The 71,493-nt window shown below is 45.7% G+C and overlaps 1 protein-coding gene across 2 annotated transcripts; it reads left to right on the forward strand.

Annotated features, from left to right (window-relative positions):
- The first annotated feature begins 1,714 nt into the window (after positions 1 to 1,714).
- Positions 1,715 to 30,612, forward strand: tigara (TP53 induced glycolysis regulatory phosphatase a). Of its 2 annotated transcripts, XM_068059091.1 has the most exons (6): positions 1,715 to 1,804; positions 5,666 to 5,703; positions 9,248 to 9,369; positions 17,663 to 17,740; positions 27,848 to 27,958; positions 29,476 to 30,612. In XM_068059091.1, the coding sequence occupies exons 1-6, from the start codon at positions 1,776 to 1,778 to the stop codon at positions 29,935 to 29,937; spliced, it is 840 nt and encodes a 279-aa protein (XP_067915192.1). In that variant the 5' UTR covers positions 1,715 to 1,775; the 3' UTR covers positions 29,938 to 30,612. The 2 variants fall into 2 exon arrangements, with proteins under 2 accessions (XP_067915192.1, XP_067915193.1); XM_068059092.1 differs by lacking the exon at positions 9,248 to 9,369 and having other exon boundaries at positions 1,716 to 1,804.
- Positions 30,613 to 71,493: the final 40,881 nt, after the last annotated feature.

Consider the following 71,493-nt stretch of genomic DNA (forward strand, 5'->3'; position numbering starts at 1 on the left):
TGAATGGAACTGTCAGTATGAATGGCCCATGGGGTGGGATTGGGGAAACAGGAGGCATTGATATGAAACAGTGTGAGTACGAATGGCCAATGGGGTGGGGAAACAGGGGGCATTGATATGGAACAGTGTGAGCACGATGGCCAATGGGGTGGGGGTAGGGAAACAGGGGGCATTGATATGGAACAGTGTGAGTACAAATGGCCAATGGGGTGGGGGTGGGGAAACGGGGCATTGATATGGAACAGTTTGAGTAAGAATGGCCAATGGGTGGGGGTGAGGAAACAGGGGGCATAGATATGGAACAGTGTGAGCACGAATGGGCAATAGGGTGGGGGTGGGGAAACAGGGGGCATTGATATGGAACAGTGTGAGTAAGAATGGCCAATGGGGTGGGGGTAGGGAAACAGGGGGCATTGATATGGAACAGTGTGAGTAAGAATGGCCAATGAGGTGGGGGTGGGGAAACAGGGGGCATTGATATGGAACAGTGTGAGCACGATGGGCAATGGGGTGGGGGTGGGGGTGGGGAAACGTGGCATTGATATGGAACAGTTTGAGTAAGAATGGCCAATGGGTGGGGGTGGGGAAACAGGGGGCATTGATATGGAACAGTTTGAGTAAGAATGGCCAATGGGGTGGGGAAACAGGGGGCATTGATATGGAACAGTGTGAGCACGATGGGCAATGGGGTGGGGGTGGGGGTGGGGAAACGTGGCATTGATATGGAACAGTTTGAGTAAGAATGGCCAATGGGTGGGGGTGGGGAAACAGGGGGCATTGATATGGAACAGTTTGGGTATGAATGGCCAATGGGGTGGGGCAACAGGGGGCATTGATATGGCACAGTGTGAGTACGAATGGCCAATGGGGTGGGGGTAGGGAAACAGGGGGCATTGATATGGAACAGTGTGAGCACGAATGGCCATTGGGGTGCGGGTGGAGAAACTGGGGGCATTGGTATGGAACAGTTTGAGTAAGAATGGCCAATGGGGTGGGGGTAGGGAAACAGGGGGCATTGATATGGAACAGTGTGAGCACGAATGGCCAATGAGGTGGGGGTGGGGAAACAGGGGGCATTGATATGGAACAGTGTGAGCACGAATGGCCAATGAGGTGGGGGTGGGGAAACAGGGGGCATTGATATGGAACAGTGTGAGCACGATGGGCAATGGGGTGGGGGTGGGGGTGGGGAAACGTGGCATTGATATGGAACAGTTTGAGTAAGAATGGCCAATGGGGTGGGGGTAGGGAAACAGGGGGCATTGATATGGAACAGTGTGAGCACGAATGGCCAATGAGGTGGGGGTGGGGAAACAGGGGGCATTGATATGGAACAGTGTGAGCACGAATGGCCAATGAGGTGGGGGTGGGGAAACAGGGGGCATTGATATGGAACAGTGTGAGCACGATGGGCAATGGGGTGGGGGTGGGGGTGGGGAAACGTGGCATTGATATGGAACAGTTTGAGTAAGAATGGCCAATGGGTGGGGGTGGGGAAACAGGGGGCATTGATATGGAACAGTTTGGGTACGAATGGCCAATGGGGTGGGGCAACAGGGGGCATTGATATGGAACAGTTTGAGTAAGAATGGCCAATGAGGTGGGGGTGGGGAAAATTGAATGGAGCGCTCAGCTGTTTGCATCACGCGTCACCGCGATAACTCCTGCTCTGATTGGTTACTATGTGGATGATGTCAGACAGCGTACCAGCCTATGGGAGGGCGGTTTATTGCGCTCTGGAAACTCTTGTTTGCGGGAGGTCGGCGTTTGGCAGAATGAAGTTCGGGATCACCTTGGTTCGGCAGTGAGTACTGGGTTAGGGAGTCGGGCGGGCCTCGGGAATATCAGGCCGGCTGCCGCTTGAATCACTGACCCCGTGCCCGGACTACTCTGCTGGGCCGGTCACTGATAGCATGAGCGGGGTTGTCATTTACTTGATCCGTGGCCCTGGAAGGCAGGGCAGCTGGAGTTGATATTGCTTGCTGGCTGGTCTCCTGTTGAATTTTGTGGGTCTTCGGAGGGACAATTCATAATCTTAACCTTATTGTCCCACTGGTGGGTTAATCTTAACTCGCAGCAGAAACTTGAGAGTGATGCAGAGTCACCGACGCACCAACTGTAATTTCATTCGTGGCCCTTGAAGCTCCAGAATGTACAACAGACTGGGAGTAAGATTGGCCATCGACCTGAAACTTTAACTCAGTTTCTCTCTCCATAGATGCTGACAGACCTTCTGAGTATTTCCAGGATTTTCTGTTTTCATTTCAGATCAGCAGTATTTTGCTTTTGTGGTGCTTATTGGGCACCCCGAATTTAACTGGTTAAATTACACCTTTCAGACTTTTCCTAAAGTTTTGGGGCATTAATTATTTAGCAGTTTTTTTTGTTGAACTTAGTGCAGCTCAGAGTGGAGGATGTCAATTGTAAGGACACAAAATCATATCTTGTAGCACTGGAGTCGCCATTGCTCTTTGAAAGCTATCCACTTAGTCTTACTGCCCTATCCCATGGCCCTGCAGCTTTTTCCTTTTTAGGTGTGTGCATGTATAGCCACCCAATTCTCTTTCGAATGTTCCTGTTGAATCAGCTTCCACCACCTTCAAGCAGTGGATTAGTGAAAGCCACTTGTGCATCAATATAACTGAAATTTGAAAGTATATTTTCTGAAAATCATATTGGGGTCTTTACTACTTTTAATGGAAAAGTGAATGTGAATAAGATTTTTCAGTCACCTGTTACACCTGCAAGGTTGATTATTGAAAGCTGGCATAAGGTGCATGTGGGAGTGCAATAAACAGATGTTGGCATGATGATGCATGGAGTTGTTTTTCATCAAAACCTCATTGTCCATTCATCCATTGCTAACGTTTGCAAAACCAGAATCAGTTTTTAAGTCTAATGTATTTCTATATATGGCATCTGGTCTGTTTTGTCCATCAGTGTATTCCATCTAGATGTTGCATTTCTCTCTATGCAAATTTTGTGAGGCACTTGAAACTGATGTCCAAATGTCATATTCCTGTTTGACAAGCCTGAAATGTGCACCCTACCATGTGCATTTTGGCACAGTGACAGTAACAGAGTTTCAGGTAGCAAGGTTTCTTTATTGACAGTTTCCCCAGGTGTTCAGGGCATTGCTGACAATGTACATGCACCTATTTGGGTTTCCATAGGCCAACCAAACAAAAATAGAAAAGAATATTGGTGTCAGTGTGAATACATGTGTAATGTCCACATAAATATCAGGTATACTGGGAGTTTCTATTCTTCTTGTGTACTGCGACAGGCCAACATTCAAGATCTGTTCCAGGGAGATAAGCTGGATGGATGGCTCCTTGGGTAATCTATCTATACTCTTCAACCTTGGCTGTTGAGATTTAATGCCATGGCAACCAACAAGGCTGAGTAACAAAACAGTGAGGTCTATGCCAAAACTTGGGTGCTCACTGAGCAGTGTTTTGAAGCAATGATTCTGTTGCCTGGGTGACTTAGAGGGCCTTACAGTACACACGAAAGGAATTGTCCAAGCTAGTGATGATGAGCTGTATGCCCCATAATAGTACAATCAATAGAGGCATCAGCATGCAGGAGACTGATGAACAGAACAAAAAGGGACTCAAGGATGTGGATGAGACATTCTTGTATGGCAGCCAGTAGTGTCAACAGGTCTTTCCAACATTCAACATTCTTCAGCTGAGTTGCAGCATTATCACTGTTGAAAAATGGTGGACCATCAGGACTGTTTCTGTTTGTCCTTGCAGTGCTGATGCTGCCCTACAGTTAATAAGAAAGGTACATTCACTTGCTGGAGTTGATGGCTGCCAGCTGTTTGCCAGCAATTGGGGTTAGTGACCAGGGGAGGCTGAGAGAAAGGAATCCAACTTTAAGGTACAGTGCATTTAATGTGAAGGGTGATTCTTCATTCACTTTCTGTGGTCTGTGCTGCTCCTGATGGGTGTTTCTTTCACTCTTGGTAAGCTGTAGGTACATGGGCATTGTACTTGTAATACACGTACCATTGATGTAGAAGAGGAGGCATTCTATTGAATTCCGAGCAAACCCTACCATCCTCTTGACACATTTCTGCAGCGACATATTACTTAGTGGTTGCAGACTGCCCGCCTCTTGAATCCCAGCTTCAGTGTATTGCAGGCCCAATAAAATCAACCATGCATTCTTTCCAGAAATTTCAGAGTCAAGCATAGCTATTTCCTGTCTTCACTCTTGTATTGAATGCACTTTTGGCCTGCAAGAATCAGGATGGTAGTGTATTATGACAGACTTTACATAGATTTAGTAACTTGAGAGCTGCTTGGCTTAATTATCCTACTATTGCTCACATGGCTCCTTTTTGTCTCTTACAATTGTGTACATGCCACATAGGAATAAAAAGATGAGCTCACCTTTGCCAATTTTATCTTTATGTTCCCTTGGATGGAGCAAGTGTTCAGTTATTCCAAGCAGTAATTTCAAAATTTTGGCTCATTCATTCACAAATGCTGAATCCATCTCTTCATGTGTTGTCTTTAGGGCGACAATTCACTCTTTCACCTTCAGGCATCCCATAATTGTCAATTATCAGTATAGCCACATAATTTTTCTAACCCTATTAGCTGATGAAAAGTCAGAGCTGTATGGTGCAGAGTAAAGTTTCCATTCCAGTCTGCTGTGACTCCTCGCTGCTTCTCCTGCTTTCTGACACAGTGCTGGTGCTGACCCCTTCTCCCACTTGGCACATACAAAAGCTTAGTATTTGCATAACCCACCCACCCAGATATTCGCTGCTGGTAAGTTAGCACTTCATCTACATGTGCAGGTACAGACAGGTCAGTAAAAGACACTTCTCTGGTATGGGTAACAGCCCTCTCACTTCTGTTCCTGCACTCTTCACAGACTATTTTGATAAGCTACTGCATAGGTACCTAACCGCCTCTGCACATTTTGGGCTACATTCCAGTTCCATTGATGACTGCTAATAATGTGCCTTAATTAGTGGTATTACTGTCAGCAACTCCATATGTGGAAAAATTGGGCCCCGAGCTTGCCTTTTGTTATATTTTCCTCAGTTTGCTGTTTTGGTCTTGTGATGTTAGGCTTTGAAACATTGTCATGCTGAGTGTTGTGACGGTGACTCTCTGGAGCATGGAGCACTGCTTTAGGGTCTCGGGTATTTTTCCTGTTGCTTATTTCCTAAGATATTTCACTTTTACTATTTGAATTTGTCCTTTACACTGAAATGTGTAAAACTAATTTGTTTCAGAGTGTTAATCCTTCAGTTCTTATGTGTTCTGATGGCACTGCTTTAATACAGTTGTGTTCATTTGTTTATAGAATCATAGTGATACAGCACTGAAACAGTCCCTTCGGCCCACCACGTCTGTGCCGACCAACAACCACCCATTTATACTAATCCTACATTAATCCCATATTCCCTACCATGTCCCCACCATTCTCCTACCACCTACCTACACTAGGGGCAATTTACAATGGCCAATTTACCTATCAACCTGCAAGTCTTTGGCTGTGGGAGGAAACCGGAGCACCCTTATAGAAATAATGTGTGATTGATCTGTAGATATTTGTGAATTTTGTATTGTGATGTATGAAACTGGTATTATCTTACTATTTATTGGTTTAACATAGTACTTCAAACATTATTTTTTAGTGGTGAAACAAGATACAACAAAGCAAAACTTCTTCAAGGTATGTAATATTCAAAAAAGTCATATTTTATCTCAAACCTAGATTTCTAATTATGATTAACTGAGCATACTACATTATTGTTTTTTGCTGTGGCAACTCTGCTTTTGAAATATTGTCTCCGACTTATTTATCTTTGGGTTCCCTGTGCTAAGCAACACCCTTAGAAGGATGACCTGCTTTCAGGACTCTGCCAACTGCCATTTTGTTTTAAAAAGAGGATGCTAAGATGTGTGCAAAGGTGTTGTAAAGTGACTAAACCTCTTAGTTTGAGCCTCATGATTTGTTTTTCTTTCTGGTTTTTCAGCTTAGTGTCATTGTGTGTTTAACCCATCACCAACCAATCTGTGCAACTTTGCCATCCTACTCTGCCCTGTCACTGTACCATTCTGTTTCCATTTAAAAAGTGTTAATGGAACCTTCAAAGAGGGCTTAATAGGTAAATGTACTTTGTGGCATGGCAGTAAGCCATACAGACCAGGAAAACTCTAGGGTTTATCTGTTGTCTACAGTTTACTCAGTTGTCAGTGTGGATGCTAGAACTTTCTTTGTCTCCAGTTGCAGGGGAAGGAAGTACTGGCTCAGATTCTTGACCACAAAGGAAGAACAAAAGTACATTTATATAGCATTGTTCACATCTTCAGGCCATCCAGAAGTGTAAAGACAAACTCAGCACCATTTTTGCACAGCATCACCCACAAACAGCAAATCATCGGTTAATCTGTTTTAATACCTCTGACGCCTCCTCAGCACTACACTGAAGTGTCAACCTAGATTATGTTTTAAATCTATAATAGAGTTTGACTCTGCAACCTTCTGATTTTGAAGCAAGAGTGAGCACAGTGACCACTGCAGAGGAACATAGATGTACAATCATACAAGACTTATGGAACACCTTTTTACATCAAACCATTTCCACAAACTTCACATAATGGATAACTTTTTAAAGTGCAGGAATTGTTACGTGGGTCTATCCAGCAGCCCATCTGCATCAGCATTATCTCTCACAGTAATGAACTGAATAAACAGTTAAAGTATTTTGACCATATTGTTTAAGGGAGGAATGCTGGCAAGGATAGTCGGAGAACTCTTTGGTCTTTGAATAGTGCCGAAGGATCTTTAATATCCAACTGAACCACTGTAGGAGGCAGACTAGGTCTTGGTTTAACATCTCATCTGAAGAATGACATTTTTGGCAGTGTAGCAAAGTCTCAATACATGAGTGAAATATCAGCCTACATTATGAGCTCAAACCCAAAATCTGAGCCAGAGGTAAAAGTGCTAAAAGCTGAACAAACTGACAGTCTGTGGACATGGAGTGAGGACAAGTTTAGGGTTTTGACTGTGATGGCCTCTACAATATGCATTCTGGATGAAGTACAAGAGGGCTCCCAGTACCATGTAGGCTGTATCCCAGAACTTTGAGGAAAGGAGAAAATTGGGGATTAGGATGAAAAGTTAATTTTATTAAGGAGCAGTGTTCTAAATAATCTGAATCATGTACTTCTGCACTGTGGAAAATCTAACTTGTAATATTGCAGTTTTTTTTCCTATTATAAGGCATACTGTTGCAGTTCCTTCAAGTTGTTCCTATGGAAAGAATGAGTTCCACATAGTCTACTTTTGATTTTTAGCTGCTCAAAATTACGCAGTTAGTTTGGGAACCAGTGACACTTTGTTTTTTACACTACCTGTGTTATTGTTCCCCATAATGAAATGAAAGCATTTCTTACTGCTCTTTTTGATATGCGCTCATTAGATGCTATCCATATGTCCTTCTGTTTTACCACTGCCACTTACTTCTGCAGGATCTGACATAGTATGATTCACTAGATGATAAATCCAATAAATTCTCATTGGTAAAGAGGAAATACATTTTGTGGTTAGAAGATATGGTTAATAGAATGTTTATTTTATACTTAAATGCGATGATAATAGTTCCAGATTTTAAGAAATAACTTTTATTGCACGGGGCACATTAGTGATTAGGTCAGTAAACGATAGAGCCTCATTAGAAATGCTCTTAATGAAAGTTACTTAAACAGCTCGAATCTGAAATTTCTGGGTCTGGGAGCACACCGACTCAGTGAATACCAGACGGGCTTGAATTTGATGTGGGTTATGGTTCTGTGATGTCTTTGCCCCTCTTTCTCCCCATACATCCCAAAATTTCATGAGACGGGCGGACAGATGCTTCTTGCACCTTCCTTTAGTGGGTAATATTCGAAGAGGTGAGTTTTTTTTTTTGTATTCATTGATGGGATGTAGGCATTGCTGGCAAGACCAGCATTTATTGTCCATTCCAATTTTCCTTTTGAGAAGGTGGTGGTAAGTTGTCTTTTTGAAAACAACTAAGTGACTTGTTAGGCCATTTCAGAGAGCCATTAAGAGTTAATCACATTGCTCAAGACATTATCCATCAGAAATCCTTTCAGTTCTGCCTTCAACACAAATTATGCTTGCATGATGCATACTCCTGCACTATGCCAATGGCGCCAACCTTGAGATTTGGGATGAGGTCAGGGCTGTGACAGACTACCCCAACTGCACTTCAAGCAGTACAGATGGGCATCAGGAATTTTGGGTCCATGATCTCTAATAGTTTGATCCATTTTTTTTATTGAAGTGCATTTACTATTATACCACTGCTTTTCTATAACAAGTAAGGAAAAAAAATTATTTAACTTTTTATTTGCTTTTAATTTAACTAAACAGTCTAAAAACTTTAATGTCCAAAGGGGACACTCGAGGCAGAATCTTCTGGACTTAGAAGATTCTCAGCAGTCAGGTCTATTTCTGGATCCTGACCCCGATGGTGTTGGAGTCCCGCTCACCTGCAGAATCTTCCCTGAGGTGGACACTTAACAAGCTACCTCTGCGTTTGTTGTCCAATTAGCAGTGAGCCGGCTGTGAAGGCGGGAGGGTCAACCGCAGCGCCTGAGACTGTGGACAACTGTCACTCCCCCCCCCCCCCCCCCCCCCCACTGGGAGAGGTGGACGCTGCCAATGCTGTTAGACTACGAAGGCGCCTCAAGATGGCAGCGCCTCCTGAATGCTTCTGCACTTTAAAAAAAAAATAAAAATAAAAATAAATTAATTTTGACCATAGCTGTGAGGCCATCATTGTGGAGGGGGAACCCTGCCACAGGATGTCCTGTGGCTGTGGCCCTCTGATCCCTGTGGCTCTTGAATGGGGCAATTTAAAGGAGGTGTCGATGTCTTCCTCCAGCCTGCTGCCAGGAGCCTGCCTTCTGGCACCTGCCGGGTTTCAGCCTCAGCTGGGGGAGGTCCATCCTCTGTCAAGAAGATCCTGGCAGCATCGGGGGTGGGGGGGATGTTAACCCATCTTGTCTCTCCAGAAAAATATTAATTGCAGCAAAATGGATACCAATCAGTTCATGCATAAAAGAAAGGCTATGCTGCAGACTGAGCCAGCCTCCTTTACTTTGTTCTTCGGTTTTAATTTATAACATTTTTATAGTTATGTATCTTAAAGAACACTAAACATTCAAAAAAGTTGTTCTAGTCTCTATCTATTCCTTATCAGGGCAGGGAGTGGATGAACCACTCTCCGAGTATGGCTTCAAGCAGGCTAAGGCTGCGGGCCAGTTTCTCAGCAAAGTCAAATACACTCACGTGTTCTCAAGTGATCTACAGCGTGCTAAACAGGTGCGTTTAATTTTCATTCTGCCTCAGTGATGATTCTGTTTCAAGAAGTTGTTTAGTTTTATAACCAGTACTGTGCATCTAAGTTGGACTAAAATGCAATATGCTAGGAAATTGGCTATTTTTATATGTATTAATTAACTGTTTCAGGAAAATAAAAATTATTTAATGTTGGAACAATAAAGATAAAACTGCTGTAAATGCACAGTAGGTCCATCAGCATCTGAAAAAAGATGTGGAATCTTTTCCAGAACTTGAGGATTATGAATCCGCCTTTACTTGTTTCAGATGCTGGTGAAAGTCTCCAGTTGCTGGTAGGACAAAGCAACTTTGTCCCACCCAGCAATCTTCTAATCCCTAATTTTTTTTAATGGTTGAAGGTTGCCTTTTATTTTTGTACAGAGTTTTTTTTTTGTTTAAAGGATGTAGTTAAAGTTTGGCTCAGTGAGCTTGAAGATGCTGTGGGCTTACACCCTATCCTTTCACATTTGGCACCTAATTTAAATTGAGACACAAATATGATGAAAGTCTGTTCTGTGTTAGCTGTAAGGGTGCTGTATGAAATGAGCTTGGCAGTCTTAACTTGTCCTCAAAAAGATATTGCCCCACACCCAGGTCATAAAACAGTTTTGTGAGCCTACAGCCTAAATATCAGGCATGCTGATCAGTATTTTTCACCGACTGCCAACAGTCTGAGGCCCAAAGGTTGACAATCATTGCAACTGGGATCCTTCTGCCCTGCCTCGCCTCTCTCCTCCCACTGGCTGTTCCTCCTCCATCCTGTGTTTTATGCATTGAGAAAGCCCTACTCCTCCTGTCAGTATGATTCTTGTACTAGTGTTCTGATTGCTGCCTGACTATAGGCGGGAACTCTCCCAAGAATGGGAGTTCCCATATACTGTATGCACAAATGGCAATTTGGCTATTAGCACTGAAAGGAGGAGCAGGACCTGTCTGATGCATAACCATCAGACTCCTTAGAAGCACACTGGGGAAATGAGGGTTAAGAAGGGAAGATGGAATGCACAGAGGTGAAAAATGAATTGTACAGGGAAAGGACAGAATGTATGCAAGGAAATAGTTGGTAAGGAGAATGTGGAATGTATGGCAAGGATAAAGGAAGGGGCAGAATGCGTGTCGTAGTAGTAGGGAATGGGAGTGGATGACAGTGGAAGAGGAGGGAGTGGTTGGCAGTGAAGGGAGTGGCAATCCTCAGGCCATGCCAAAGTTCTTTACAACCAATTAATTAATTTAATATGGTTCCAAGGGAAAAGGGGAAATTGATGACAATGAAGAAGGTAAATGGATGGCAGTAAAAAAAAAGTGGAAATGAATGGTTATGAAAGGGCAGAAGTTAAGAGCTTTGGGGGAGAAGGGAGAAACTGGGAGCAGCACTTTGGGGTGGGGGAAGGAAGGAGAGCACCAGCATGAACTAGGGGTAGGTGTCTATGTCTAGGCCTGACACCAGTAGGTTACAGTAATTGACCTTTTTATTTTGAACAAGCACATGGATTAATACATAAAAGTATATAACTGGTAATTAATGGAGAACAAAGAATTATATTACCCAGTTGTCCCCTGGGCAGGTTAGGGGCCATAACCTGGTGGCTGCCTGGATGCCTGACCTTGTTCCTTTACCATGATTGTCTGGCCTCGCTGTATGTCTATACACTAATAAGGTATGACATGGGACTGTGGCATATTTGTGCTCATGGTCCATATATTAACCTGATCACAACCTGGCCATGTGCCGGGATCTTACATCAGCCAATTTTTTGTAACCTGTGTCATTGTGCTCTTGGCTATCATTTTTGATAGTTGCCTACCTCCAAATCATCCTCTGGCAAGGATGTAGACAATACTTCCGAGCTGTGGTTGGTTTTGACACATTTTGCCTAACTCTCGGGGCCTGGAGTTTGTAACTTCTCAGTCTGCAGTCAAATGTAAGTTTCTCTCGTCCTCTTTGTCATCATCTAGTGCTCCAGCTAATTTAATTAATCACGTAGCTGCTATACAGAAATCATCAAGGTCAGTATTCCTTTACAAGGGGGTAACAAGGAAGAAGAGGACCAATTTGAATGAAGGAGAGTGGAAAAATACCAGCTTAACTAGTTGGAAAGGGAGAAAGGTGCTGGTATTGTTAGAAAAGAGATAACCTCTGTGAAAGGGTGGGGGTGTTGCTGGGATTTCAGATCTTTGTGGATTGGATGCTGATAAGTAGATTGACTTTGTGAACTGGGCATTTGCGGGGGCAGGGTGATGGAAGCTGGACATGGCAGGATGATTGTTAAGGTAACCTTTAAGTCATAGTTATACAGCACCGAAACAGGCCCTTCGGCTTATCGTATCCGTGCCGGACATCAAGCACCTATCTATTTTAATCCCATTTTCCAGCATTTGGCCCATAGCATTGTATGCTATGGCGTTTCAAGTGCTCGTCTAATGTTGTCAGGGTTCCTGCCTCTACCACCCTCTCAGGCAGTTTGTTCCAGATTCCAACCATCCTCTGGGTGAAAACATTTTTCCTCATCCCCTCTAAACCTCCTGTCCCTTACCTTAAATCTCTGGCCTCTGGTTTTTGATACCTCTGTTAAGGGAAAAAGTTTCTTCCCATCTACCCTATCTATTACCTTCCTAATTTTGTATACCTCAATCAGGTCCCCCTCAGCCTTCTCTGCTCTAAGGTAAACAACCCTAACCTATCCAGAGTTAACGTTTCGGGTCAGTGACCCTTCTTCGGAACTGAGTTCCGAAGAAGGGTCACTGACCCGAAACGTTAACTCTGCTTCTCTTTCCACAGATGCTGCCAGACCTGCTGAGTGAATCCAGCATTTCTTGTTTTTGTTTCAGATTTCCAGCATCCGCAGTATTTTGCTTTTACCTAACCTATCCAGTCTCTCTTCAAAGCTGAAATGCTCCAGCACAGGCAACATCCTGGTGAATCTGAGCACAGGCAACATCCTGGTGAATCTGCTCTGCACCCTCTCCAGTGCAATCACATCCTTCCTATAGTGTGGCGACCAGAACTGTACACAGTACTCCAGCTGTGGCCTAACTAGCGTTTTATACAGCTCCATCATAACCTCCCTGCTCTTATACTCCATGCCTTGGCTAATGAAGGCAAGCATCCCATATGCCTTCCTAACCGCCTTATCTGCCTGTGCTGCTAACTTCAGTGATCTATGGACAAGTACACCAAGGTCCCTCTGACCCTCTGTACTTCCTATGGGCCTACCATCCATTGTATATTCCCTTGCCTTGTTAGTCCTCCCAAAATTATCTCACACTTCTCAGGATTAAATTCCATTTGCCACTGCTTTGCCCATCTTACCAGCCCATCTATATCGTCCTGTAATCTAAGGCTTTCCTCCTCACTATTTACGACACCACCAATTTTTGTGTCATCTGCGAACTTACTGATCATACCTCCTATATTCACGTCTAAATCATTAATGTACACTGCAAACAGCAAGGATCCCAGCACCAATCCCTGCAGTACACCACTGGTCACAGGCTTCCAATCGCAAAAACAACCCTCGACCATCACCCTCTGCCTCCTGCCACGAAGCCAATGTTGGATCCAATTTGTCAAATTGCCCTGGATCCCATGGGCTCTTACCTTCTTGACCAATCTTGCATGCAGGACCTGATCAAAAGCCTTACTGAAATCTATGTAGACTACATCTGCTGCTTTACCCTCATCTACACACCTAGTCACGTCCTCGAAAAATTCAGTCAAGTTTGTTAGATGTGATCTTCCCCCTGACAAAGCCATTCTGACTATCCTTGATTAATCCCTGCCCCTCAAAGTGGAGATTCATCCTGTCCGTCAGAATTAGTAATTGATGATCTGTTGGTTTATTGAGACTCCAAGTCATCTTAGCACTTGGACACTGCTGCTGGAGTTCCTTAGGGTTGCGTCCTAGGCCCAATGACCTTCCCTCCATCAAAAAGTCAGAAATAGGGATGTTTGATGTTGATTGTACTATTTCAGTTCCATTCACAATTCTTCAGGTAACGAAGTGTCCATGTCCACCTGCAACCAGACCTGGGCAATGTCCAGGCTTGGGCTGATAAGTGGCAAGTAACATTTGTGCTACACAAGTGCCAGGCAATAACCATCTCCAACAAGAGAGAGTTTAACTACCTCCCCTTGACATTCAGTGACATTACCATTGCTGAATCTCCACTATCAACATCCTGGGGGTCACCATTGACCATAAATGCCATGGCTACTAGAACAGGCAAAAGGCTTGGTTTGCTGAGGTGAGTGTCTAACCCCTTGCCCCTCCAAAGTCTTTCCACTGCCTACAAGCCACAAGTCAGGTGTTTGATGAAATGCTGTCCACTTGCCTGGTTGGTGCAGGTGCAACAACTCTCAAGAAACTCAACACCATCCCTGTGCTTGTTCAGCATCCCATCAACTAGCTTGCACCATTGTAGAGCGTCTGGTGTTCTTCATGGCTGCAGTGTGTACTAAGGCTTCTTTGGCAGCACTTCGCAAATGCACGATCTCCATCTAGAGCAGCAGGTGCATGGGAATATCATCATCTCCAAGGTACACACCATCCCGACTTGGACACGTATCACCACTCCTTCATCAAATTCTTGAAACTCCCTAGCTAAGAGGAATGTAGGAGTACCTGCGCTACAGTGGAGTAGTGGTAATGTCACTGGAGTAGCAATCTAAAGGCCCAGGATAATGCTCTGGGGAGACTGGTTCAAATCCTGTCATGGCAGCTGGTGGAGTTTAAATTCAATTAATAAATCTGGAATTTTAAAAAAAGCTGGTCTCAGTAATGATCATGAAACCATTGTCGATTCTCATAAAAACCCATCTGATTCACTAATTTCCTTTAGCAAAGGAAATCTGCCATCCTTACCTGGTCTGGCTTACATGTGACTGCATGCCACAGACCCACAGCAATGTGGTTGACTGTTAATGCCCTCTGAAATAGCCTAGCAAGTCACTCAGTTGTACCAGACCACTAAAGAAAAGTCTAAAAGGAATAAAACTGGATGGGCCACCCAACATCGACCAAGGCACTGGATACGACAACAGCACACCCAGCCCGGTCGACCCTGCAAAGTCCTCCTTACTAACATCTGGGGGCTTGTGCCAAAATAGGGAGAGTTGTCTCTTAAACTAGTCAAGCAACAGCCTGACACTGTCTGTAAGGTATGATTCTGTGAGTGTGACTATGTCCCAGACATCGCCATCCCTGGGTCTGTCCGGTCAGTGGGAGATGGCAGCACAGTGATATACAGTCGGAAGGGAGTTGGCCTAGGAGTCCTCAACATTGATTCCAGATCCCATGAAGTCTCATGGCAGCAATTCAAACATGGGCACGGAAACCTCCTGCTGATTACCGCCCACTGCTCTCTCTCATCTGATGAATCAATGCTCCTCCATGTTGAACACTACTTAGAAGAAGTACTGAGGGTTGCAAGGGCACAGAGTGTACTCTGGATGGGGGACTTCATGAAGAGTGGCTTGGTCACACCACTACTGACTGAACTGGCCGAGTCCTAAAGGACATAGCTGCTAGACTGGGTCTGCAGAAGGTGGTGAGGGAACCAACAAGAGGGGAAAATCTATTTAACCTCGTCCTCGCCTATCTACCTGTCGCAGATGCATCTGTCCATGACAGTATTGATAGGAGTGACCACTGCACAGTCCTTGTGGACACAAAGTCCTGTCTTCACATTGAGGATACCCTCCATCGTGTTGTGTGGCCCTACCACCATGCTAAATGGGATGGATTTCAAACAGATCTAGCAACTCAAAACTGGGCAGCCATGAGGCACTGTGGGTCATCAGCAGCAGAAATGTATTCAACCACAATCTGTAATCTCATGGCCCCCACATATCCCCCCACTCTACCATTACCATCAAGCTGGGTATCAACCCTGTTTCAATGAAGAATGCAGGAGGGCATGCCAAGAGCAGCATCAGGCAGACCTAAAGATGAGGTGTCAGCCCGGTGAAGCTACAACATAGGACTAATTGCATGCCAAACAGTGAAAGTAGCATCTGATAGACAGAGCTGAGTGATCCCACAACCAATGGATCAGATCTAAGCTCTGCAGTCCTGCCACATCCAGTCCTAAATGGTGGTGGACAATTAAATAACGAACAGGAGGAGGCGACTCCACAAATATACCCATCCTCAATGATGGGTTGCCCAGCACATCAGTGCAAAATACAAGGCTTCAGCCTAGAAGTGCCGAGTGGATGATCTATCTAGGTCTCCTCCTGAGGTCCACAGCATCACAGGTGCCAGTCTTCAGCCAACTCGATTTACTCCATGTGATGGCAAGAAACGGCTGAAGGCACTGAATACTGCAAAGGCTATGGGTCCCGACAGCATTCCGGTTATAGTACTGAAGCCTTGAACTCCAGAATCAGCCGCACCCCTAGCCAAGCAATTCCAATACAGCTATAACACTGGCATCTACCCGATAATGTGGAAAATTGCCCAGGTATGTCCTGTCCACAAAAAACAGGACAAATCCAACCCGTCCAAGAGTCTACTCTTGATCATCAGAAAAGTGATGGAAGGTGTCGTCGACAGTGCTATCAAGCAGCATTTACTCAGCCATGACCAGACGCTCAGTTTGGGTTCTGCCAGGGCCACTCCGCTTCTGACCTGGTTACAGCCTTGGTCCAAAAATGAACAAAAGAGCTGAACTCGAGGTGAGGTGCGAGTGATTGCCATTGACATCAAGGCAGCATTTGACCGAGTGTGGCATCAAGGAGCTCTAGCAAAACTGGAGTCAATGGGAATCAGGAAAAATCTCAAATAAAAACAGTGCTGGAAATATTCAGGTCAGGCAGCATCTATAGAGAGAGAGAAGCAGAGATAACTGTTCAAGTCTGTGACCTTTCATCAGAACTGGCAAAGGTTAGAAAAGAATCTTCAGCTGCTTCATTAATGACCTTCCCTCCATCATAAAGTCAGAAGTGGGAATGCTCGCTGATGAGTACACAATGTTCAGCACCATTTGCGACTCATCAGATACTGAAGCAGTCAGTGTCCATGTGCAGCAAGACCTGGACAGCATTCAGGCTTGGGCTGATGAGTGGCAAGTTACATTCATGCCACACAAGTGCCAAGCACTAACTGTCTCCAACTGGAGAGAATCCAACTATCTCCCCTTGACATTCAATGACATTACCATCCCCCACTATCAACATCTGGGGTTTTACCACTGACCAGAAACTGAACTCGACCATCCACATAAATACTGTGGCTACAAGAGCAGGTCAGAGTCTGGGAATTCTGTGGTGAGCAGCCCACCTCCTGTCTGTCCACCGTGTACAAGACAAATCAGGAGTGTGATGGAATACTCTCCACTTGCCTGGATGAGTGTAGCTCCAACAACACTAAGCTTGACACAATCCAGGACAAACCAGCCCACTTGATTGGCACCCCATCCATCACCTTCAACATTCACTCCCTCCTCCACTGACACACAGTGGCAGCAGTGTGTATGTCTACAAGATTCACTGCAGCAACTCTCAATGTCTCCTTTTGACAGCACTTTCCTGACCCGTGACCTCTAGCACCTAGAAGGGCAAGGGCAGCAGATGCACGGGAACACCACTCTTCCACTCCAAGCCATACACCATCCTGACATGGAACTATATCCCCTTTCCTTCGCTGTTGCTAGGTCAAAATCCTGGAACTCCCTTCCTAACAGCACTGTGGGTGTACCTACTCCACATGGACTGTAGCAGTTCAAGAAGGCAGCTCACCACCACCTTTTCAAGGGCAGTTAGGGATGGGCAATAACCTTGCTAGCGACGCCCAGATCTTGTGAAAGAATTTTAAAAAAACAATGACTGTAGAGTTCAAGTAGGCAGGCCACCACCACCTTCTCATGGGCAGCTATATGCGGACAGTAAATACTGGCTTTGCCAGCAAGGCCCGCATCCTGAGAGTGCACTTTTTTTTTAAAAAGTGCTGGAAATGCTCATTTCTAAAAGTTTCTCCACTTTAAAGCTTGTGGTTCAGAAGCAATTTGTTCCCAGTTATAACAGAAAATGAATACTAAATAAGAGCTGCTCCTGATATTGATCAGTTTTTCTTGGAAAAACGGGAATTAACTGTATTTCTACTTTAATTTATCCTTTTCAAAGAATCTTTGCATTTCCAGCAAAACAATAATTGTGTTGGACAAACCAATGATTTTAGAGCTGTTTCATAAACTTTATAATTGTTCTACAAATTGGTTTTAGCTGCTATCAATTCACTGATTTTGATGTTTGTAAACTTGTTCCTGTATATTTCAGACTGCATCTGCTATTGTACTAGAAAACAGTTGTGGACATAAACTTGACATAATCTGTGATCCAAGGCTTCGAGAAAGAGTAAGTATCAAACATATCATAAATGCATATAAAATTAACATTAAGTTTGAATAGGTTGACGGGTAACAAAAAAAAAATTGGGACCATTTAGTTTTCACAGAAAAGTCTGCAATGTGTTGTAAAATATTATGCTTAAGCTGAAGTGGTTAATGTAGCTGGCAAACAACTCATCAAAAAGCTAAATAGCTTTGCGGCAGACAAAAAAAAACTACCCTGTAGCAGAACACATTGCAGCTACCCAAACTCACAGCTCATGATCTTGCTTTTTTTGTATGCTATTGCAATTCTCTTCCCTGTAACCTCTTGATAATTTTCCTTTGTATATATGTATACCAAAAAAGTGAAAAATTATTCAATTACTACAGTATTTCACTCAATAGTGAAAATTCCTGTAAGTATTATGCAAACCATGTATCAGTTTGAAATAAAAACAGTAACTGGAAATACCCAGCATTGTTGGTAGAGGATGAAACAGTTAAAGTTTCAGGTCGATGAAGTTTTGTCAAAACTGGAAGAAGTTGGAGATTTAACAGTTTTGAAGCAAAAGGTAAAGGGGGCGGTGGGGGGGGGGGGGGGTGGTGAAGAGGAAAGAACAAAAGGGAATGTCTTTGGGATGGATGGCAGGAGGATTAAAGGGCAGATGGTGCAAGGCAAAAGGGAATGATAGTGGGACAAGTAAAGAAACAAAAGATGGGTTAGAGGAGCTAAAAATAGCAACAGCAGAATTATTACTAGCATCTGCTGTCAAAAAATGGGAGCCATGGTTATAGTCTGAAGTTGTTGAAATCTGGTTGTAAAGTGCCCGACCAAAAGGCGAAGCGCTGCTACTCAAGCTTTTGATGAGTTTCTTTGGAATGGTGTACAAGGCCGAAGCCAGGGTGGGAGTGGGACTGAGAATTAAAATAGTAAGCAACCGGAAGCAATTGAAGTTATTTGTGGCTCACATGGCTGTACTTGACTAACGTCTGTATTTCGGAGAGATGACATCCCAAGTTATTGGAATCATGAGGAAAACTATATCATGTAAATATAGAATTTCAAAAGCCTTTGAGCAAATGCCTTAAGAGAATCTCCTTTACAAAGATCAGTATATATTGCAGGTAGACATGGGATTTGGATTCGTAGCTGGCTAAGAGGGAAGGAAGCAGAGGGTAATTCAAAGGAGATCTACATCTGATTAGAAGGAAGTATTTATTGAGTTGTTCCACCCTTTTGTTCCTGGTATCCCTAAAAGCAGTTTTAATAGACTCGCCTGAAGACACCTAGCTGGGTTGAGGGTAGAGACTATAGACTCTGAGAACATGGCCAAGACCTTACAAGGATTCGCCAACAGCGTTTAACTTGTGTTGATCAATGACAAATGAAGCTCATTATAGACAAATGCAAGATAGTATGTATCTGAAGTAAAAATGGAAGGCATGTAAATGCCATGGGTGGGATAGAACTTAAGGCAGGAAGTTGAAAAAGATGTGGATTTATACAGAAGAATAACAACAGGTAGTCAGCAGGGTGGTTTAAGCCAGGACACTAGATTTTTTAAAAAAAAAAGCTAAATGCTACAATGGGGAAAATAGTAAATTATGTAATTTTGAAGAATTAGTTCAAATGAGCTAAAAGGCCACCGTCGTTTGATCCTATCCTATGATCTTTAAATTATCAAATTATGAGGTAGCCATTTTGGAATTTGACAATTCATCAGAAGATGATAACTATGTTGATCTGGTGGCTTTGCTTTTTTTACTTCTTTATCCAGTTCCAATCCTTTTTCTGGCATTGAATCTCTGTAAACATTGAAGCATTGTTATATAATGTCCCTCTTTTAATTACTAGTATATTGGATCCTTAGTTTAACAGTTTGTGACTCCTAGGTGTGTTAATTTTAATTTGAACGAGATGAGCAAAAATAGCTTTGTTCTACATTTCCCATCACTTGGTGAAATATGACTAGGTGTATAATTACTGTATAGGCTTTCTTTTGAGCTGCAAGGTTATAACAATTCCTTGTTATGAACCAAGAATGCCTATTTCTGCTTCTGACATCGCATGTGTCTGTCCCTGTCACAGTCTATCTGCTGCTGAAACACTCTTCCATGCTTTGTTACCACTAGACTGGACTATTTCAATGCTTTCCTGGCTGTTACACTCATTCTCCACCCTCTGTAAACTTCAGCTCAACTAAAACTCTGCTGTTCGTTTCCTAATGCATACGATCCCATTCATCCATCATCCCTGTGCTCGCTAACCTACATAGGCTACATGAGCAATGCCTTGAATTTAAAATTCTCAGCCTTGTGTTCAAATCCCTCCATGGCCTTGCCCTTCCCTATCTCTAACTTCCTACAACCCTCAAAAACTCTGCATTCCACTAATTCTGACCTCTTGTACATTCCTGATTTCCTTTTACACCATTGTTCGTGGCCATGCCTTTAGCTATCTAAGCCCTAAGCTCTAGAATTCCCACCCTAAACCTTTCCACATCTGTACCTAGAGATGAGATCCTTCTTAAAGCCTACATTTTTGACCAAGCTTTTGATCACCTGGCCTCATCTTATGGTGGCTCAGTGTCAATTTCTGTCTGATAACTTTCCTGTGAAGTGCCTTGGGATATTTTTCTACATTAAAGGTGCCAAATAAATGCAATTTGTTTTTCTCAAGGTCCTGATATTTTACAGGATGTAATATAGGGCAGTCCAGATACAAGATCCTGAATGGTTCTTTCTCTTCAGATGATATTTTAATGGGACGACTTTCATTAGATAATTTTTAATTGTTAATATTGAGTAATTAAAACACTGGAACATTTCAAGTTTCCATATGTTGTTTTTCTAATATAGATTTATCTACAGCAATATTCCTGAGCTGTGAAATGCAGTTTTCGGTAAATATAATTTCTATGTTGTTTGATTTCTTCGATACTGAATTTATGCTTGCAGATATTTATTAATCACCCTGACAAGGGAGAGCTTTATGAATACTTTTGCTACAAATATGTACAGGCAAAGTCTAAAACCAGTTCACAATTGGAGGGAAGCCTTTTACTTGGCTCTAATGCACATTAAGGGATATTGTTTAGGTGGCGTTGAAGGGAGACAGTTTTCAGACGATATGTAATGATATGATACAATTTGCTACATTGTACTAAATTATACACAGAAAGCTTGAAAGCGGCTGAGAATCTTTTGACAACATATGATTTCCATGCTTATGAAGTAGGAGGACAACTGGTCGCTACATGTTTACAGTTACCGGATGAGAAACTGTACAAACTTTGTTTCTGACAGTACATTGTATATCATGCTTTGTAAATAAAGTTAATTTAAATAATGATGCAATTGGCATTCTTAACACTGCTTGGTGGGCGACTGGCTTTCCTAGAAACCCTGATGAGGTATCTGTTACATAAATTCAGTATTTGTTTCGTGAACATGAATTCATGAATATTTCTTGCTAGATCTGTTTGCTGTGCATATCAGTTTGTCATTGGCACAACTACATCTATCCCATAGACAATAGGCTGCAAGATAATTGATTTAAAACTTTATAATTTACAGAGGAAAAACTAAATTATTTAATGCCCCCCACAGTTCAACACATTGAATGCTGTATGGAATTGCAGAAGCATGCACAGATTTTTCTGTGGAAAGAATGGGCTTTTCTATGAAAGGACAAGAATTTGCAGGTCATGGTAGCATAGTCCTGTTAACTGCTAGCCAGTCTCCATAGTGTTGCACACAATGCATAAACACCGACCGTAATCTTCAGGTAAAGCGGTGGGGTGAGGGTGATGGGTGGTTAGAGATTGGGAGATAATTGAAACGGGGCATGTAGACATAATTCAGACCCTATTTTAAAGTCATACATTCTGTCCCTTTTTATGTGCTAAGCATATTACAATTTCGGAAGCAAAGTTGGTTATAGTATAGGAGTTTATCTTCAGTACAGCCTGTGGAACGGAGGTGCAAAGCTGAGGCGCTATAGTGCCACTTGAATTATAGAATGGTAACAGCACTGAAAGAGGCTATTTGGCCCATCGTGTCTGTGCTGGCTCTCTGCAAGAACAACTCAGCTAGTCCCATTCTGCTGCTTTTTCCCTGTAGGCCCGCCTGTTATTTTTCTTCAGGTAATTATCCAGTTCCCTTTTGAAAGCCATGATTGAATCTGCCTCCACCAGTCTCTGGCAGTGCATTCTGGATCCTAACCACAAATAGGTTTATATAAAAAAAAAGTTTTTCCTCTTGTCACCTCTGGTTGTTTTGCTATTTACCTTAAATCGGTGTTCTCTGTTTCTCAATCCTTCCACCAATGGGAACAGTTTCTCCCTATCTACGCTGTACAAACCCCTCATGATTTTAAATGCCTCTATCAAATCTTCTCTCAACCTCTCTTTTTTTTCCAAGGAAAACAGCCCGAGCTTCTCCAATCTGCCCACAAAACTGAAGTTCCTCATCCCTGGAGCCATTCTCATGAATCTTATCTGCACCCTCTCTAATGTCTTCACATCCTTCCTAAAGTGTGGTGCCCAGAATTGGATGTAATACTCCAGTTAAGGTTGAACCAGTGTTTTATAACCGTTCACCATTATTTCCTTGTTTTTGTACTCTATTCCCCTATTTATAAAGCCCAGGATCCCGTATGCTTTTTCATTTACTTTCTCAGCCTGCCACCTTCGATTTGTACACAAATACCCCCAGGTCCCTGCAACCCCCCCCCCCTTTTAGAATTGTACCTTTTTTTTTATATTGCCTTTCCTCGAACGACCAAAATGTATCACTTCACATTTCTCTGCATTAGATTTCATTTGCCACGTGTTTGCCCATTCCACCAGCCATTCTATGTTCTTTTGAAGTCTATCACTATCCTCTTCATAGTTCACAATACGTCCAAGTTTTATGACATCTGCAAATTTTGAAATTGTACCCTGGACACCCAAGCCAAGGTCATTAATATAGATCAAGAAAAGCAGCGGTCCTAATAACGACCCCTGGGGAACTCTACAAAATACCTTCCTCTAGCCCAAAAAACAACCAGTCACCACTATCTTTGTTTCCTGTCACTCAGCCAACTTCATATCCACGCTGTTGCTGTCCCTTTTATTCCATGGGCCTTAACTGAAGCCTGTTATGTGGCACTTTATCAAACGCCTTTTGGAAGTCCATATGCAGCATATCAACTGCATTGCCCCCATCAACCTTCTCTGTTACCTCATCAAAAAACTCAATCGCGTTAGTTAAACACAATTTTCCCTTAGCAAATCCATGCTGGCTATCCTTAATTAATCTGCATTTGTCCAAGTGACTAATTTTGACCCATATTATCGTTTTCAAAAGCTTTCCCACCAGCGAGGTTAAATTGACCTGTAGTTGTTGGGCTTATCCTTGCAGCCTTTCTTTGAACAAGGGTGTGTAACATTTGCAATTCTCCAATCCTCTGACACCAGCACTATATCAAGGAAGATTATGGCCAGTGCCTCCACAATTTGCACTCTTAACTTCCCTCAATGTCCTCAGATGCACATGATCTGGTCCTGGTGACTTATCAACTTTAAGTACAGCAAACTTTTCTCGTGTTTCTTCTTTAGCAATTGTTAGCCTATCAGCTACCACCTCTTTCACAAATAAAAACAAGTAATGCTGGAAATACTCAGCAGGTCAGGCAGCATTTGTAGAGAGAGAAGCGGAGTTAACGTTTCAGGTCAGTGACCCTTCTTCAGAACTGGTAATTATTAGAAATGTGAAAGGTTATAAACAAGTAAAGCGGAAATGGGGTAAGAGATAACAAAAGAGAAGGTGTAGATAGGACAAGGTCACAGAATAGCTGACCAGAAGGTCGTGGAGCAAAGGCAAACAATATGTTAATGGCGCGTTGAAAGACAAAGTATTAGTACAGATAGCGTGTTAATGGACTGAAAATTGAACAGCCGCAAGTGCAAACATGAAAAAAAACAGTGGGTAGCAAACAACAAACTAAGATGAAATAAAATAAAATAAACACAAAAAATACATAAAGGAAAAATAAAATTAAAATGGGGGGCCGTTCATGCTCTGAAACGACCTCTTTCACCATTACTTTGGCAGCATCATCTTCCTTGGTAAAGACAGATACAAGGTACTCATTTAGTACCTCAGCCATGCCTTCTGCCTCCATGTGTACATTTTTGGTCCCTAATTGGCCCCACTCCTCCTTTCACCACCCTTTTCCTATTTAAATGCCTATAGAAGATTTTTAGATGCCCTTTTATGTTAGCTGCTAGTCTCTTCTCGTATGCTGTCTTTGCTCTTGTTTCTTTTTTCACTGCCCCTCTGAACTTCCTATATTCAGTGTGGTTCTCATTTGTATTATCAATCTGATATCTGGCTTACACACCCTTTTTCTGCTTCTTACTGACTGTCTCCTTCATCATCCAGGGAGCTCTGGCTTTGTTTGTCCTACCTTTTCCCCTCGTGGGAATGTACCTTGACTGTACCCAAACTATCTCCTCTTTAAAGCAGTCCATTGTTCCACTTCAGTTTTGTCTGCCAGTCTTTGATTCCAATTTACTTCGGCCAGATCCATTCTCATCCTATTGAAATTGGCCCTCCCCTAATTCATTTATTTTTACTCTAGATTACTCATTATCCTGTTCCATAGCTAACCTGAACCTTATACTGTGATCACTGTCCCCTAAATGTTCCCCTACTGACACTTAATCCACTTGGCCCAACTCATTCCCTAGAACCAGATCCAGCAATGCTTCCTTCCTCATTAAGCTGGAAACATACTAGTCTGGAAAATTCTCCTGAACACCAGAAACTCTTCACCCTCTCTGCCCTTTACACTATTACTATCCCAGTCTGTTTTAGAATAATTAGAGTCTCCCATTACAACTACTCTAGCTTTTGCACCTTTCTGTAATTTCCTTGCAAATTTGTTCCTCTATCTCTTTCCCACAAGTTGGTGGCCAATAGAATACACCCTGTAGTGTAATGGTACCTCTAGAGTTTCTTAACTCTAACCAAATAAATTCAGTCGTTGACCCCTATAGGACATCCTCTCTCTCCAGCACTGTAGTATTCTCAATCAATACTGCCTTGCCTCCTCCTATCTTCCTGAACACTTTATATCCAGGAATATTTAACACTTAGACCTGACCTTTTTTGAGCCAGGTCTCTCTCATCTCTGTGACATCATATTCCCACGTGGCTATCTGTGCCTACAGCTCACCAGCCTTCTTTACCACGCCATGCATTCACACAAGTGCACTGTAGACCTAATTTAGACCTTAATTCATTCCCTCTTAGTCTGACCCCACCTAATATCTTAATGTTTCTTATTCCTAGTGCTTTCTGTCTCATTTTTTGTGCACCTAGTCTTTCCTCTCAAATGCTATCTCTTGCTTCCCATCTCCCTGCCAAATTAGTGTAAACCCTCCCCAAAATCACTATCAAACTGCTCCCAATGTCACAGGAATCTAAAGCCCTCCTTTCTATATCATCTCTCCAGCCATGCGTTCATTTGCTCTATCCTCCTGTTTGTATACTTACTAGCACGTGGCACTAGGAGTAATCAGGAAATTACTACCTTTTGAGGTCCTGCTGGCTAGTTTCTTTCCTAGTTCCCTAAAATCTGCCTGCAGGATCTCATCCCCCTTTCTACCTATGTCATTGGTACTGATATGGACCACGACTGTTGGATGTTCACCTACCCCCTTCAGAGTGCTCTGCAGCCCCTCAGTGACCAACTCAGTGACCAACTGACCCATACCATTCTGGATTCACATCTGCGGCCACAGAAACGCCTGTCTGTTCCCCTAACTGTAGAATACCCCATCAGTATTGTTTTCCCAATCATCTTCCTGCCTCCCCATGTAGCTGAACCAGCTGTGGTGCTGTGGACTAGGCTCGAGGAACCATAACTTTCACTAGTATTCAGAACTGAATGCTGGTTGGAGAGCGAGATGCACTCCGGGGACTCCTGCACTACCTGCCTGGTCTTCCTTGACTGCCTGGCGGTCACTCTTCCCTGTCTGCCCTCATATCCTTAAGCTGCGGGTGACCATATGCAGAAATGTGCTATCCACTAAACTCTTTAATGCCAACTGCTGTTCAAGCTCCGAAACCTGGAACTCAAGCTGCTCCAGCTGGCGACACTTCATGTACATGTGATTGTCCAGGATACAAGAAGTGTCCTGGTGCCCACATGGGACAAAATGTGCACTGCATGGAACTGAGATGTCCTGCCATGCCTCTATTTATTAGACTATTAAATTGACTTGACAGAAATAAATTTAAGACTTAAATAAGTAAAGACTGATCAGCTACTTGTTAATCAACTGCTTAATTTATAGGGAGTAACTTAAATGTTTTACTTAACTCTTATTACCTATATATCTCAGATTTTAATATACTGAAAAATTCAGAACCCTTTAGTGTTACTATCCCTTTCTATTTAATAGTAACTTTATTCCTAGATTTGATTAATTTATCATATATTTAGTGTTCAATATATCAAATTTGCTTTAGTTTTGTGCTAATTAATTACATATAGTTGAATGGTTTAATAAATTGAAACAAAAAAGACTTACCAGTGTACTCACCCCATGTGACTCCTCGTCCTGTGATGTAACTTTGCGATATATCCCCACCTCTCGCCGCTGCTCCTCTGTTCCATTGTATTTTGCTGCTCTGTTGCTGCCGATGTTTCCCGCGCTGTTTTTAAAGGCGCCACTCTCCTGCTGTGCTTTGCTGTTCTGGTGGAAGGATGCGATTACATGATATTATGTGAACTGTCTACGTAAACTTATTATTTGTGAACAAATGAATTAATAATGGGAAAAGCTTGACTAAGGAAGTGAAGAGGTTACATACTTACAAAAGGTGAGCCTGTAAAATGAAGCAATTAATTTTGTATATCCTATTTCTTTGAACACAGGAGTTCAATGCAATGTATAAAATCAATGTAATTATGTAAAAATCTGCAATTCATAGAATCATAGAATGATTACAGTATAGAAGGAGGCCATTTGGCTCATTGTGTCTGTGCTAGCTCTCTGCAAGAGCAACTCACTTAGTCCCACATCCCTGCATTGCCTTTTCCCTGTAGCCCTGCAAATCTTTTCTGTTCAGGCACTTATCCAATTCCCTTTTGAAAGCCATAATTGAATCTGCCTCCACCCACTCAGGCAGTACATTGCAGATGCGACAAAAGAAAATACTGTGGATGCTTAAAATCCGAAGTAAAAACAGAAAATGCTGGAAACACTCAGCAGGCCTGGCAGCATCTGTGAAGAGAGAAACAGTTGAGATTTCAGGTCTGTGACCTTTCATCAGGTTCTGATTAAAAATCACAGACCTGAAATGTTAATTCTGTTTTTCTCTCTCTTCAGATGCTGCTAGACATGCTGAATGTTTCCAGCATTTTCTGTTTTCATTCTAGATCTTGAACACTTGCTGTGTAAAGAAATTTATTCTTCATGTCTCCTCTGGTTCTTCTGCCAATCAGTTAATTTAAATCGATGACCTCTGGCTCTCGACCCTTCCATCAATGGGAACAGTTTCTCCTTATCTACTTTGCCCAGACTCCTTCATGATTTTGAACATCTCTATCAAATATCCTCTCAAACCTCTCTTCTCCAAGGAGAACTACCCCAGCTTCTCCAATCTATCCACAAAACTGAAGTCCCTCATTCCCAGAATTATTCTTGTAAATCCTTTCTGCACCCTCTCTAATGCCTTCACATCCTTCCTAAAGTATGGTGCCCAAAATTGGAAGCAATACTTGAGTTGAGGCCGAACCTGTGTTTTCTAAAGGTTTACCATAACTTCCTAGCTTTTGTACGCTGCCCCTATTTATTTAGGCCAGGATTCCATATGCATTGTTAACCACTTTCTCACCCTGCCCTGCCACCTTCAACAACTTGTGCATATGTACCCCAGATTCCTCTGCTCCTACACCCCCTTTAGAATTGTATCCTTTATTTTATATTGCCTCTCCTTGTTCTTCCTACCAAAATGCATCACTTCACACTTCTTTGCATTAAATTTCATCTGCTAAAAGAATAAGTGCATTATGATTTTCCATTTTTAAATTACAGCAACATATTTTCAACTTTAACCCTATTTTTGTTAATAGAAATATGGGATTGTTGAAGGAAAGCCGCTGAGCGAATTAAGAGGACTGGCAAAAGCTGCAGGGCAGAAGTGCCCTTGTTTTACTCCACCGGGAGCAGAGACTGTGGATGAAGTAAGTCATTTATTGATGGATGTATGTGGCAGATCTCAGGTTTAAAACATAGGAATAACTTCACCTAAACCACAGATTTAGATTAGGATTTGGATAGAGTTAATGTAGGCTATGCATCTAAAATTGATTCAAAATTAATTTGGGTTCATTATCCATTACCCATCAAATTAGTTGGGAAGTGATAATTAGAGGAATAGACCTGCAAAAGTCGTATGTATTAATGAGATTTCAAATTGCACTTTTGATCTCTTTATATCTATCTTCTATCTGTTAGTCAATGTCTTTGTCAGGCTTTCTGTCTCTGTCATATTATATTCAGCCATGGCACTGATCAAAGAAGAGCAGGGAGTTCTGTTTCCTGACCAATACTCATCCCTCAACTCATATCACAAAAACAGTTTATCTGGTCATTATCTCATTGCTGTTTGTGAGACTTTGCAGAATGCAAATTGGTTGCCTTGTTTCCCTACGTTGCAACAGCGACTACACTCCGAAAGCACTTCATTGGCTGCAAAGCACTTTAAGAAGTCTTGTGGTCATGAAAGTCCCTATATAAATGCAAGTTCTTTATATTTGTGTCTGTGTATATATTTTGTTTATATATGGCTGGATTTCAATTCCGTGAGAAATGTGTTCAACATGTTTTGGCTTTAAGTAAGATTGCAGATTATTGAAAGCTCTAGGGGGAACCCTACTAACATTGCTTTTGTTGGTTTTCATAAGACCTCAAACCAAGTGCCTCATGTTGTGCTCTTGAGGAAACTGAAAACTATTGGATTGCTTGGCCATTTTACGGTAGATAGGTTTTAAAAAGTCCTCTATCTCTCAAAAGAGGCTTATGGCAGATTATTGATATCAAAAATACTGCATGCCTGGTCAAAATGGGTTGTATGAATGAGCACTAAGTGACGACTAGGTAGACAAGTCTTTTGTTGTGGTTTTGTAGGTCGTGTTGAGAAGGAGCACGAAATGTAGGTTTTTCAAGTTTCATCAGCCACTCTTCAAAATTGCTGCCTTGAATCAGAAAGTTCCCAATTCCTACCGTAGCATTTATATGGCCAGCTCAGTTCAGATTTTTGCTCAATAACTGGAACCAATCTAACATTACATCAGATTTCCTGTCTTAAATGTACTAACAAGTTCCATTTACTCAAACTGATCTGAAATGTGAGAACATAATTCAACTAGCCACTAGTTCTTGCTACTGAATTGAGTACATATTCCCAGATAGCTTATGTGGTGTTCAAATTTAATTGAATAGCAGCTCTCTTAATACATTAGCCTAATATCCCTCTTAAACTAAATAACCAAAAAATTTTGAGATGTGACCTATTATATATGTTGGAAATCTATGCTCGACTGCTACAGTTACTATGATACATATTCTTAATATTGGGTTTAATGAAGCAATAATGGTGAAAAAGTTGCTTTGGAAATGAGGACCAGTAATAGAAAATGTTCCTATAATATATTGCGTCTGTGACAATTTGAGTAACAAGGTGCTGTTTGTTTTACAGGTTCAGGCTCGAGCAAAGGATTTTTTAAATTATTTATGTCAGCTTCTTATGAAATATGCAGAGGAAGGTAACCGTGTACCAGATCAGATCGACGCAGTTGCTGAACATTCAGGAGACTTGCACAGTTCACTGAAAGGTCTCAGCAGTGTGGACTCCAACAGCTGTGACATAACTGAAAGCAATTCAAATAATGCCAAAGATCTGATGGCTAATATACTTATAGTCAGTCATGGTGGATTTATACTACAATGGGTTAGGCATTTTGTGGAGGATCTGAAATGTCCTTTACCACTGTCCTTTGACCAGTCTAAGGCTTTTTCAGTCTGTCCAAATACAGCAATAAGCAGTTTTGTGGTTACTTTTGATCAGATAACTAGCTCTTCTCAGATAGTGTGTGATTATCTATATAAATGTAGCCACCTAGATGACATCAGTGCTCCACAGGATGTATTTTCAGTCTGAGCCCATAGTAATAAATTATTCTTTGTGAGGCATGTTAGTTGTATAAGTATTTGCCAGTACACAGATTAAATTGCTAAAATCAGTCTCTGATTAAATTCAGTGATTATGATAAATCCATAGTAATCTCATTAGAACAAGAGAAAAATACTACAGATGCTGGAAATCTGAAATAAAAACAGAAAATGCTGGAAATACGCAGCAGGTCAGGCAGCACTTGTGGGGGGAGAAACAATGGCTGGATCTTAGGAGCCCTCCGGCTTCGGGGGTCGTGGTGGGGGGTGGGGGCCCGGCAAATTCTTCCAGGAGAGGCTCTCCACGATCTCCGTGATGAGAAGGCCCCACCACATTTTATTGGTGGCAGTGAGGCCTCAGTGCAGCCCCGGTGGCAGAGCCTTCATCTGCATTGCCAAATGTATGAAAATAAATGTAAATAAACACACCTAGACTGGTCAGCTGTCCCACGCCGATATTCCGGCCAGTGGCTGGAAGTCCCGCCCCCTCTGATTCCCTGTTTGGGGATTCAAGGCGAGACACTGGTGGGGGGAGGAGTTTAATTTTCAGGTCAGGAGGCAGGGGAATGGAGGAAATGTACTCCATTGGCTGGATAGGTTGGTGGGAAGGGGATGAAGGGCAAAGAACATAAAGTTTTGGGGGTGAAGGGTCAGGCCCGGCAGAAATGGTTTCTCTTGGGGGGGGAGGGGGGGGGAGAAGGAAATAATTTATTGGTTTATGATTGGGGGGTGGTGGAAGAGGGGCTTTGATCTGTATGTAAATACTTTTATATAAATTAAAGGAATGGTCACTTTAAAAATTAAAATTGCCGGTAAAGACTTGAAGCCCTATAAAAATGGCACCTGCGCAGTGGCGTCGGACGCCGTTGCCGGGGACGGATAGGCTGCCCCCTCCATTTTCTGAGATGGCCGCTCCGTCCTCTCCATTTAAATGAGCACCCACAAAAATATTGCAGGAGCTCAGCGATGGCACATGTGCACTGGAAGTCCGCCGAGATCAACGTGCACCGCCGCGATTTGCAGCACGCTCTTAAAATTCAGCCCAATGTTTCAGGTCAATAACTTTTTGTCAGAACTGGAAAAATTTGGAGATGTAACAGGTTTTAAGCAAGTACAGAGGCCAAGAAAGGGGTTGGGGGAAAGAACAAAGGATGTTCTGTAAAGGGGTGGAAGGCAGGAAAAATTAAATGGCAAAGGGAATGATTGTGCAAGTCAAATGGAGATGGTATGGGATAAGTAAGGAAACAATAGATGTGTAGAGAGGTGACATAAATGGGAATAGGAGAATCATCAACAATGGTCATTCAAAAAAAAAACTTACATCTCTAACCTTTTCCAGTTCTGACAAAATATCATCGACCTAAAACATTAATTCTGTAACTCTGTCTCTCTATCTCCACAGATGCTGCCCGGCCGGCTGAGTATTTCCAGCATTTTCTGTTTTAATCTTAAACTTCACTCTGGTATATTAAAATAGTGTAGAGAAACTGTAACTTATTTTAGGAAACTATCTTTTAATATTTCCTTTCATACAGCATGGAGCAAATAATTCTCCATCTCCTTCATGGTTGTATTGTATCACCACATTGTCATTTAATTTCCTTACTGAGGGAATGAATTCTATAATTTATTGCTTGAAAACTATGGTTACTGATTGATCCTGTGATCAATTCCTCACGAGTCATTTGGTGCAAAGATATTGTAGCTATTGTGCAACATTAAAAACTAGTTGGGTATAATATGACTTGTATACCAGTGACATGACATAAAGCTTATTATTAATAGATTTCAAGCACCTTGAAAAGGGTTGTCTACTGATTCAAAACCTGAACGTGTAGCTGCACTGAGCTGTTTACCTTGTTGCATGTTAATGTAAAGCAAATGCATTTGTTATACATGAAAGTTTGATTAAACTTGGATTGATAAATAAAACTTCATCAGGCGAATTTAAAGCAATTTAAGTTTCCTTTCCATTGCTGCCTTTTTCAATGCATTACTCAGAGTGCATAGTGCTTGTTGGGAAATTCTTTGCTTTTTGACTTGTTGGCTGAGGTTTCTGACTGACCCACATCTGTCGTAAAGAAAATGAAATGTATGCATTGTTGAAGGTGAACATTGTTCAACGAAAGCATTGTTTTTTTTATCTACACACAGTCAGATTCCAGCTATCTGAATGAACGAGGTCATTGAGATTAGTAGTTCAGGTACATCTCTGCCACTATGCAGAAAGACTTTACAAATTAGAAGGCAAGTAAAGAGATGAAATCATAATCAAAAGGAGGAACACTATTACAAAGGGAAAACTATAGAGAGAACTATATAGAGCTTATAAAATGGGATTTGATGACTTACGGAAGAGAAAAATTTTGCAGGGCTATGGGGAAAAGGCGGGGGAGTGTGGCTAGGTGAGTTGCCCTTGCAGATAGCTGGCATGGACATGATGGGCCAAATCTCAATCATTACAGTGCAGAAGGAGGCCATTCTTCCCATCGTGTCTATACTGGCTCTCTGAAAGAACAATTCCCTCAGTTCCATTCCCCTGCCTTCTCCCCTTAATCCTGCACGTTCATCCTTTTCATCTTCTCTTCTTTGGCCTCCTTATCTCGAGAGACAATGAGTAAGCGCCTGGAGGTGATCAGTGGTGTGTGGAGCAGCGCCTGGAGTGGCTATAAAAGGCCAATTCTAGAGTGACAGGCTCTTCCACAGATGCTGCAGAAAAATTTGTTTGTCGGGGCTGTTACACAGTTGGCTCTCCCCTTGCGCCTCTGTCTTTTTTCCTGCCAACTGCTAAGTCTCTTCGACTCGCCACACTTTAGCCCCGTCTTTATGGCTGCCCGCTGTTCGTCCTTTTCATATAACTGTCTAATTCCCTTTTGAATTCTTCAATTGAACCTGCCTCCACCGCGTTCTCAGGCAGTGCATTCCAGACCTTAACCACTCGCTGCGTGAAAAAGTTTTTCCTCATGTCACTTTTGCTTCTCTTACCAAATACTTTAAATCTGTGCCATTCTCGATCTTTTCACGACTTGGAACAGTATCTCTCTATCTACTCTGTCCAGACCCCTCATGATTTTGAATACCTCTATCAAATCACCTCTCAGCCTTCTCTTCTCCAAGGAAAACAGTCCTATCTTCTCCAGTCTATCTTAACTGAAATTCCTCATCCCTAGAAACATTCTCGTGAATCTTTTCTGTACACTCTCCAATGCCCTCATGTCTTTCCTTAAGTGTGGCATCCAGAACTGGATGCAATACTAGTGACTTATACAAGTTCAACACAACTTCCTTGCTCTTGTATTCAATTCCTCTATTAATAAAGCCCAGGATACTGTATGCTTTATTAACCGCTCTCACAGCCTGTCCTGCCACCTTCAATGATTTATGCACATATACACCTAGGTCCCTCTGCTCCTGCACCCCTTTAGAATTCTACCCTTTCTTTCCATGTTCTTCCTACCAAAATGAATCACTTCATATTTCTCTGCATTGAACATCATCTGCCACCTGTCCGCCCATTCTACCAACTTGTTTATGTCCTTTTGAAGTTCTACACTATCCTCCTCACAGTTCACAATGCTTCCAAATTTCATATCATTTGCAAACTTTGTATTTGTGCCCTGTGCACCAAGATCTAGGTCATTAATACATATCAGGAAAAACAAGGGTCCCAACACTGATCCCTGGGGAACTCCACTACAAACCTTCCTCCAGTCCAAAAAACATCCATTAACCACTACTCTTTGTTTCCTGTCACTCGGCCAATTTCATATCCATGTTGCTACCATTCCTTTTATTCCATGAGGTACAAGTTTGCTCACAAGTCTGTTCTGTGGCACTGTATCAAACGTCTTTTGAAAGTCCATGTACACCACATCAACAGTATTGCCCTCATCAATCCTCTCTGTTACCTCTATATTAAAAAAAAAACTCCGTTAGTTAAGCATGATTTTCCCTTAAAAATCCATGCTGGCTTTCCTTAATTAACTCATGTGTCCATGTGACTATTGATTTTGTCCTGAATTATTTTTTCTAGAAGTTTTCCCACCGCTGAAGTTAAACAGACTGGCCTGTAGTTGCTGGACTTGTCTTTACACCCTTTTTTGAACAAGGATGTAATGTTTGCAATTCTCCAGTTCTCTGGCACCACCCCCGAGTCTAAGCACGACTGAAAAATTATGGCCAGTGCCTCTTTGATTTCCATCCTCACTTCTCTCAGTATCCTTGGATAGATCTCATCTGGTCCTGGTGATTTATCCACTTTAAGTACAGACAGTCTATCTAATACTTTATTAGTTCCTCTAGTGTCTGACTTACCTCCTCTTTCAACATTGCTTGGGTTGCATCATCTTCCTTGGTAAAGACAGATGCAAAGTATTCATTTAATACCTCAGCTATGCCTTCTGTCTCCATGTGTAAATCCCCTTTCTGGTCCCTAGTCGGCCCCAGTCCTCCTTTTACTATCCTTTACTATTTATATGCCTAGAGAAAACTTTGGAATTTCCTTTTAATGCTAGCTGCCAGTCTCTTTTCATGCTCTCTCATTGCTTCTCTTATTTGCTTTTTCACTTCCCCTCTGGACCTTCCATATTCTTCCTGGGTCTCAATAGTATTTTCTACCTGACATTTGTCATAGCACATTTTTTCTTTATCATAATCTCTACCTCTTTTGTCATCCAGGGAGCTCTGGATTTGTTTGTCCTACTTTTCCCCTTCGAGGGAACATACCTTGACTGTGCCCAAACTATCTCTTCTTTGAAGGTAGCCCATTGTTCATCTACTGGTTTTCCTGCCAGTTTTTGACTCCAATTTATTCGCCTCAGTTCTGTTCTTACCCCATTGAAGTGGCCTTTCCCCAGTTAATTATTCTTACCCTGGATTGCTCTTTGTCCTTTTCCATTATCAGCCAAAACCTTATGATTCAATGATCACTTAAGTGCTGTCCTCCTGACACTTGATCCATTTGGCCCACCTCATTCCCAAGAACCAGGTCTAGCATTGCTGCCTTTCTCGTTGGACTAGCAACATACTGTTGTGGAAAATTTTCCTGAATACATTCTAGGACCTCTTACCCCTCACTGCCCTTTACATCAGTATTATCCCAGTTTATGTTTGGATAATTAAAGTCCCCATTATAACTATGTTCTCCTTCTGTGCTGTAACCACTCTATGATTCTAGGCAATTATGTATGCTACAATAGAGATGTCTGCCAAATGATGCTTCACCTCCCGAAGGACGTGGATGAGCTTTCCGGGCGTCGATGGTGGGCACTGAGGAAATGGCTTATTACCTGCACCAGATTCCACCCCCCCTTCCCCCCCCCACCCCCGTCCCCTTCCCTGCTCCACCCTCTCAGCTCACCCCCTCACAACCCCGTCCCAGCCCGCCCCCCCCTCGCACCATCTTCACCCCGCACCCCCTTCCCCTGCACCCCCCCCCCACCCCCTCCCTCTACCCCTCCCCCTTGCATCCCCTCCTCCCACCGGCACCATCCTACACCTGTGTAGGGGCCCCAACAACCCCACTGCCTTGTGGGCGTCTCGGGAGAGACCAAGGCTAAGGGAGTAAACCCTAACAGAAAATCCGGAGCGGAACCCCGTAGGCGGTCATGTGTCACCTTTGGCATGTTTCCGGCAGTTCCTGCAGCCATACTGGTGCCAAACGTCGTGTCCTGCACTCCTTTGGACCCCACCAGAAAGGCCGAGAGGGGGGTTTTGACGACTGGGCAACTCTCAACCTCCATAAATTTGCCCAGGCATGCGCCATGGAGAGGTCACTCCATAGTTGCCTCACAGCGACTGAAACAACACGGAAGGCAGCAGTTACGGGTTATAAGTCCAGATAAATTGGCGTAGAAACTGGGCGCCACGGGTTGCCTTTGTCGGTGGGAGAGGTCATTGCACCTCACTGGACAGCTACCGCCCGCCTCAAACCGGGCAGCCCCCGGTCAATAAGGTTCTGTCCCGCCACAGTCTGCCTGCTTCAATGGGTGCTTGGAGCTCGGGGTCATTGCCCGAAAGGTGGACTGATACACCGCACCAAACAACATGAGAAAAGGAAAGAAGGTACCAGCCCTTCGCTTTGCAAGCTGGAACGTCAGAACTATGTGTCCTGGCCTGTCGGAAGACCTTACACAAATCAACGATTCTCGGAAGACCGCCATCATTAACAACGAGCTCAGTAGACTCAATGTGGACATTGCAGCACTTCAGGAGACTCGCCTCCCCGCGAGTGGCTCTCTAGCAGAGCAAGACTACACCTTCTTCTGGCAGGGCAGGGATCCTGAAGAACCAAGACAGCATGGAGTGGGCTTCGCCATCAGAAACTCCTTGCTCAGCATGATAGAGCCTCCCTCAAATGGCTCGGAACGCATACTGTCCATCCGACTGCTCACCACCTCTGGTCCAGTACACCTACTCAGCATCTATGCTCCAACACTCTGTTCCGCACCTGAAGCTAAAGACCAGTTCTATGAACAACTCCATAACATCATTAGCAGCATCCCCAACACCGAACACCTATTCCTGCTGGGGGACTTTAATGCCAGGGTTGGGGCCGACCATGACTCATGGCCCTCCTGCCTTGGGCGCTATGGCGTTGGAAGGATGAATGAGAACGGGCAGAGACTGCTTGAGTTGTGTACCTATCATAACCTCTGCATCACCAACTCGTTCTTTCACACTAACCCCTGTCACCAGGTTTCATGGAGGCACCCAAGATCACGTCGTTGGCACCAGCTAGACCTCATTGTCACAAGGCGAGCCGCCTTAAACAGTGTTCAAATCACACGCAGCTTCCACAGTGCGGACTGCGACACCGACCACTCCCTGGTGTGCAGCAAGGTTAGACTCAGACCAAAGAAGTTGCATCATTCCAAGCAGAAGGGCCACCCGCGCATCAACACGAGCAGAATTTCTCACCCACAGCTGTTACAAAAATTTCTAAATTCACTTGTAACAGCCCTTCAAAACACTCCCACAGGGGATGCTGAGACCAAGTGGGCCCACATCAGAGACGCCATCTATGAGTCAGCTTTGACCACCTACGGCAAAAGTGCGAAGAGAAATGCAGACTGGTTTCAATCTCATAATGAAGAGCTGGAACCTGTCATAGCCGCTAAGCGCATTGCACTTTTGAACTACAAGAAAGCCCCCAGCGATTTAACATCCGCAGCACTTAAAGCAGCCAGAAGTACTGCACAAAGAACAGCTAGGAGTTGCGCAAACGACTACTGGCAACACCTATGCAGTCATATTCAGCTGGCCTCAGACACCGGAAACATCAGAGGAATGTATGATGGCATGAAGAGAGCTCTTGGGCCAACCATCAAGAAGATCACCCCCCTCAAATCTAAATCGGGGGACATAATCACTGACCAACGCAAACAGATGGACCGCTGGGTTGAGCACTACCTAGAACTGTACTCCAGGGAGAATGCTGTCACTGAGACTGCCCTCAATGCAGCCCAGCCTCTACCAGTCATGGATGAGCTGGACATACAGCCAACCAAATCGGAACTCAGTGATGCCATTGATTCCCTAGCCAGCGGAAAAGCCCCTGGGAAGGACAGCATTACCCCTGAAATAATCAAGAGTGCCAAGCCTGCTATACTCTCAGCACTACATGAACTGCTATGCCTGTGCTGGGACGAGGGAGCAGTACCCCAGGACATGCGCGATGCCAACATCATCACCCTCTATAAAAACAAAGGTGACCGCGGTGACTGCAACAACTACCGTGGAATCTCCCTGCTCAGCATAGTGGGGAAAGTCTTTGCTCGAGTCGCTCTGAACAGGCTCCAGAAGCTGGCCGAGCGCGTCTACCCTGAGGCACAGTGTGGCTTTCGTGCAGAGAGATCGACTATTGACATGCTGTTCTCCCTTCGTCAGATACAGGAGAAATGCCGTGAACAACAGATGCCCCTCTATATTGCTTTCATTGATCTCACCAAAGCCTTTGACCTCGTCAGCAGACGTGGTCTCTTCAGACTACTAGAAAAGATCGGATGTCCACCAAAGCTACTAAGTATCATCACCTCATTCCATGACAATATGAAAGGCACAATTCAACATGGTGGCTCCTCATCAGAGCCCTTTCCTATCCTGAGTGGTGTGAAACAGGGCTGTGTTCTCGCACCCACACTTTTTGGGATTTTCTTCTCCCTGCTGCTTTCACATGCGTTCAAATCCTCTGAAGAAGGAATTTTCCTCCACACAAGATCAGGGGGCAGGTTGTTCAACCTTGCCCGTCTAAGAGCGAAGTCCAAAGTACGGAAAGTCCTCATCAGAGAACTCCTCTTTGCTGACGATGCTGCTTTAACATCTCACACTGAAGAATGCCTGCAGAGTCTCATCGACAGGTTTGCGTCTGCCTGCAATGAATTTGGCCTAACCATCAGCCTCAAGGAAACGAACATCATGGGGCAGGATGTCAGAAATGCTCCATCCATCAATATTGGCAACCACGCTCTGGAAGTGGTTCAAGAGTTCACCTACCTAGGCTCAACTATCACCAGTAACCTGTCTCTAGATGCAGAAATCAACAAGCGCATGGGTAAGGCTTCCACTGCTATGTTCAGACTGGCCAAGAGAGTGTGGGAAAATGGCGCACTGACACGGAACACAAAAGTCCGAGTGTATCAGGCCTGTGTCCTCAGTACCTTGCTCTACGGCAGCGAGGCCTGGACAACGTATGCCAGCCAAGAGCGACGTCTCAATTCATTCCATCTTCGCTGCCTTCGGAGAATACTTGGCATCAGGTGGCAGGACTATATCTCCAACACAGAAGTCCTTGAAGCGGCCAACACCCCCAGCTTATACACACTACTGAGTCAGCGGCGCTTGAGATGGCTTGGCCATGTGAGCCGCATGGAAGATGGCAGGATCCCCAAAGACACATTGTACAGCGAGCTCGCCACTGGTATCAGACCCACCGGCCGTCCATGTCTCCGTTATAAAGACGTCTGCAAACGCGACATGAAATCGTGTGACATTGATCACAAGTCGTGGGAGTCAGTTGCCAGCATTCGCCAGAGCTGGCGGGCAGCCATAAAGACAGGGCTAAATTGTGGCGAGTCGAAGAGACTTAGTAGTTGGCAGGAAAAAAGACAGAGGCGCAAGGGGAGAGCCAACTGTGCAACAGCCCCGACAAACAAATTTCTCTGCAGCACCTGTGGAAGAGCCTGTCACTCCAGAATTGGCCTTTATAGCCACTCCAGGCGCTGCTTCACAAACCACTGACCACCTCCAGGCGCGTATCCATTGTCTCTCGAGATAAGGAGGCCCAAAAGAAAGAAAAGAAGAATAGAGATGAGAATAAATACAATGTAGTATGTCATGACTTGATTATTTTTTACTTTACTAAGTTATACTTCTAATAGTTACCATGGTGCAATGTTTCATATTGAAGTATTGATACCTCAGGTGACAATGTTGGGATGTAACCTTGATGTGTTGAGTGTTCCTTCAGCACTTGAGCTTCCCCAATTTTACTTCTGTTGCTGTGAAAAGGCAAGGACCACGCATTTCCCATTGGGAATGATGGAAAATAAGCAAAGCTAATATGCTGTCTTAGAATCACCAAATTTTGCAATACAGCAGGAGACTATTTGCCCATGATACCTGTGCCAGCTCTCTGAAATAGCTACCTACTTAGACCAATTTCCCCTACCCTTTCCCCATGCCCTTTAAGATTATTTCTTTTTCAACAATTTAACCAATTCTCTTTTAAAAGGTATCAAGGATTCTTCTTCCACCACTGTCTGTGGTAGGATGTTTCATGTCCTAACAACCCTCTATATAAAGATATTCTAACCTCTTCATTTGTTCGTTTGGCATAATGACTCAGTGACAGTGGAAATCGTTTTCATGATCTACCTTGTCAAAGTCTGTCATAATTTTGAAGACCTATATCAGATCGTCATATCATTGATTTCATGTGAAGAGCCCAATTTCTCTTGTCTGCCATCCCTGATATCTCAATGAATATCCTCTACACTCCCTGTGATCTTGATATCCTTCCTAAAGTAGGTACCTTACACCAAGCACCGTGGAGCTGAAATTTCATTGCCAGTGCCAGAGGAATTTTATTCCCTGCCGGTACACAACAGGGAATTCCACCCCCCGCAATGGCCTATCCAAGTTCCCTTCATCAAAGTATGGCAGGCGTGCTCCAGCACAATTAACATTACATGCAATGAGTGAAGGGGCAGAATTTCCGTGGCACATCTTTAAAACACAGGTGCAGCCTTTTAAAACTGTACCTGAACTCCTGTTCAGAGAGGCTAGGCAAGATAAGTTTCTTCTCTCATTGAATTGACTATTCTAAATAAGGCCAAAGGCAGTGGCTTAGTGGTATTGTCACTGGACTAGGAACCCAGAGACCCAGGGTATTGTTCTGGGGACATGGGTTCGAATCCCACCACAGCAGAAAGTGGAATTTAAATTCAATGAATAAATTTGGAATTAAAACCTAGTCTAATGGCTATGAAACCATTGTCAATTGTTGTAAAAGCAACCAAATCTGCTGTCCTTGCCTGAAATGGTTGCAAGCCACTCAGTTGCATCTGACTGCTACGAAGTCCATAAAGATTTAAATTGGATGGACCACCCGGCATCGACCTTGGTACTGGAAACGACAACAGCAAACCCAGCTCTGTCAACCCTGCAAAACCCTCCCGAAGTTGGGAGAGCTGTCCCACAGACTAGTCAAACAAATAGCCTGACATAGGCATATTCACAGAATCATACCTTACAATGTCCCAGACACTGTCATCACAATCCCCGGGTCCATCCTGTCCCACCGGCAGGACAGACCAAGCAGAGGTGGCAGCACAGTGGTATAGAGGCGGGAGGGAGTTGCCCTGGGAGTCCTCAACATCGACTCTGAACCCCATGAAGTCTAGTAGCATCAGATCAAACATGGGCAAGGAAACCTCCTGCTGATTACCATCTACCGCCCTCCCTCAGCTGATGAATCAGTACTCCTCCATGTTGAACGCCACTTGAAGGAAGCACTGAGGGTGGCAAGGGCGCAGAATGTACTCTGGGTGGGGGACTTCAATGTCCATCACCAAGAGTGGCTTGGTAGCACTGGGACTGACTGAGCTGGTTGAGTACTAAAGGACCTAGCTGCTAGACTGGGTCTGCGGCAGCTATGAGGGAAAAACATACTTGACCGCGTACTCACCAATCTGCCTGCCGCAGATGCATCTGTCCATGACAGTATTGATGGGAATGACCATCGCACAGTCCTTGTGGAGACGAAGTCCTGCCTTCATATTGAGGATACTTTCCATCTTGTTGTGTGGTACTACCACTGTGCTAAATGGGATAGATTTTGAGCAGATCTAGCAACGCAAAACTGGGCATCCAAGAGGCGCTGTGGGCCATCAGCGGCAGCAGGATTGTACTCATCCACAATCTGTAACCTCATGGCCTGGCATATCCCCCACTCTACCATTACCATCAAGCCAGGAGACCAACCTTGCTTCAATGAAGAGTGCAGGAGGTCATGCCAGGATCAGCACCAGGCATACCTCAAAATGAGGTGTCAATTTGGTGAAGCTACAAGCCAGGACTACTTGCATGCCAAACTGTGTAAGCAGCATGCGATAGACAAAGCTAAGCGATCCCATAACCAACGGATCAGATCTAAGCTCTGCAGTCCTGCCAGATCCAGCCGTGAATGGTGGTGGACAACTAAACAACTAACTGAAGGAGGTGGCTCCACAAATATCCCCATCCTCAATGATGGGGGAGCCCAGCACATCAGTGCAAAAGATAAGGCTGAAGCATTTGCACCCATCTTCAGCCAGAAGTGCCACGTTGATGATCCATCTCGACCTCCTCCTAAAAGTCCCCAGCATCACAGATGCCAGTCTTCAGCCAATTTGATTCGCTCCACGTGATATCAAGAAACTACTGAAGGCACTGGGTACTGCAAAAGCTATGGGCCCTGACAACATTCCAGCAATAGTACTGAAGACCTGTGATCCAGAACTTGCTGCACCCCTAGCCAAGCTATTCCATGACAGCTACAACACTGGTATCTACCCGGCAATGTGGAAAATTGCCCAGGTATGTCCTGTACACAAAAAGCAAGGCAAGTCCAGCCCAGCCGATTACTGCCCTATCAGTCTACTCTCGATCATCAGTAAAGTGAGGCAAGGTATCGTCGACACTGCTATCAAGTGGCACTTACTTAGCAATAACCTGCTCAGTGATGCTCAGTTTGTGGTCCGCCTGGGTCATTCAGCTCCTGACCTCATTACAGCCTTGATTCAAACATGGACAAAAGAGCTGAACTCCAGAGGTGAGGTGAGAGTGACTGCCCTTCACATCAAGGCAGCATTTGACCGAGTGTGGCATCAAGGAGCCCTTGCAAAATTGGAGTCAATGGGAATCAGGGGAAACTCACCGCTGGTTGGATTCATACCTAGCACAAAGGAAGATGATTGTGGTTGTGGTTGTTGGAGGTCAATCATCTGAGCTCCAGGACATCACTGCAGGAGTTCCTCAGGGTAGTGTCCTAGGCCAAACCATCTTCAGCTACGTCATCAATGACCTTCCTTCAATCATAAGGTCAGAAGTGGGGATGTATGCTGATGATTGCACAATGTTCAGCAGTCTGTGTAGAAATGCAGCAAGATCGGGACAATATCCAGGGTTGGGCTGATAAGTGGCAAGTAACATTCATGCCACACAAGTGCCAGGCAATGACCATCTCCAACAAGAGAGAATCTAACCATCTCCCCTTGACATTCAATGGCATTACCATCGCTGAATCCTCCGCTATCAACATCCTAGGGGCTGCCATTGACCAGCAAGTGAACTGGAGTAGCCATATAAATACCATGGCTACAAGAGCAGGTCAGAGGCTAGGAATCCTGAGGCGAGTAACTCACCTCCCGACTCCCCAAAGCCTGTCCATCATCTACAAGTCACAAGTCAGGAGTGTGATGGGATACTCTCCACTTGCCTGGATGGGTGCAGCTCCAACAACACTCTCAAGAAGCTCGACACCATCCAGGACAAAGCAGCCCACTTGATTGGCACCCCATTCACAAACATTCACTCCCTCCACTACCGACGCACAGTGGCAGCAGTGTGTACCATCTACAAGATGCACTGTAGCAACACACCAAGGCTCCTTTGACAGCACCTTCCAAACCAGCGACCTCTACCAACTAGAAGGACAAGGGCAGCAAATGCATGGGAATACCACCATCTGCAATGTTCCCCTCCAAGTCACACACCATCCTGACTTGGAACTATATCGCCATTCCTTCACTGTTGCTGGGTCAAAATCCTGGAACTCCTAACAGCACTGTGGGTGTCCCTACCCCACGTGGACTGCAACGGTTCAAGAAGGCAGCTCACCACCACTTCTCAAGGGCAATTAGGGATGGGCAATAAATGCTGGCATAGCCAACGACAGCCACATCCCATGAATGAATAAAAAACATTTCCTGTTGGGGGAGGAGAGTGAACAGCTGCCTTCCTTAAGAGGGTCCTGGAGGTAACAAGAAGGGTCCTGGCAAAGAGGGATACCATTTTTAGACTCCAGTGTATAAAATTCAATTTTGTTCAGCCCGCAGATATCCGTGTTTCTCCAGTTCTGGTCTCTTGAGCATCCCCGATTTGGCGGTCATGCCTTCAGCTGCGGAGGCCCTAGCTCTGGAAATCTCTGCCTAAACCCCACTGCTTTTCTACCACTTACTTTCCTCCTTTAAGACGCTCCTTAAAATCTTCCTCCTTGACCAAGCTTTTGGTTATCTGTCCTCTGAGCTCATTCTGTGGCTCGGTGTTGTTTTGTTTGATAATGCTTTTGTGAATTGGCTTAGGACATTTTGTTATGTTAAATATACTATATAAATTCAAGTTATGATGGATTTGCTCATCAAATTACCTGGAAGAGGTGGCTAAGCTGGTTAATTCAATTGAGTGATTGTCCTCCCAGATGAAGTAATTCAGTGTTCTCCAGAAGTTTGCCAAGGTGAGTCCTGCCCCTGTCTCTTGCCCCTCGGTCAGTTGCATACAAAGCTTCTTATCTTTATAAACCTCTGCTCTCCTGTTAGCACAAGGTAACCATTTTCATGCATCACCCACTTTCACCTTTACAGGCTCGATGCCTTTCACTTATCGTAGATATGGCCATTAAAAACACTCCCAGAAATTCATTTGATTATGTTTTTTCTTGCATTCCTGTTTGGGGAGGCACAGTGACTAATTGTGTAGCTGTAGCAGGACACAGGAAACAACATTTCAGAACAAATGCAGGCCAAGGAAAACTGCAGTAAAAGGCTGAGGCTGAAAGTTGGGAGCTCCCTAAATATCGAGTCACTGTCGAGCCTCAAAGTGGGTGGCCATTTGATTGTCTCCTTTGGAAAAGGACATACAGGTGGTGAATCTGAATCTGCAACCTAGTACCCAATCGTCTTCCTTTTCGGAACACTGAACCGCGCTGGGGCTGGTGTTCTCACGAGCCATGTAACTAGGGAAGTAGAGAGTGTTTAAAACTAAATAGTGGGGGCAAGGTATCAAATTTGGCAAGATGTGGTAAATCAAAGAGTGCAGACAAGGCAGGAGAGAAAGGTATTAATATGCAAGATGATAGACTGACAGGAAGGGATAGAGAGTACACATCTAAGAGTAAATCAGCAGTCAAGGCTAGATGTTACTAAAATAATAAAAAGACAAAACTAAAGGCTCTGTATCTGAAGCAGGTAGCATTCAAAACTAAACAGATAAACTGATAGCACAAACAGAAATAAATAAGTACAATCTGATAACCATTGCAGACATGGCTGCAGGATGACATAAATTGGGACCTGAATATTGAAAGGTACATGACGTTTCGTAAAGACAGGAAGCTAGGAAAAGGTGAAGGGGGTTGGCTCTGTTAATAATGATGGTATTAACACATTAGAGAGGGATGATCTAAATTCGGGAAACCAGTATAAAGAAGCGCTTTGGGTAGAGATGAGAAATTATAAAGGCAAGAAGACACTTGTGGAAGTGGTGTACAGGCCCGTTAACAGCAACCACATGGTAGACAGAGTACAAAGGAAGAAATAATGGGAGCTTGTCAGAAAGGTACAATGATAATCATAGGGGATTTTAATCTACATATAGACTGGAAAAATCAGATGGGCAAAGGTAGCCTAGATGAGGAGTTCATAGAATGTTTTTGGGATAGTTTCTTGGAACAACATGTTCTGGAGCCAACCAGAGAGCAGGCTATACGAGACCTGGTATTGTGCAACGAGATGGGAGTAATTGATGACCTCATAGAGAAGGCCCCCCCTAGGTAGCAGCGATCATAATATGATTGAATTTTACATTCAGTTTGAGGGAGTGAAGAATGGGTCCAAGAGTAGTATTTTAAACTTAATAAGGGCAATTATGCAGGCATGAAAGCAGAGCTAGCTAAAGTGAATTGGCAAATTAGGTTAAGGGATAGGTCAATAGAGATGCAGTGGCAGAGATTTAAGGTGATATTTCAGAATAGACAGAATGGATAGATTCCAACGAGAAAAAAATTCCAAGGGGAGGATCCACCATCCATGATTAACTAAAACCGAAAGAAAAAGCATATAATTGCGCAAAGATGGGTAGCTGGTCAGACAATTGAACAGAATATAAAGAACAGCAAAGAACGACTAAAAGATTGATAAGGAGGGAAAAATTAGAGGACAAGAGAAAGCCAGCTAGAAATATAAAAACAGATATTAAGAGTTTCTATAGATATTTAAAATAGAAAAGTGTTAACAGTGAGTGTTGGTCCTATAGAAAGTAAGTCTGGGGAATTAAAAAGGGAAAATAAAGAAGTAGCAGATGAATTGAACAGGTATTTTACATCGGTCTTCATTATAGAGGATACAAGTAACATCCCAGAAATAACTGTAATCAGGAAATGTAAGGCAGGGAGGAACTGCGGGCTGACAAGTCCCCGGGTCCTGATGAACTTCATCCTAGGGTCCTAAAAGAAGTGGCTAGTGAAATAGCTGATGCATTGGTCTTAATTTTCCAAAATTCCCTCGATTTGCGAAAGGTTCCATTAGATTGGAAAATAGCGAATGTAACTCCTTTATTCAAAAAGGGAGGGAGACAGAAAGAAGGAAACTAACATAACATCTGTCTTAGAGAAAATGTTAGAAACTATTATTAAAGACGTTGTAGCAGGGCATTTAGAAAAATTCAAGGTAATCAGGCAGAGGCAGCGTGGTATTGTGAAAGGGAAATCATGTTTAACCAATTTATTGGAGTTCTTTGAAGAAATAACATGCTGTGGAAAAAGGGGAACTGGTGGATGTACTGTACTTAGATTTCCAGAAAGCATTTCATAAGGTGTCACATCAAAGGTTATTGAGGAAAATAAAAGATGGTGTAGGGGGTAACATATTGGCATGGATAGAAGATTGGCCAGCTAACAGGAAACAGAGTAGACAAAAATGGGTCATTTTCTGGTTGGCAAGATATAGCGAGTGGTGTGCTGCAGGGATCAGTGCTGGGCCTCAACATTTTGCAGTTTATATAAGTAACTTGGATGAAGGGACATACGAACATACATATGAACTTACAAGTTAGGAGCAGGAGTAGGCCACTCAGCCCCTCAAGCCTGCTCCATCATTCAATAAGATCATGGTTGATCTGATTGTAACCTCAACCTCACTTTTCCGCCTACCCCCAATAACCTTTCACCCCCTTGCGCTTATCAAAAATCTATCTACGTCTGCGTTAAGAATATTCAAAGACTCTTCTTCCATCGCCTTTTCAGGAAGACAGTTCCAAAGACTTATGACCCTCTGAGAGAGTAAATTTCTCCACATCTATCTTAAATGGGTGACCCCTTATTTTTAAACAGTGATCCCTAGTTCTAGATTCTCCCACAAGAGGAAATATCCTTTCCACATCCACCCTATCAAGACCCCTTAGAACCTTATATGTTTCAATCAAGTCGCCTCTTAATCTTCTAAACTCCAGCGGATACAAGCCAAGCCTGACCAACCATTCCTCAAAATACAATCCACCCATTCCAGGTATTAGTCTCGTAGACCTTCTCTGAACTGCTTCCAACGCATTTACATCCTTCCTTAAATAAGGAGGCCACTACTGTACACAGTACTCCAGATGTGGTCTCACCAATGCCCTGTATAATTGAAGCATAAACTCCCTACTTTTGTATTCAATTCCCCTTGGAATAAATGATAACATTCTATCAACTTTCCTAATTACTTGCTGTACTTGCATACTAACCTTTTGCAATTCATGCACCCAGATCCCTCTGCATCTCAGAGCTCTGCAATCTCTCACCATTTAGATAATAAGCTTCTTTTTTATTCTTCCTGCCAAAATGGACAATTTCACATTTTCCCACATTATACTCCATTTGCCAGATCTTTTCCCACTCACTTAACCTATCTATATCCCTTTGTAGCCTCCTTATGTCCTCTTCACAACTTACTTTCCTACCTATCTTTGTGTTACGACCCCCACACCAAGAAGGCCCCGCTGCATTTTACCTGCGGCGGCGAGACCTTGGTGCAGCCCCCCACCCCCGCCCCCGCCCCCGCCCCCTAGTGTATTGTAATGAATGCAAATACATGGTAAGCAACTTACCTAGACCAGGCAGGTATTTTTAAGGCAGAGGTAGATAGATTTTTGATAAGGAAGGGGGGTGAAAGGTTATCGGGTGAGGCAGGAACGTGGAGTCGAGGTTAAAATCATATCAGCCATGATCTTATTGAATGGTGGAGTAGGCTCAAGAGGCTGAGTGGCCTACTCCTGCTAATTCGTATGTTTGTATAGAGAGCAGCAGTTTGCAGATGCAGAAGGCACAGCCTCTTTGCACCATACTGCAACATTTACTCAACTGCTGTAAGCATCAATGAAGAAATATCTTTGCCCGGGGAAAATATAGTGTTCGAGCATTTGGAGAAAAATTCAGTGTGATTCAGGAGAAGTGCATGAGGTAACAGAGAAGCAGCCTGAAATAGAGTGAATGGCCAGCTTCAGGCTAACCTTAATACAATAAGTTCTGAGATATGTGCCATTCAGGGCCTGTCTGTTAAAGGTTACTTTCTGAGCACCATCAATTCATTGAATCTTTTGAGAATTGTAGTGTGCAGAAAAGCAATAGTCTCAACACTGACCCATTGGAGAAACTACTGTTTATATGCCTCCAGTCTGAAAACTTCTCTTAAACAACACTGCTTGTTTTCTGTTCTCTATTCCCCACTTAAGGAGACACAGAGAGGGGGTTCTTGTAGTTGTATATAGAATGCTACATGAGACGATTTATTAACTTTTATATATTTATTAAAGAATTAAACATGCAATACACTTTAAGTGGCTAAGTATACTACAATATCAAAGATTAGTTCTTTTTTTTTCTTTTGGGCCTCCTTATCTCGAGAGACAATGGATACGCGCCTGGAGGTGGTCAGTGGTTTGTGAAGCAGCGCCTGGAGTGGCTATAAAGGCCAATTCTGGAGTGACAGGCTCTTCCACAGGTGCTGCAGAGAAATTTGTTTGTTGGGGCTGTTGCACAGTTGGCTCTCCCCTTGCGCCTCTGTCTTTTTTCCTGCCAACTACTAAGTCTCTTCGACTCGCCACAATTTAGCCCTGTCTTTATGGCTGCCCGCCAGCTCTGGCGAATGCTGGCAACTGACTCCCACGACTTGTGATCAATGTCACACGATTTCATGTCGCGTTTGCAGACGTCTTTATAACGGAGACATGGACGGCCGGTGGGTCTGATACCAGTGGCGAGCTCGCTGTACAATGTGTCTTTGGGGATCCTGCCATCTTCCATGCGGCTCACATGGCCAAGCCATCTCAAGCGCCGCTGACTCAGTAGTGTGTATAAGCTGGGGATGTTGGCCGCTTCAAGGACTTCTGTGTTGGAGATATAGTCCTGCCACCTGATGCCAAGTATTCTCCGAAGGCAGCGAAGATGGAATGAATTGAGACGTCGCTCTTGGCTGGCATACGTTGTCCAGGCCTCGCTGCCGTAGAGCAAGGTACTGAGGACACAGGCCTGATACACTCGGACTTTTGTGTTCCGTGTCAGTGCGCCATTTTCCCACACTCTCTTGGCCAGTCTGAACATAGCAGTGGAAGCCTTACCCATGCGCTTGTTGATTTCTGCATCTAGAGACAGGTTACTGGTGATAGTTGAGCCTAGGTAGGTGAACTCTTGAACCACTTCCAGAGCGTGGTCGCCAATATTGATGGATGGAGCATTTCTGACATCCTGCCCCATGATGTTCATTTTCTTGAGGCTGATGGTTAGGCCAAATTCATTGCAGGCAGACGCAAACCTGTCGATGAGACTCTGCAGGCATTCTTCAGTGTGAGATGTTAAAGCAGCATCGTCAGCAAAGAGGAGTTCTCTGATGAGGACTTTCCGTACTTTGGACTTCGCTCTTAGACGGGCAAGGTTGAACAACCTGCCCCCTGATCTTGTGTGGAGGAAAATTCCTTCTTCAGAGGATTTGAACGCATGTGAAAGCAGCAGGGAGAAGAAAATCCCAAAAAGTGTGGGTGCGAGAACACAGCCCTGTTTCACACCACTCAGGATAGGAAAGGGCTCTGATGAGGAGCCACCATGTTGAATTGTGCCTTTCATATTGTCATGGAATGAGGTGATGATACTTAGTAGCTTTGGTGGACATCCGATCTTTTCTAGTAGTCTGAAGAGACCACGTCTGCTGACGAGGTCAAAGGCTTTGGTGAGATCAATGAAAGCAATGTAGAGGGGCATCTGTTGTTCACGGCATTTCTCCTGTATCTGACGAAGGGAGAACAGCATGTCAATAGTCGATCTCTCTGCACGAAAGCCACACTGTGCCTCAGGGTAGACGCGCTCGGCCAGCTTCTGGAGCCTGTTCAGAGCGACTCGAGCAAAGACTTTCCCCACTATGCTGAGCAGGGAGATTCCACGGTAGTTGTTGCAGTCACCGCGGTCACCTTTGTTTTTATAGAGGGTGATGATGTTGGCATCGCGCATGTCCTGTGGTACTGCTCCCTCGTCCCAGCAAAGATTAGTAAGAGATGTAAAACATAATCTTATTTCTAAAATAGAATCCAAAAGTTCAATCTTGACAATGTTACAGCAAAATATCTTAGAATATTCATCACAATTCAAAGTAAACTGTTACCTTAAATTCCCTGAGTAAGCCTCCTACTTAACAAGACAAAACACTCTCGGTTAAGAGCAGAATTCTCTTGTCATGCAGTCAGCCCTTCTTACCATAGGTTGAGAAGCATTGATGAGGAATTCAATACATTTGGTTTTTCCATTCAAAACTCTCAGGTTTATACTGTTTCTAATCTATCATCTCATCTTTTGGAATGTAGGTGTTACCTTTGTGTGTTTTTCCCACTTTTGTTACCACATATGGTAATATCATTAGCTACCATTCCCACTTAATTGTTTGTTAAGAATTCCCTTCTCTTGAAGTTGTGAGCTTTTATCTGGTCAAAATGTTTGTAATTGGGTTTACATGGAATCTGTTTTTGTAAGTGCCATTCCATTTTCTAAACAAAGATAGTAAAAGGGTTGTTGAAGGAAGGGTGGAGCGGATTAGTGGCCAAAAGGGAAATTATCTTGTGTTAGAGGGTATGGCTGAGCTACTAATTGAGTACCTTGCATCTGTTACTAGGGAAGAAAGATGCTGCAAATGTAGCAGTAAAGGAGGAGGCGATAGTGATATTGGATAGGATTAAAATATATAAAGAGGCACCTGTAAGGTTGGCAGTACTTGAAGTAGAAAAGTCACCTAGCCTGACTGGGATGCATCCTAGTTTACTGAAGGAAGTAAGGGTGGAAATTGCAGAGGCTCTGGTCATACTTTTCTAATCCTACTTAAATATAGGGGTGATGCCAGAAGACTGGAGGAATGCAAATGCAACACCCCTCAAAAAAAGGAAGAGGAATAAATCTGGAAACAGCAGGCCAGTCAGCCTAATATTGGTGGTAGGTGTGGGAACAGAACTATTGGGGACATTTAAAGTGAACGAATCAATTAAGTATAGCCTACTAACAAAATAACCTTGGAGCTGCAGAGACAGCTTATCAGAAATGACTTCATAACTTCAGGGCTGCAGAGTTAACTTATCAGCAGAAACAGACTAACAAGCAGAAACTAACGGGACAGCTGCAGACTGCTTCATAGTAGCCTATTGTACAACAATCAGCCTAACGGTTCACAAGGAGATAAGGGGATGGGAAACTGGAGTAAGAAGTTAAAACAAATTGACAAGGCAGTACCCCAATCAGGCCCCAACACCAAGAAACTGCAGAAGTTTGTAGACCAATTGAGAACAAAGAGTAGGTGTTACTGATTTGTATGAATAACTATAATAAAGCTTGATTTGGCGCGAAGAGTTAGTTCGGGTGGGGGGGGGGGGGGGGTTAGTTCAGTGTGTGTGTTGCTTTTAGTTTTAGGTTAGTTCAGTGTTAGTTCAGTGTATGTGTTGATTTTAGTTTTAGTTCAGTTAATTGTTAAGTTTTCTGAAGATGTAACAATTAAGTACTGCAATAAAGTTTCTTAAAGCTACAGTCGGACTTCGTTTCTCTTTGTGCAACTAATGGGATCCAACAATTTGGCGTAGTCGGCAGGATCGCTGGAGGATAAAGACCAAAGCACTGGACATCGGACCTTTATCGGGCCCCGGAGGTAAGGACTCCTCTTTGTTTTAAAAAAAAGTCCTTGGCCATTGTCTAAGCTCGGTACTCCACCCCGCGATCCCGAACCTTTCTGTTTCGCAACTCGACACTCGGGGGGAAAATGGAAACCCCCTATATATATATTCAGGCGCCTTATTTGGCGGTATTTGGCATAATACTGACCCAGCTATTAAGCCCACGGGCTTCGAAGGAAGCCCCCTCGGCTCGAGTTTATCTGTAAAAGTACCCGGTTATACCGACCCTATGGCATTGATAAAATGACCAACAAAGGCAATCGACAGTTACCAACTACCGTCAAAGGGGGGCGGGCCCCACCTGACGTTCCCGAAGATGAAATCCTTCGGCAGTTAAAAGAATATATAGAGCAACAGTTTGATTTGGCTAAAACATACACTGAAATTGGGCAAAAATATGGCACCTCCATGGGACAGTGGTCCCTGGAAGATAAAAAGAGAGTTTGGGTAAGGATAAAGAATGGACCCAATGGTCCTTGGCTGTTAAAGGCTCCATGACAAAGTTTATGGCAGAGTGACATAAAAGACTATGTTTTAGAGTAAAAACAAGTTACTGTGTCTTTGATTTGAATGTGTGAATGTTGGAAGCTTCCACAAATGAATTGAATGTCCCTAGGATGTACAGCTTGTGTTCTGTACAACTTGTGTTCTGTAGAACTGACTGTCATTAACTCTTTGTTGTCTGGCTTTAATGTTGAAAGCATGGGTCTATTAAGTTGTTTGGAATTGAATGGGTGAGAAAAGTGATTGTTGAGTGTATTAATTTTGATTTAAGATTGTGCACCCAGTAATGGGATATAAAATTGAATTATATTTTAAGTTAAAGTTTTATTTTTATTTTAAAAGTTGATTGTGCAACTGTGAAAAGGCAATGAACAATTTTCTAAGAGATAAGCTTCAGCCTTGAAGGTCTGAAGATGTTTGTCAGAAATCCAATTTGAAGTTTAAAACACTGCTATAATTGGAGTTCCAGTTTCAAATATGTTCTTGTTTTATTTTGGAGTTTAAATTAAAGACATGTTTTACTGACTGTGTTTAAGTAGCAAATGTCAGGAATTGGATATTGGTTTAAGGGAGAGAAGGATAAACAAAGGAGATATAGGAAAGAAATCTTGTTTAAAGTTTGTGTAAGGAGTTGGTGTTAAATCTTCTGTGTTAAGAATGTTAAATAACTTTTCCTTTAGTTTTTAGTTTTTAGTTTTATCACAGGCATTTGAAAAGGCGCCTGAAGAAAGAACAAGAAAAATGACGTAATTTACATATCTTTTTTAAAAAAGCACGTACTATTCTGTTCTGTGTGCAGTTAATAAGAATTATAAGTTAATAAGTCTGAGTTAAGTTTATACGATTAAGGTTAATTGACCTGTTAAGTTGAAAAACTGGAAATTTCATTTGTGGCCACAATGAACTTTCAAGTTTATTATGTCAAGTTTTGGAGGAGTCTTCAGTTCCGGACATAAGACTCGTTCATGTAACATTGGCAGTTTTGGTTTTTAAATATTTATTGCAGTGCATTGGAATTTGGTATCATCTTTGTTATAAAAAATCCTGGCATTAGAAACCTCTTACAAAAAATTTGAAAACAATTGCAGTTTGATCTAAAATGCTGTCTTTCCTGATGGAGATGCTTTCCTTTGAAGTTGACAATGTTACTAATGATTTTGTTGTTTTCAAACCCTAAGGATACCAAAAGGATTGAAAAAAGTTTAAAATGGAGAGTAGTTCTTTTCGATCAGAAAAAAAGGTTTCGTAAAGTGATGCAGCTGAGAATGTTTTGCTCCGCCCCCTTGGAGACTGCAGCTATTGTTTTTTCCATTTAAACCACCACACAATTTTTGCATTGCTGAGAGTAAAATTTATACATATTGGACATTGTTAAATTTTAAATTTCTAAATTGACAGATATAAGTGGAAAAATTAACCCATTGGGCTCAGGGGCAGAGCCACAGTGGATTCTTTGTGTTTTTTTATAAGCAGGTGACGGCAGGTTCCAAGGCCACATGAGAACTGATGCCACAGCAAGAGATCCAGCAGCTTTGAGAATTTAAGAACTGAATTGCAGACATCAAATGTCACAGCATCTATATCAATGAGACAAAGTGCTTGAGAAGGAGAGATAGTTGCAAGCACTTCTGTCTTTAACATACAAAAAATACCACCAAGTCTGGGCATAAGAAATTGGAATCAATAAACAAAATGTAATTAATATGAGTGGTTATTTAAAGCACTCAAAGGGAAATCTATCTGATATTTAAGAGGACAATCCCAAAGTTTTAGAAAGTAAAAAACAAAACAGTCTAAGTGGTTTACTGTGTTGGACATTAGCAATGGGTTCTGGTCCATACCACTAAAATTGTATATGATAATATAAAGCTTGAGTTGGTACCGGTAATATTGAATATCTCAGATATCCAGCTACCTGGCTGGTGCCCTGAGAAGACCCGAAAGTTGTACAAGGTATTACTGTAACAATTGCTAAGACAAGAATTTGGTGATGAGGGAATAATAAAGGGAAAGAGACATAAACGTAGTTTATTGAATGACGCAACCACAGTCCTTCATATGGGAACTTCAATTGTCAATACTATAGATTTGGAAAAGGTGGACCAGAAGGTTAGAACTCTTAGTCAGCTAGTAAAGGATATTTTGAAAAAGGAACAAAAGGGACAGAGTGGTGTAGCTAAAGTAGGAAAGGACTTGATGAATACGGTGACAGGAAGGGTGATTTGTGAAGGAGCTGTGCAGGCAACTGTATGAGCTGAGGCAGGAGATTCTATAGAAATAGACATGAAAGAGGAACAGACGAAGGTGCCTGTTGTGGGAGACAAAGTAATGGTAAAAGGGAAGGGCCGATGGAAACACTGGTCCCAAATGAAGGTATATAAAGTCAACAGCAAATGACAGACTCCAAAATAAACACCACCTGGTATGCAAAGAGATACCGGGAAAGGAAGAAAATGTGATTTGTTACATGCAGAGCAACTGAACTAATTACAGGACTGATGAGAGTACTAGAAGGTCATGCTCATACTATTAATGATATCATTTCAAATAATGAAAGTGTTTGTAGTACATATGGTCCGTGGATGTTAGAACAAACAAAGGAAAATTTGAGGCAAATTGATGCAGGACAAGTGCCAGTTTGGATCAATGACACCCAGTTGGATGACTTAGCTAGTCACACAAATGATAAAATTACCAGGTGCCAAATCAGAAAATTTAAGGTATGGAAAGGTCAGGAATGTGTAAATACAGGATCTATGAGTATTGGAGTAGTGCTGGGAATATCTGTAATTCTGAGCGATAAGTTAGGGATACAATTACATGAAGTAGAAAATATAGTGGTGATAAGGGGAAAAGATTACATAAAATACTATGATATATTACCCTATGATATGGAAATGTTGTGGAAATTGGAAAAGAGGTAATTGGAACAACATTGTCTGAGTGTAGTCTGGAAAACCAGGTCCTCATCCTATATAAAACAGCAGAATCAAGATGTGGATTTAATGCCACTGTAAATTGCACCATGGAGACTAGGAAAGCATTATCAGGGCTAACCCATGTGGCCTATATGGGAAAGGGGAGATATTGCTTAACCACCACAGCGAAGGAGTACCAGTATGGACATAAACGGACTTGTCCGGTGAGCAACAGTACATTTTGGTTCAACCCACAAATACCAACCCGAGTAGGGAAGATGGAGTTGGTAGAGATACATAAACAAAAGACAGAAATGATAACTGTGACAGAAAGTATTAAGGAGGATTTGGCAAATTACCTCCGGGAATATGAATATACTATTCAGCCATTGCCCACAGGCTTGGGTAAAGAGAGACAGCAGCTAGAAGTCATTGCTGTAGTGTACTACAATCTGGAACAACAGTCGAAGATGCTACAAGATGAGATTGACGAGATAAATGATTCTACCTGGCAGGAGGACTTATGGAACTGGGGGTCAAACGTGCAGATACACCCCTGGTTTAGAATTATCTCCCATGTCCTGATAGTGGTTTTGGGTATCATGGTGTTATGTGTGACCTACTTAATTTCGCAACTTAAGAAATTAATTATGTAAGAGGATGTATGAATACAGGTTGGACAGCTACCCGAAAAGCAATTGGTGTTCGAACTTGCTCTATAAAAGGAGAGACAATTAGTTATGCCATAAAAGGGTAATTGTATAACCTTTTCATATATACTTAAAATGAATTAATGAATGATCAATGTACTCTAAGAATGGAATTGTATTATGTTTGTACAATCGATTATGTAACAGTGATGCTTAAATGAAATTGTAATTGTACAAGTGTACCACCTTTCATGTTGTAAACAAGTAACTGAAGCCCCTGCAAAACTTATGCCTTTACAGAGCTCCCGTGGGCCCCTCTTGTGGCACAAGCAGGCAACGTATTGAGTGCGACCCCTCCAGGTGTTGAAGGCTGTTTCTAGACAAATAGAGACCATTAAAGGCACCTAGGTGGGATCAAGGGAATGATTCTTAAAAGTGTTTTGAAGAATCAAAGGGGGGACTGTGGGAACCGAACTATTGGGGACATTTAAAGTGAACTAATCAATTAAGTATCGCCTACTAACAAAACAACCTTGGAGCTGTAGAGACAGCTTATCAGAAATGACTTCATAACTTCAGGGCTGCAGAGTTAACTTATCAGCAGAAACAGACTAACAAGCAGAAACTAACGGGACAGCTGCAGACTGCTTCATAGTAGCCTATTGTACAACAATCAGCCTAACGGTTCACAAGGAGATAAGGGGATGGGAAACTGGAATAAGAAGTTAAAACAAATTGACAAGGCAGTACCCCAATCAGGCCCCAACACCAAGAAACTGCAGAAGTTTGTAGACCAATTGGGAACAAAGAGTAGGTGTTACTGATTTGTATGAATAACTATAATAAGGCTTGATTTGGCGCGAAGAGTTAGTTTGGATGGGGGGGTGGGTTAGTTCAGTGTATGTGTTGATTTTAGTTTTAGGTTAGTTCAGTGTATGTGTTGATTTTAGTTTTAGTTCAGTTCATTGTTAAGTTTTCTGAAGATGTAACAATTAAGTACTGCAATAAAGTTTCTTAAAGCTACAGTCGGACTTCGTTTCTCTTTGTGCAACTAATGGGATCCAACAGTAGGGAAACTTTAAGGGAAAATCTGGGGCAAAATTAATTGGCAGTTGGGAAAAGTATCGGTCAAGAAATTAAAGTAGGCATGGATTTGGTAAAGGCAAATCACATTCGACCAATTTGATTGAACTCTTTGATGATGTACTGGAGAGGGTTTTTGAAGGTAATACGATTGATGCTGTGTATATGGACTTTCAAAAGCCTCCCGTTTCCCACCATCCATAAATTCTACACAGCCAAAACTCTGCTGCCCATATCTTAACCTGTACTAAGTTCCTCATGCCCATCACTCCTGTTCTTTCTCATCCAAAGGAGGAAAGGTGGGGTGGGAGGTGATAGTGTATGAAGGTTGCACCATATCAGGATGGGGTAGGTTAGATCGATCAGCAGGTCCTTTCCTGTTCTTTTCTGTATGTTCCTAATATTTCCATATCAAAGAATGTTTGAACAATTTTGGTCAGAGCCTTTGCTATCCAGCTCAATGGATTACCCTCACTTGGTTCCACTCTTGCCTATCTGATCATGGCCTGAACAGCTCAACCACTAGCTTTTCTTCCCACCCCTAACCCTCACCTCATAAACTCACATAGGTCCATAAATCTTCATACTGCCCCTTGGTTACATCATCTGCAAAGATGGAATAAGCTTCCATATGCACACTGCGGATGCTCTACTTCTGCACTACTTCTCTCGCTTCCTCCATTGCTTCTGTACCACCTGTCTACTGGTCTAATATCCATTCTTGAATGAGCCACAATTTCCTCCAGCAAAACCTTATGAACACCAAAGCTAATGTCTTCAGCCCTCAGCACAAACTCTGTATCCTCACCACCAACCTTCCTAGCCATCAGCTCAAGTTGAGGAACCTTGTTTGCATTATCAGTGTCCCATTCAACCCTGAGCTGAGCTTCTGACACAATATCCTCCCGAGCACAAAGATCACCTTTATTGTTGCCCGCCTCCACCTCTGCCTCAGCCTATTTGTTGCTGAAATGGCCATCTGTGCTGTTGTCATTTCAGAATTGACTATTGTTACGACCTCAGTAGAGACCAATAACTTCCCAATGACTAATTAAAGAATCACAATAAGATTTCACATTTTAAGAATTTTGCTATAACAAAACTAAAAATTACATTAACTAAACAGTACTTAGTAGGTTGCTAATGCACCAAATTACGGAAGTAGGTATTTCCCATTAACTCATTAACACTCTCAAAAACCCCACCACATTTATATGATGCAGTGTTCTCATCAAAAATGGTATCCTTGCAGTTAAAAGTCCCAAACTCCTCCCAACCGTAATGGGTTGGATCTCCCAGTGTCCTCCTCAAAGCCAACGGCCTCTTTGTTCGCTTCTTTGGAGCACATTCGACAGGACTTACGTAAATAGGCAATTTCTGGTGACCCCCCATTGGTCTTCTCTGTTGTGCAAACTTTGAACTGGGGTGAAATCTTAGCAGCATTTTGCTGTACTGGTGATCTGAGAGCAGCTGTCTCTCCAGAAAACAGCTCACTGGTGTCTCTCTCTCTCCGTCTCTCTCTCTTTGTCTTTCTCTCCCGTCGTCTCTCCTGCTGTGTGTCTCGCTGTCTCTCTCACTGTCTCTCTCGCTGTGTGTCTCGCAGTCTCTCTCACCGTGTGTCTCGCTGTCTCTCTCGCTGTCTCTCTCGCCGTGTGTCTCGCTGTCTCTCTCGTCATGTGTCTCTCTCGCCGTGTGGCTCGCTGTCTCTCTCGTCATGTGTCTCTCTTGCCATGTGTCTCGTTGTCTCTATCGCTGTGCGCCTCGCTGTCTCTCTCGCCATGTGTCACTCACGCTGTGTGTCTCGTTGTCTCTCTCGCCGTGTGTCTCGCTGTCTCTCTCGCTGTCTCTCTTGCCGTGTGTCTCGCTGTCTCTCTCGTCATGTGTCTCTCTCGCCGTGTGGCTCGCTGTCTCTCTCGTCATGTGTCTCTCTTGCCGTGTGTCTCGTTGTCTCTATCGCTGTGCGCCTCGCTGTCTCTCTCGCCATGTGTCACTCTCGCTGTGTGTCTCGTTGTGTGTCTCGCTGTCTCTCTCACTGTGTGTCTCGCTGTCTTTCTCGCCATGAGTCTCTCTCGCTGTGTGTCTCGCTGTGTGTCTCGCTGTCTCTCTCGCCGTGCGGCTCGCTGTCTCTCTCGTCATGTGTCTCTCTCGCTGTGTGTCTCGCTGTCCCTCTCACCGTGTGTCTCTCTCGCTGTGTGTCTCGCTGTCTCTCTCGCAGTCTCTCTCGCCATGTGTCTCGCTGTCTCTCTCGTCATGTGTCTCCCTCGCCGTGTGTCTCGCTGTCTCCCTCACCGTGTGTCTCGCTGTCTCTCTCGCTGTCTCTCTCGTTGTCTGTCTCGCCATGTGTCTCTCCCGCCGTGTGTCTCGCTGTCTCTCTCGACGTGTGTCTTTCTGTCTCTCTTGCCGTGTGTCTCGCTGTCTCTCTCGCTGTGTGTCTCGCTGTCTCTCTCGCCGTGTGTCTCGCTGTCTCTCGCGTCATGTGTCTCTCTCACCGTGTGTCTTGCTGTCTCTCTCGCTGTGTGTCTCGCTGTCTCTCTCGTCATGTGTCTCTCTCGCCGTGCGTCACGCTGTCTCTCTCGTCATGTGTCTTTCCGTCTCTCTTGCCTTGTGTCTCACTGTCTCTCTCGTCATGTGTCTTTCTGTCTCTCTCACCGTGCGTCTCGCTGTCTCTCTTGCTGTCTTTCTCGCCGTGTGTCTCGCTGTCTCTCTCGTCATGTGTCTCGCTGTCTCTCTTGCTGTCTTTCTCGCCGTGTGTCTCGCTGTCTCTCTCGTCATGTGTCTCTCTCGTCATGTGTCTCTCTCGTCATGTGTCTCGCTGTCTCTCTTGCTGTCTCTCTCGCCGTGTGTCTCGCTGTCTCTCTGGTCGTGTGTCTCGCTGTCTCTCTTGCTGTCTCTCTCGCCGTGCGTCTCGCTGTCTCTCTCGTCATGTGTCTTTCTGTCTCTCTCGCCGCGTGTCTCGATGTCTCTCTCGCCGTGTGTCTCACTGTCTCTCTCGCCGCGTGGCTCGCTGTCTTTCTCGCCATGTGTCTCGCTGTCTCTCTCGCTGTCTCTCTTGCCGTGTGTCTCGCTGTCTCTCTTGCTGTCTCTCTCGCCGTGTGTCTCGCTGTCTCTCTCGCTGTCTCTCTCGCCGTGTGTCTCGCTGTCTCTCTTGCTGTCTCTGTCGCCATGTGTCTCGATGTCTCTCTTGTCATGTGTCTCGCTGTCTCTCTCGCCATGTGTCTCTCTCGCCGTGTGTCTCGCTGTCTCTCTTGCTGTCTCTGTCGCCATGTGTCTCGATGTCTCTGTCGCCATGTGTCTCGCTGTCTCTCTCGCCATGTGTCTCTCTCGCCGTGTGTCTCGCTGTCTCTCTCGCCGTCTGTCTCGCCATGTGTCTCGCTGTCTCTCTCGCTGTCTCTCTCGCCGTGTGTCTCGCTGTCTCTCTCGCCGTCTGTCTCGCCACGTGTCTCGCTGTCTCTCTCGCTGTCTCTCTCGTCATGTGTCTCGCTGTCTCTCTCGCCGTGTGTCTCGCTGTCTCTCTCGCTGTCTCTCTCGCTGTGTGTCTCGCTGTCTCTCTCGCCGTGTGTCTCGCTGTCTCTCTCGCTGTCTCTCTCGCTGTGTTTCTCGCTGTCTCTCTCGCCGTCTCTCTCGCCGTGTGTCTCGCTGTCTCTCTCGCTGTCTCTCTCGCTGTCTCTCTCGCTGTGTTTCTCGCTGTCTCTCTCGCCGTCTCTATCGCCGTGTGTCTCGCTGTCTCTCTCGCTGTCTCTCTTGCTGTGTGTCTCGCTGTCTCTCTCGTCATGTGTCTCTCTCGCCGTGTGTCTCGCTGTCTCTCTCGCTGTCTATCTCGCTGTCTCTCTCACCGTGTGTCTCGCTGACTCTCTCGCTGTCTCTCACGCTGTGTGTCTCGCTGTCCCTCTCGCCATGTGTCTCTCTCGCCGTGTGTCTCGCTGTCTCTCTCGCTGTGTGTCTTGCTGTCTCTCTCGCCATGTGTCTCTCGCGCCGTGTGTCTCGCTGTCTCTCTCGCTGTCTCTCTCGCCATGTGTCTCTCACGCCGTGTGTCTCGCTGTCTCTCTCGCTGTCTCTCTCACCGTGTGTCTCGCTGTCTCTCTCGTTGTGTGTCTCGCTGTCACTCTTGCTGTCTCTCTCGCCATGTGTCTCTCACGCCGTGTGTCTCGCTGTCTCTCTCGCTGTCTCTCTCACCGTGTGTCTCGCTGTCTCTCTCGCTGTCTCTCTCGCCGTGTGTCTCGCTGTCTCTCTCGCTGTGTGTCTCGCTGTCTCTCTCGCTGTGTGTCTCGCTGTCTCTCTCGCTGTCTCTCTCACCGTGTGTCTCGCTGTCTCTCTCGCTGTCTCTCTCGCCTTGTGGCTTTCTGCCTCTCTCACCGTGCATCTCGCTGTCTCTCTCGCCTTGTGTCTTTCTGTTTCTCTCACCCTGCGTCTCGCTGTCTCTCTCTCCGTGTGTCTCTCTGTCTCTCTCGACGTGTGTCTTTCTGTCTCTCTCGACGTGTGTCTCGCTGTCTCTCTCTCCGTGTGTCTCTCTGTCTCTCTCGACGTGTGTCTTTCTGTCTCTCTCGACGTGTGTCTCGCTGTCTCTCTCGTTGTCTCTCTCGCTGTGTGTCTCGCTGTCTCTCTCGTCATGTGTCTCTCTCGCCGTGGGTCTCGCTGTCTCCCTCGCCGTGTGTCTCGCTGTCTCTCTCGCTGTCTCTCTCGCCGTGTGTCTCAGTGTATCTCTTGCTGTCTCTCTCGCTGTGTGTCTCGCTGTCTCTCTCGCTGTGTGTCTCGCTGTCTTTCTCGCCATGTGTATCTCTCGCCGTGTGTCTCGCTGTCTCTCTCGCTGTGTCTCACTGTCTCTCTCGCCGTGTATATCTCTCGCCGTCTCTCTCGCCATGTGTATCTCTCGCCGTGTGTCTCGCTGTCTCTCTCGTCATGTGTCTCTCTCGCCGTCTGTCTCGCTGTCTCTCTCGTTGTCTCTCTTGCTGTGTGTCTCGCTGTCTCTCTCGTCATGTGTCTCCCTCGCCGTGTGTCTCGCTGTCTCTCTCGTTGTCTCTCTCGCTGTGTGTCTCGCTGTCTCTCTCATCATGTGTCTCTCTCGTTGTGTGTCTCGCTGTCTCACTCGCCGTGTGTCTCTCTCGCTGTGTGTCTCGCTGTCTCTCTCGCAGTCTCTCTCGCCATGTGTCTCGCTGTCTCTCTCGTCATGTGCCTCTCTCGCCGTGTGTCTCGCTGTCTCCCTCGCCGTGTGTCTCGCTGTCTCTCTCGCTTTCTCTCTCGCTTTCTCTCTCGTTGTCTGTCTCGCCATGTGTCTCTCCCGCCATGTGTCTCGCTGTCTCTCTCGCTGTCTCTCTCGCCGTGTGTCTCGCTGTCTCTCTCGCTGTCTCCCTCGCCGTGTGTCTCGCTGTCTCTCTCGCTTTCTCTCTCGCTGTCTCTCTCGTTGTCTGTCTCGCCATGTGTCTCTCCCGCCGTGTGTCTCGCTGTCTCTCTCTCTGTCTCCCTCGCCGTGTGTCTCGCTGTCTCTCTCGCTTTCTCTCTCGCTGTCTCTCTCGTTGTCTGTCTCGTCATGTGTCTCTCTCGCCGTGTGTCTCACTGTCTCTCTCGCTGTCACTCACGCCGTGTGTCTCGCTGTCTCTCTCGCCGTGTGTCTCGCTGTCTCGCTCACCATGTGTCTCTCTCGTCATGTGGCTTTCTGCCTCTCTCACCGTGCATCTCGCTGTCTCTCTCGCCTTGTGTCTTTCTGTCTCTCTCACCGTGCGTCTCGCTGTCTCTCTCGCCTTGTGTCTTTCTGTTTCTCTCACCGTGCGTCTCGCTGTCTCTCTCTCCGTGTGTCTCTCTGTCTCTCTCGACGTGTGTCTTTCTGTCTCTCTCGACGTGTGTCTCGCTGTCTCTCTCGTTGTCTCTCTCGCTGTGTGTCTCGCTGTCTCTCTCGTCATGTGTCTCTCTCGCCGTGGGTCTCGCTGTCTCCCTCGCCGTGTGTCTCGCTGTCTCTCTCGCTGTCTCTCTCGCCGTGTGTCTCAGTGTATCTCTTGCTGTCTCTCTCGCTGTGTGTCTCGCTGTCTCTCTCGCTGTGTGTCTCGCTGTCTTTCTCGCCATGTGTATCTCTCGCCGTGTGTCTCGCTGTCTCTCTCGCTGTGTCTCGCTGTCTCTCTCGCCGTGTATATCTCTCGCCGTCTCTCACGCCATGTGTATCTCTCGCCGTGTGTCTCGCTGTCTCTCTCGTCATGTGTCTCTCTCGCCGTCTGTCTCGCTGTCTCTCTCGTTGTCTCTCTTGCTGTGTGTCTCGCTGTCTCTCTCGTCATGTGTCTCCCTCGCCGTGTGTCTCGCTGTCTCTCTCGTTGTCTCTCTCGCTGTGTGTCTCGCTGTCTCTCTCGTCATGTGTCTCTCTCGTTGTGTGTCTCGCTGTCTCTCTCGCCGTGTGTCTCTCTCGCTGTGTGTCTCGCTGTCTCTCTCGCAGTCTCTCTCGCCATGTGTCTCGCTGTCTCTCTCGTCATGTGTCTCTCTCGCCGTGTGTCTCGCTGTCTCCCTCGCCGTGTGTCTCGCAGTCTCTCTCGCTTTCTCTCTCGCTTTCTCTCTCGTTGTCTGTCTCGCCATGTGTCTCTCCCGCCATGTGTCTCGCTGTCTCTCTCGCTGTCTCTCTCGCCGTGTGTCTCGCTGTCTCTCTCGCTGTCTCCCTCGCCGTGTGTCTCGCTGTCTCTCTCGCTTTCTCTCTCGCTGTCTCTCTCGTTGTCTGTCTCGCCATGTGTCTCTCCCGCCATGTGTCTCGCTGTCTCTCTCGCTGTCTCCCTCGCCGTGTGTCTCGCTGTCTCTCTCGCTTTCCCTCTCGCTGTCTCTCTCGTTGTCTGTCTCGTCATGTGTCTCTCTCGCCGTGTGTCTCACTGTCTCTCTCGCTGTCACTCACGCCGTGTGTCTCGCTGTCTCTCTCGCCGTGTGTCTCGCTGTCTCGCTCACCATGTGTCTCTCTCGTCATGTGTCTCGCCGTCTCTCTCGCTGTCTCTCTCATTGTCTCTCTCGCTGTGTGTCTCGCTGTCTCTCTCGCCATGTGTCTCGCTGTCTCTCTCGCTGTCCCTCTCGCCGTGTGTCTCAGTGTCTCTCTTGGTGTCTCCCTCGCCGTCTGTCTCGCTGTCTCCCTCGCCGTGTGTCTCGCTGTCTCTCTCGCTGTCTCTCTCGTTGTCTGTCTCGCCATGTGTCTCTCCCGCCGTGTGTCTCGCTGTCTCTCTCGACGTGTGTCTTTCTGTCTCTCTTGCCGTGTGTCTCGCTGTGACTCTCGCTGTGTGTCTCGCTGTCTCTCTCGCCGTGTGTCTCGCTGTCTCTCGCGTCATGTGTCTCTCTCACCGTGTGTCTCGCTGTCTCTCTCGCTGTGTGTCCCGCTGTCTCTCTCGTCATGTGTCTCTCTCGCCGTGCGTCACGCTGTCTCTCTCGTCATGTGTCTTTCCGTCTCTCTTGCCTTGTGTCTCGCTGTCTCTCTCGTCATGTGTCTTTCTGTCTCTCTCACCGTGCGTCTCGCTGTCTCTCTTGCTGTCTTTCTCGCCGTGTGTCTCGCTGTCTCTCTCGTCATGTGTCTCGCTGTCTCTCTTGCTGTCTTTCTCGCCGTGTGTCTCGCTGTCTTTCTCGTCATGTGTCTCTCTCGTCATGTGTCTCGCTGTCTCTCTTGCTGTCTTTCTCGCCGTGTGTCTCGCTGTCTCTCTCGTCATGTGTCTCTCTCGTCATGTGTCTCGCTGTCTCTCTTGCTGTCTCTCTCGCCGTGTGTCTCGCTGTCTCTCTGATCGTGTGTCTCGCTGTCTCTCTTGCTGTCTCTCTCGCCGTGTGTCTCGCTGTCTCTCTGGTCGTGTGTCTCGCTGTCTCTCTTGCTGTCTCTCTCGCCGTGCGTCTCGCTGTCTCTCTCGTCATGTGTCTTTCTGTCTCTCTCGCCGCGTGTCTCGATGTCTCTCTCGCCGTGTGTCTCACTGTCTCTCTCGCCGCGTGGCTCGCTGTCTTTCTCGCCATGTGTCTCGCTGTCTCTCTCGCTGTCTCTCTCGCCGTGTGTCTCGCTGTCTCTCTTGCTGTCTCTCTCGCCGTGTGTCTCGCTGTCTCTCTCGCTGTCTCTCTCGCCGTGTGTCTCGCTGTCTCTCTTGCTGTCTCTGTCGCCATGTGTCTCAATGTCTCTCTTGTCATGTGTCTCGCTGTCTCTCTCGCCATGTGTCTCTCTCGCCGTGTGTCTCGCTGTCTCTCTTGCTGTCTCTGTCGCCATGTGTCTCGATGTCTCTCTCGCCATGTGTCTCGCTGTCTCTCTCGCCATGTGTCTCTCTCGCCATGTGTCTCTCTCGCAGTCTGTCTCGCCGTGTGTCTCGCTGTCTCTCTCGCTGTCTCTCTCGCCGTGTGTCTCGCTGTCTCTCTCGCCGTCTGTCTCGCCACGTGTCTCGCTGTCTCTCTCATTGTCTCTCTCGTCATGTGTCTCGCTGTCTCTCTCGCCGTGTGTCTTGCTGTCTCTCTCGCTGTCTCTCTCGCTGTGTGTCTCGCTGTCTCTCTCGCCGTGTGTCTCGCTGTCTCTCTCGCTGTCTCTCTCGCTGTGTTTCTCGCTGTCTCTCTCGCCGTCTCTCTCGCCGTGTGTCTCGCTGTCTCTCTCGCTGTCTCTCTCGCTGTCTCTCTCGCTGTGTTTCTCGCTGTCTCTCTCGCCGTCTCTATCGCCGTGTGTCTCGCTGTCTCTCTCGCTGTCTCTCTTGCTGTGTGTCTCGCTGTCTCTCTCGTCATGTGTCTCTCTCGCCGTGTGTCTCGCTGTCTCTCTCGCTGTCTATCTCGCTGTCTCTCTCACCGTGTGTCTCGCTGTCTCTCTCGCTGTCTCTCACACTGTGTGTCTAGCTGTCCCTCTCGCCATGTGTCTCTCTCGCCGTGTGTCTCGCTGTCTCTCTCGCTGTGTGTCTCGCTGTCTCTCTCGCCATGTGTCTCTCACGCCGTGTGTCTCGCTGTCTCTCTCGCTGTCTCTCTCGTTGTGTGTCTCGCTGTCTCTCTTGCTGTCTCTCTCGCTGTCTCTCTCACTGTGTGTCTCGCTGTCTCTCTCGCTGTCTCTCTCGCCGTGTGTCTCGCTGTCTCTCTCGCTGTGTGTCTCGCTGTCTCTCTCGCTGTCTCTCTCACCGTGTGTCTCGCTGTCTCTCTCGCCGTGTGTCTCGCTGTCTCTCTCGCTGTGTGTCTCGCTGTCTCTCTCGCTGTCTCTCTCACCGTGTGTCTCGCTGTCTCTCTCGCTGTCCCTCTCGCCTTGTGGCTTTCTGCCTCTCTCACCGTGCATCTCGCTGTCTCTCTCGCCTTGTGTCTTTCTGTCTCTCTCACCATGCGTCTCGCTGTCTCTCTCGCCTTGTGTCTTTCTGTTTCTCTCACCGTGCGTCTCGCTGTCTCTCTCTCCGTGTGTCTCTCTGTCTCTCTCGACGTGTGTCTTTCTGTCTCTCTCGACGTGTGTCTCGCTGTCTCTCTCGCCGTGTGTATCTCTCACCGTGTGTCTCGCTGTCTCTCTCGCCATGTGTATCTCTCGCCGTGTGTCTCGCTGTCTCTCTCGTTGTCTCTCTCGCTGTGTGTCTCGCTGTCTCTCTCGTCATGTGTATCTCTCGCCGTGTGTCTCGCTGTCTCTCTCGCCATGTGTATCTCTCGCCGTGTGTCTCGCTGTCTCACTCGTCATGTGTCTCTCTCGCCGTGTGTCTCGCTGTCTCTCTCGTTGTCTCTCTCGCTGTGTGTCTCGCTGTCTCTCTCGTCATGTGTCTCTCCCGACGTGGGTCTCGCTGTCTCCCTCGCCGTGTGTCTCGCTGTCTCTCTCGCTGTCTCTCTCGCCGTGTGTCTCAGTGTATCTCTTGCTGTCTCTCTCGCTGTGTGTCTCGCTGTCTCTCTCGCTGTGTGTCTCGCTGTCTTTCTCGCCATGTGTATCTCTCGCCGTGTGTCTCGCTGTCTCTCTCGCTGTGTCTCGCTGTCTCTCTCGCCGTGTATATCTCTCGCCGTCTCTCTCGCCATGTGTATCTCTCGCCGTGTGTCTCGCTGTCTCTCTCGTCATGTGTCTCTCTCGCCGTGTGTCTCGCTGTCTCTCTCGTTGTCTCTCTTGCTGTGTGTCTCGCTGTCTCTCTCGTCATGTGTCTCTCTCGCCGTGTGTCTCGCTGTCTCTCTCGTTGTCTCTCTCGCTGTGTGTCTCGCTGTCTCTCTCGTCATGTGTTTCTCTCGCTGTGTGTCTCGCTGTCTCTCTCGTCATGTGTTTCTCTCGCTGTGTGTCTCGCTGTCTCTCTCGCCGTGTGTCTCTCTCGCTGTGTGTCTCGCTGTCTCTCTCGCAGTCTCTCTCGCCATGTGTCTCGCTGTCTCTCTCATCATGTGTCTCTCTCGCCGTGTGTCTCGCTGTCTCCCTCGCCGTGTGTCTCGCTGTCTCTCTCGCTTTCTCTCTCGCTGTCTCTCTCGTTGTCTGTCTCGCCATGTGTCTCTCCTGCCTTGTGTCTCGCTGTCTCTCTCGCTGTCTCTCTCGCCGTGTGTCTTGCTGTCTCTCTCCCTGTCTCTCTCATCATGTGTCTCTCTCGCCGTGTGTCTCACTGTCTCTCTCGCTGTCACTCACGCCGTGTGTCTCGCTGTCTCTCTCGCCGTGTGTCTCGCTGTCTCGCTCGCCATGTGTCTCTCTCGTCATGTGTCTCGCCGTCTCTCTCGCTGTCTCTCTCATTGTCTCTCTCGCTGTGTGTCTCGCTGTCTCTCTCGCCATGTGTCTCGCTGTCTCTCTCGCTGTCTCTCTCGCCGTGTGTCTCAGTGTCTCTCTTGGTGTCTCTCTCGCTGTGTGTCTCGCTGTCTCTCTCGCTGTGTGTCTCGCTGCCTTTCTCGCCATGTGTAGCTCTCGCCGTGTGTCTCGCTGTCTCTCTCGCTGTGTCTCGCTGTCTCTCTCGCCGTGTGTATCTCTCGCCGTGTGTCTCGCTGTCTCTCTCGCCGTGTGTATCTCTCGCCGTGTGTCTCGCTGTCTCGCTCGTCATGTGTCTCTCTCGCTGTGTGTCTCGCTGTCTCTCTCGTCATGTGTCTCTCTCGCCGTGTGTCTCGCTGTCTCTCTCGTTGTCTCTCTCGCTGCGTGTCTCGCTGTCTCTCTCGTCATGTGTCTCTCTCGCTGTGTGTCTCGCTGTCCCTCTCGCCGTGTGTCTCTCTCGCTGTGTGTTTCGCTGTCTCTCTCGCAGTCTCTCTCGCCATGTGTCTCGCTGTCTCTCTCGCCATGTGTCTCCCTCGCCGTGTGTCTCGCTGTCTCCCTCGCCGTGTGTCTCGCTGTCTCTCTCGCTGTCTCTCTCGTTGTCTGTCTCGCCATGTGTCTCTCCCGATGTGTGTCTCGCTGTCTCTCTCGACGTGTGTCTTTTGTCTCTCTTGCCGTGTGTCTCGCTGTCTCTCTCGCTGTGTGTCTCGCTGTCTCTCTCGCCGTGTGTCTCGCTGTCTCTCGCGTCATGTGTCTCTCTCACCGTGTGTCTCGCTGTCTCTCTCGCTGTGTGTCTCGCTGTCTCTCTCGTCATGTGTCTCTCTCGCCGTGCGTCACGCTGTCTCTCTCGTCATGTGTCTTTCCGTCTCTCTTGCCTTGTGTCTCGCTGACTCTCTCCTCGTGTCTTTCTGTCTCTCTCACCGTGCGTCTCGCTGTCTCTCTTGCTGTCTTTCTCGCCGTGTGTCTCGCTGTCTCTCTCGTCATGTGTCTCGCTGTCTCTCTTGCTGTCTTTCTCGCCGTCTGTCTCGCTGTCTCTCTCGTCATGTGTCTCTCTTGTCATGTGTCTCGCTGTCTCTCTTGCTGTCTTTCTCGCCGTGTGTCTCGCTGTCTCTCTCGTCATGTGTCTCTCTCGTCATGTGTCTCGCTGTCTCTCTCGTCATGTGTCTCTCTCGACGTGGGTCTCGCTGTCTCCCTCGCCGTGTGTCTCGCTGTCTCTCTCGCTGTCTCTCTCGCCGTGAGTCTCAGTGTATCTCTTGCTGTCTCTCTTGCCGTGCGTCTCGCTGTCTCTCTCGCTGTGTGTCTCGCTGTCTCTCTCGCCGTGTGTCTCGCTGTCTCTCGCGTCATGTGTCTCTCTCACCGTGTGTCTCGCTGTCTCTCTCGCTGTGTGTCTCGCTGTCTCTCTCGTCATGTGTCTCTCTCGCCGTGCGTCACGCTGTCTCTCTCGTCATGTGTCTTTCCGTCTCTCTTGCCTTGTGTCTCGCTGACTCTCTCCTCGTGTCTTTCTGTCTCTCTCACCGTGCGTCTCGCTGTCTCTCTTGCTGTCTTTCTCGCCGTGTGTCTCGCTGTCTCTCTCGTCATGTGTCTCGCTGTCTCTCTTGCTGTCTTTCTCGCCGTCTGTCTCGCTGTCTCTCTCGTCATGTGTCTCTCTCGTCATGTGTCTCGCTGTCTCTCTTGCTGTCTTTCTCGCCGTGTGTCTCGCTGTCTCTCTCGTCATGTGTCTCTCTCGTCATGTGTCTCGCTGTCTCTCTCGTCATGTGTCTCTCTCGACGTGGGTCTCGCTGTCTCCCTCGCCGTGTGTCTCGCTGTCTCTCTCGCTGTCTCTCTCGCCGTGTGTCTCAGTGTATCTCTTGCTGTCTCTCTCGCTGTGTGTCTCGCTGTCTCTCTCGCTGTGTGTCTCGCTGTCTTTCTCGCCATGTGTATCTCTCGCCGTGTGTCTCGCTGTCTCTCTCGCTGTGTCTCGCTGTCTCTCTCGCCGTGTATATCTCTCGCCGTCTCTCTCGCCATGTGTATCTCTCGCCGTGTGTCTCGCTGTCTCTCTCGTCATGTGTCTCTCTCGCCGTGTGTCTCGCTGTCTCTCTCGTTGTCTCTCTTGCTGTGTGTCTCGCTGTCTCTCTCGTCATGTGTCTCTCTCGCCGTGTGTCTCGCTGTCTCTCTCGTTGTCTCTCTCGCTGTGTGTCTCGCTGTCTCTCTCGTCATGTGTTTCTCTCGCTGTGTGTCTCGCTGTCTCTCTCGTCATGTGTTTCTCTCGCTGTGTGTCTCGCTGTCTCTCTCGCCGTGTGTCTCTCTCGCTGTGTGTCTCGCTGTCTCTCTCGCAGTCTCTCTCGCCATGTGTCTCGCTGTCTCTCTCATCATGTGTCTCTCTCGCCGTGTGTCTCGCTGTCTCCCTCGCCGTGTGTCTCGCTGTCTCTCTCGCTTTCTCTCTCGCTGTCTCTCTCGTTGTCTGTCTCGCCATGTGTCTCTCCTGCCTTGTGTCTCGCTGTCTCTCTCGCTGTCTCTCTCGCCGTGTGTCTTGCTGTCTCTCTCCCTGTCTCTCTCATCATGTGTCTCTCTCGCCGTGTGTCTCACTGTCTCTCTCGCTGTCACTCACGCCGTGTGTCTCGCTGTCTCTCTCGCCGTGTGTCTCGCTGTCTCGCTCGCCATGTGTCTCTCTCGTCATGTGTCTCGCCGTCTCTCTCGCTGTCTCTCTCATTGTCTCTCTCGCTGTGTGTCTCGCTGTCTCTCTCGCCATGTGTCTCGCTGTCTCTCTCGCTGTCTCTCTCGCCGTGTGTCTCAGTGTCTCTCTTGGTGTCTCTCTCGCTGTGTGTCTCGCTGTCTCTCTCGCTGTGTGTCTCGCTGTCTTTCTCGCCATGTGTAGCTCTCGCCGTGTGTCTCGCTGTCTCTCTCGCTGTGTCTCGCTGTCTCTCTCGCCGTGTGTATCTCTCGCCGTGTGTCTCGCTGTCTCTCTCGCCGTGTGTATCTCTCGCCGTGTGTCTCGCTGTCTCGCTCGTCATGTGTCTCTCTCGCTGTGTGTCTCGCTGTCTCTCTCGTCATGTGTCTCTCTCGCCGTGTGTCTCGCTGTCTCTCTCGTTGTCTCTCTCGCTGTGTGTCTCGCTGTCTCTCTCGTCATGTGTCTCTCTCGCTGTGTGTCTCGCTGTCCCTCTCGCCGTGTGTCTCTCTCGCTGTGTGTTTCGCTGTCTCTCTCGCAGTCTCTCTCGCCATGTGTCTCGCTGTCTCTCTCGTCATGTGTCTCCCTCGCCGTGTGTCTCGCTGTCTCCCTCGCCGTGTGTCTCGCTGTCTCTCTCGCTGTCTCTCTCGTTGTCTGTCTCGCCATGTGTCTCTCCCGATGTGTGTCTCGCTGTCTCTCTCGACGTGTGTCTTTCTGTCTCTCTTGCCGTGTGTCTCGCTGTCTCTCTCGCTGTGTGTCTCGCTGTCTCTCTCGCCGTGTGTCTCGCTGTCTCTCGCGTCATGTGTCTCTCTCACCGTGTGTCTCGCTGTCTCTCTCGCTGTGTGTCTCGCTGTCTCTCTCGTCATGTGTCTCTCTCGCCGTGCGTCACGCTGTCTCTCTCGTCATGTGTCTTTCCGTCTCTCTTGCCTTGTGTCTCGCTGACTCTCTCCTCGTGTCTTTCTGTCTCTCTCACCGTGCGTCTCGCTGTCTCTCTTGCTGTCTTTCTCGCCGTGTGTCTCGCTGTCTCTCTCGTCATGTGTCTCGCTGTCTCTCTTGCTGTCTTTCTCGCCGTCTGTCTCGCTGTCTCTCTCGTCATGTGTCTCTCTCGTCATGTGTCTCGCTGTCTCTCTTGCTGTCTTTCTCGCCGTGTGTCTCGCTGTCTCTCTCGTCATGTGTCTCTCTCGTCATGTGTCTCGCTGTCTCTCTCGTCATGTGTCTCTCTCGACGTGGGTCTCGCTGTCTCCCTCGCCGTGTGTCTCGCTGTCTCTCTCGCTGTCTCTCTCGCCGTGTGTCTCAGTGTATCTCTTGCTGTCTCTCTCGCTGTGTGTCTCGCTGTCTCTCTCGCTGTGTGTCTCGCTGTCTTTCTCGCCATGTGTATCTCTCGCCGTGTGTCTCGCTGTCTCTCTCGCTGTGTCTC

Source organism: Heterodontus francisci, chromosome 27 (assembly GCF_036365525.1).
Source record: "Heterodontus francisci isolate sHetFra1 chromosome 27, sHetFra1.hap1, whole genome shotgun sequence".
In the NCBI taxonomy this organism is placed as follows: domain Eukaryota; kingdom Metazoa; phylum Chordata; class Chondrichthyes; order Heterodontiformes; family Heterodontidae; genus Heterodontus; species Heterodontus francisci.

Coding starts and splice junctions, on each gene's coding strand:
- tigara (XM_068059091.1), top strand. CDS start 1,776: ATGAAGTTCGGGATCACCTTGGTTCGGCA. Junction 5,704..9,247: donor CAAAGCAAAACTTCTTCAAG/GTATGTAATATT, acceptor ATTCCTTATCAG/GGCAGGGAGTGGATGAACCA. Junction 27,959..29,475: donor GAGCAGAGACTGTGGATGAA/GTAAGTCATTTA, acceptor TTTGTTTTACAG/GTTCAGGCTCGAGCAAAGGA.